The following is a 72,089-nucleotide window of genomic DNA, read 5'->3' on the forward strand; positions in this document are numbered from 1 at the left end:
CCTCCCCCTTACACGATGGGGCATTCGTCTGCAGCGTGATTTTCTGAAAGTAAACTTTAGTTCATTCCATCGTTCCACACACATTTCAAACAATTTTCATCTGCTTAAAAAGATTTCCAAAGACAGGTCAAGGAACTCACTAGTAGCAAGCATAATGTAGTAAAATATGTTTACAATGGTTTCAATTCCTGTGGTAAGGAAGATAATGCTTATAAACGTTTTTTGTATTGAGCGATTAGAAAATACTAGGTTCTTTTAACAGTAGCATCTTGCGTCTGTCAAATTATCTGAAGAGGGGTACAAGGGGTACAACTAGAATCTTCGATTAATACATGTTTAATAAATATTTGTAGTGGCCTGTTATGTATATAAACCAATATATGAGTGTGTGTACATGTATATATATGTTTTATGTATTTCTTTGATTTACATATTTTTACCGCTGTTGGTTTGACATGAAAGGTATATGTGTGATCGTTATTTGCAATGTTTATATATGAATCAATTTATGAATATGTTCTATATTATGAACTTTTGTATGTAAGTGAGTGTAAGAAAAGGCATGAGCCTTAATCTCCGCCACAAATAAATAAGAGACAAATAAACAAATAAAATAAATACAGTACCCCCTTCAAAACTTTGGGGGTACAAGTTCTCGCGCCCCCACCACCAAGGTTTCAGTGAGAACCCCAGTATTTTGTCGGTGTGTGTGCAAAACTCGCTGTAGGCGTCGGAGTTGTCATGGAAACTACCCCGACGAAAGAATGGTACGTGTGAAAGGGCGCCTAGGCTTAGAGCCTGCCTATCTGTATATTGCGTCCCTAATTTGGCATATTATAACGTTTAACTAGAATTTAAGGCCAGATAAAAACATAATGTTTTAATTTTATTGCCTACAAAAAATAGCCTTTCCAACTTTATCCCTCCCAGTTCTATTTAATACATTTTTTGTATCAACCCCAAGAGACACGAGGCCCCGGCCGGCCGCCCACTTTGCCCACCCCTTTCTACGTCACTGGCTGGGATATGTTTATAAACAGGAGTCCTGGCTCTAAGAATATCGTGAGGCTCCCCTGCACACAATTTCTGTTATATCTTTCAGGCTGAGTTGTGTCAAATTGTTTTTATATTTTTAACACACCTCCAATATTATCCTCTAGTCCCCCCTTCGCAAGCATTCTTTGTGTGTGAGGCTATTTCTTCAATAGCTGCAATCAAATATTTACGGAATGATCTTATGACTGTCACAGCATAGACATGGACCTTTCGGAAGTGGAGCACGGCCCCCATGAAAATAAACCAAAAATTATACATTTCATACATACCTAGGTATAATTTAATTTCAGTCTTCAAAGTAAATTAATGTTATTTGAGGAGACAACACTATTAAGGAGGAGAATGTGCCTCGTTTGCCCCCGCTCCGGAAAAATACCTTGATTGCCTCTCCCTGAAAAAAATCCTGCTGCCACCCATGCTTATAGGGACTTTAAAGAAAGAAGTTTTGCGAAGATGAGGATGAGTGATGATGATTCGAACCCGGAACCCATGGAGTCGTAGCGCGATGTGCTATACTGAACGCAACTCCAACTGGCGATCAGTTGAATTTTCTTCGACTTAGATCGGGCATTTTCGAGTCACATGTACCGAACGTTGTTCGCGGGATGAACAAATGAGCGTTGGGTACACCACATGTTGCCAAACGTACCGTAAGGGGCAGGACCGCCGTTAGGGGTGTGTGACGCGTGCCACCGCACAGGGTCTCGCGCTTTGAGGGGCCTCGCGCTTCTAAATCAGTAATTAATTAATTTATTGTGCCTGCAAGCGAGATTGCATTCGAATAGAGGGAAGAGAAGGAATTAGAACATAATTCCTGTGAAACGAAAAAATTCACTATAACAAAGTTGAATTTCTCGTAACGGACAACAGTGTCCATTCTTGTCAAGCCATCAATCAGAATTCGCCGACAAGGAACAGCGACGTATTTGTGAATCCAACTTTCCTCGATTTCCTGTCATATATTATTGCTCGATAGAGGACAGGCACCATAAAATGGTTATTTGTCTACTCTTCAAGCCGAGGGACAACACATTTGAGGCTGTGCCGCCCCGCGTTTGGAATTTACGATCTGGCCAATTTGAGAAAACATGAAAAGAAGAGACGGCATCAAGGTCCTGAAGGACCGCTTGGGCACTTTTCAAGCCACCGTGTTTACAACCGCAGCAAGATTTCTCTGCCGGTAATATGAAACTATCTTCGAGTGTTTGGTACATCAAGTAGTGCAAAGCACGTAACGCTCTCGTTTCAAAAAGTAATAAGTATGGGTGCGGATTTGTAGGCACTAAAAATTCCTAAAATAAGTAGGCAAATTGGCACCACAATGATAAGAAGACGCACTTTTATGTTCTTTGGGCTGATGGTGAAGACTTTGGTAAATGAAATTAGAAAAAGAAGTTAATTTAGATAAAAAAAAATAATTTAATTTAAGCATACCTATTACTGTGAAGATAGCTCCCGTGTAGCATAGTGGTTAGCACTCTAATTTTAGACCGAGCGGTCCCGATCGGAACTCCCAAAATTTCGGCTTGACACAGCATCGTGAGGACAATTGATGAGCTGCCTGAAAAGATGATGTGGTGGTCTCCGGTCTCCAAAAACAGCGGCGATGGGACTCGATGCGCAGATCACGGGTCACTCAAAGAAAATCTGTTGGCACGCACTGGCCCTCAGAGGGCTGGAGCTGTTTGTAGCAGCATTAATGTGAAGAACTTCGAAATTATGGGTACGTTCAGTGCTTTTGCGTCATTAATATCATCCCAGTATGATTAAATATCGAGTTCTCAAAAAATGCTCTCGTTTTTTTTAGAACTATCTGCTATCTTCGTAATATTTATTCTTCAGAATCCAAGAATTTTTTATTTTATTTGTAATAGTCGAGTAGAGGAAGAGACAATTCCATCATCTACACGATAAATTGGTAAATACATTGGTTGTAAATCATACACGACTGTCTACCTGTTTACGTTACTTGTGGCGCAAGTTCACTTGTATGCTTAACATTCAGTTTCCTTTTTCTTTTTAATGAAAATTCTCCACCCCACAAAGTTTGCAAGAAAAGTTTAGCTAAGGTATTCTTATTGAGTTCTCTGGTAAGAAAGTCAGTCATTGTGATTTTAAGACATGAGCTCATCTTAGTGGTCAAGGTGGTTGAGCGGCCAACCCCACCAAAAATTCCGGGTTCACAATCCTGGTCTGGACTTCAGTGTTTAATTTCATTTCATTGTGAGTATCCATAAATTTCATATAGAGTTGGGCATGTGTGTTTCTCTGTGAGTGTTCCTTCTTTAATTACATCTAACCATCATTCGTGCTCATCGTTACAATGTGTCTAAATAAAGAGACAGAAAAGTGACGCAAAATATGAAAAGCTGGAATAAACATAGGACTGTTCTCTATTGCTGGCACAATAAATCATTTGCCTCTTACTTGTGACTGGACAGCACTCAGTTTGCAAGATCTTTTTTCATGGTGTTTTCATTTGGGCTCTTCGAGGTGAGCAATTCGCAACACAGGATTGGCGTTCATCTTTATTTAGTCTCTTATAGGATGGTATTCAAAGCACTTCAGATTTTAAACAGCGTTCGTAGTCCTCTCGTGAAAAGAATAAAGGGCAAACTTACAATTTCCTACTTAAAATTTGTCTTTTCAATAAGATTTCGCTACTTCTTGTGGGAAGGAAACATGGAAAATAAATATCAGGTTTTCTAAATTATATTTCATAGAGCGACCACAAACAAAAGAATCTTCGGCTAAAATCCTTCGCGCAGCTTCCCCTCGATCAATTCAGCTCGGGCCATAAGGAAGCATGATCCACCCTGCCCCTCCCCTCCTCGCGGGAGTACGGTGCACAGGAGTCGCGGGTCGGCGCAGGTTTTTTTTTTTATACAGTGGTTCCACTATAGTAGTTTCAACATATACTTGCGGACAGATTTATTTCTCAGAAGAAACAAACGAATATAATTATAAAAATACACAAGCATATTTCACTTCAGGCCCGTAGCCATCTCCAAGGTGGGGTGGGGAGGGGTCACGGGTTATCAGTGGTAGCTTTGTAAAGCAAGTCCATTTTAAAAAGTTTCACAGTACTATATGTGTGTGGGGGTGGGAGGGGGTATGAAGTTAATAGAGGACACAGAAAATGTACAAATATCATTCAAATTAATATTTTTTTTCTAATATCTTGCACACACCCCTTGTTCCCACTCGTAGCTGAAGTCGAGCGAATATTGTAATTACTTCGCGCTACTTTGTCTTCGGGTCGTAAATCAGATGGAAAATGTGATATTTGTACTTTTTATTATGTGAATTTAACTTTTGTGAAGTCTTAAGCAAAATAATATCTGCTGTTTACTTTTTCACTGTAAACAAATTTTATAAAGCAGTTTTACCCAATTTCAGAGGGGTCTGACCCCCTGGCCCTGTTTCACTTTCTAAGCAGGCACGTTCTATGTTTTCTGCGGCGACCTTTCATCCCTCTGACGTCAAACTTTACAGCTCTATCCATTTCCAAAAAGGGGCTTTATAAACAGACCTCTCAAGGCAGGCGGTGAGCAGGTCAACGGGCCTTGGGTCGCATGTTCCCCCCAGATGAATAGAAATAAAGATCTGGAGATATTTTATTTTTATTTCCTGACGAACCCTCTCAGAGAAGGGGCGTTTGCAGATTTTACCAGATTCTACAACTATGCCTAAGTCCCAACAAGTTTCAAGTCAATGAAATCATTCTCTACCTTCATTGTCATTCTTGTTTGAGACAGTAGTGCGTGCGGGTGTTTAGAATCGCGAATGTGGGAAATGAAATGTCTTGGGAACGAGATAAATTTTAATCAGGATTCCAAAAGGCTATAAAAAAGGAAAGAAGGGGGGGGTGCGTTTTTAAAAAGTCAGAAGGGTGACTTCGAAAAAATACCGTTTGCTTGATTCAAATTCCGCCACAATGGATAAACGGAAATAATGGCAAAATCCTGGGGTTTAGTGTTAGCGTTGTTGTTGGTGGTTAGTCACAGCCGTGAGTGCCAGTGGCAGTGATGATCTTAAATTTAACTCTACTGTGAGCTAGGTGGCAATGTAGGAACAAATTGCAAGGAAGAGTGTATTTCATCTTCTGCACCGGATGATAGATTAGTTCTGATTATGCTTCTAGACACAGGTAAGTGACTGTCGGTTTTAAATAATAAATTTGCAGCACATGGCTGCAAACACAAAGGATATTTATTCTAGGGCTTAGAGCGCAGAAACTAGGTCTCAATCAGCAAAAGTTATTAAGAAAAGTTGTTTACCTTAATGACACCTTCCTCTACAGGGTGTTAAATTTTAGATTTCGTTGGTGGTAAAAGGGGATACGACGAACACGCGCGTAGATATAACAATAGATAATAATTACATAATACTATACTCCATGAGGCCTTAGAAAGATCGCTTCGCGGGCTTGCAGCAGACGACAATATGGGGGTGTGTCTGCGAGAACCAATCAGGTCCGCGAATGAGCGAGCCCGGTTGCCACAGCTAGCTCGCTGCACCCTTTTGGAAGGGTGAATAACCTCTGCCTCTTGCTACCTCGGCCTGTTTGTTCGGCTGAGGAGCAGACGACACGAGAGTATCGACAATAGTGTGCGAGCGACGTCTGATGTTAGCCCGCGAAACGCTCTTTCTAAGGTCTCCTGCAGTATAATAACCATGCTTGCTTTAGAGTAGAATTTTACGAAAAACGGATGATGTCGATATTTTCAATTTTCATAATACAGGGGCCTCGCGGATATAGTTCGCACAGGGCATCGCGTCCCCTAACGGCGGCCATGGTAAGGGGAAGAAAGAGTCTTCTCCGGCAACGTTATTGCCAGCACCAGAAATTAGCGGGGGTTGATAGTACAGTCATGGACACTTCTGGCTTGTAATGGCCTAATTTACCTTCAATGGAATCGCTACAACGCAGAAGTGTCCGAGACTACAACTGCACACGCGGTCCTGAACGATGAAGTTTCCGGAAGGACCACCCACAGGTCGGAATGCAGCCGGACACACAGTCATATTAAGACAACTGGCAGAAACAGAAGTACGCTTGGCAACGTTGTTCGGAAGAGCGATGTGATCTCTTCAGCGTTTACTTCCAAACTGAGTGTGTTGCAGAGGCAAAAACACGAATTTTTGTCTGGGGGGGGCAAGTACCAGGATAAACGTACCAATAATGATACTAATAATAATAATAATAATAATAATTTTAATAATAATAATGCTAAAAATAATAATGTTAATAATAATAATGTTATTATTTTAATATTATTAGTATATTAGTAGTAGTAGTAGTAGTAGTAGTAGTAGTAGTAGCGGTAATAGTGGTACTAGTAGTCTGTATCAAAGACGGTATTACCCCAATAAATTATGCAAAAAGGGGATAGAATTTGGTGCTAAAGCATTTGAGTTCGAACAAACGATTTGAATTATTTTTTCAACACATTCAATTTCACATTAATATTGGAAAACCAAAACACAAACTATTTTGAAAGACAGAAAATGCTTGATAACCGCATTCCAAATATAATTCTTTTTTACATTGACATGTATAACTTTCATGCACGATATATGTTTCACATATATGCAACATGGAGCGACGTGGACACTAAATTGTGTACGTATTGAAAGTTTCTTTAATACAACATATATTATTTAAATACATTACACATCCAATTGATCCAGCTCACAATAAACCAACAGCAAAAATTACATAAATTGTCTCTCAAATGTGCACGTTCCCTTTCCTCAAAACAAAATCAATTAAGAAAAGTCTTATTTATCTGTCTGGAAATTTACAATGCATAAAGAGAACAATGATATATTGCGAGCGAACCGAGGAAAAATGTTTTGGATCCACCTTCTTTTACAGGCTGTAATCAATATTGGTTTAATAGGGCGCAAATAATTTCACGGGACGCCAATGCATTATCTCCTTTACAACTTTTGTGCCTCCCCGATGGTGTAGTGGTAACATCGTCGCCTTGTGATCAAGGGGGTCCCAGATTCGATACCCGGTGGTGGCACATGGCACAGTGATTCGGATCCCACTTTAAACTGTAGGTTCGGTCCCGATTAGCCTTTCTGTGCGTAAATCAATTAATAAATTTTACAACTTATTTTCATTTAGATCATTCGGTGCACAGTGTCGACTCCCGCCGCCCCCTAGCAACGGTTCTGAACTTGATAAGACTAAGAAAAGAAGGCGTTGCGAGCGAAGGAAGCAAGAATATTTTACGAAAAGTACTTTTGTTTGTATAACATTTGAAGTTGTGGGCGGTAATTGCCCCCTGCAGTTACGCTTCTCTGTCAATGTTTGCCCCCCCTTGTTCCCCCTAGAACTCATTTCAGTCCAAGGTTGGGGGGGCAATGCCCCCTGTCCCACCTGTGGTTGCGCCACTGGTTTGTTGACACCCATCGAACCACACGCCCCCGAAAATGATTGGGGTACAAGAAAGCTCCAGAAATAGCCATCATGGTCAACCGCCAGTTCGAGTTGTGGTCAGTTTAACCACTCCGCCACGGGGCGCATTGCTAGAAGAATTTCCACCTGTCTCCCGCCTTGCAGTCGACGTGCTACTTGCAGGACCATCCCGTCTGCATACACACACACATTTGTGTAAATGACAGCCCCTTCCGCAACGCAAAGTGCATCAATCAACTAAATAGATTTTGGTGTAAGTTGCCCAGTGGCACTGCAGTAAAAACTTTTCATAGTTCCGCGAACTGCCACCTGTTTTGTGGCTGGGAATCACTTGAAAGTGGAAACAAGAAGCATCATGTGTCAAGAGGCAGCTAAAAACGCTCGAAGCAGGATCCTTGACCATTCGACCTTGAGTTGAAGCAGCAGATTATATATCATCACACATTGGCTTCGTTTCCACAGGATACTGTTTTGTGCGGAAGCTAGGATAAGCAGTCAGTAAGTACGTGCATAATTTTCCTGTTTTTATTACGAGAGTTGATCTGAATGTTCTGAGCCTCTCCTTGGAATCGTTAAAAGTAATAATAGCATACAGTACTGAAGTTTACATGTAATGTAATTTTCTCTCGTCTGTGGTAATAAGTTCTCCGGTGATTTTGAATAGTCTGATTCCTGCAGAATGATTTTTCCTTTCTGTGTCTGCAAAAAAACTTCGACAGCTTCATGACGTCACCGCCCGAATCGAATACAATTGAACTGTTCAGATTTGGCGAAGGATATATACTCTGTCCCCGGAATCCGTGGGGAAATGCCGCGCATAGCGGCAGAGAAGGGGAGGGAATCGAGTGGGCAGAGCGAAGCAGTACACGCTGCTGCGAAGGCAAAAATTGAGATTCTATAAAACTATAAGAATTGAAATTCTATAATGGAGTCGTGGTCGGGCACTGAACGGCAAACTGGATTTTCAGTAAACAGTAACCCCCCACCCCCAAGTGGTTTTACCCTCGTCATTTTTACAATGATTGATTTGTCTTCTTTCTTCTCTCTTTCTTTCAGGAAAGAAAGAAAGTAGAGAGAGAAAGGGAGAGAAAGAAAGAAAGAACAAAAGAGAGAAAGAAACTCGCTTTTCTCTTTCTTTCATTTCTCCCTCTCTCTCTCTCTCTCTTTCTCTCTCTCTCTATCTCTCTCTCTCTCTCTATATATATATATATATATATATATATATATTAGGGATGGGCCGATATGACATTTTGGCCGATACCGATAAAGTACCGATATAAAATTTACCGATACCGATAACCGATATTCTACCGATCCGATATAAAATTAGAAATGGTCCTTGAAGAACCTGAAATGTTCATTGATCTCCTTAATAACTGTGTGTTTTGAGGTGACTGCAGTGCAAGAGAAGCTAAATATTTAGACATTTACTTTTTAGAAAGAAGAGCATGGAAATTATCCATAAAAATTACAACAAAATGGCAGAATTTTGCACTAAATTATAAGATATTTATCGATATATCGGATCGGTAAAATAATCGGTAATTTTACCGATAAACCGATACACCGATATGCCTATATCGGCCGATACCGATAGAGTACCGATTAATCGGTCCCATCCCTAATATATATATATATCTTTCTAGAATGAAAGAATGAAAGAAGGAAAGAAAGAAGAGAAAAGGGAGAAAGAAAAAAGAAGGAAATCTCTCGCTCTCTCTCTCTCTCTCTTCACCTCTTTCTATTTTTCTTTCTTTCCTTCTTTCTTTCCTTCTTTCTCTCTCTCTCTCTCTCTCTAGAATGAAAGAAGGAAAAAAGAAAGAAAAAGAAGGAAATCTCTCTCTCTCTCTCTCTTCACCTCTTTCTATCTTTCTTTCTTTCCATCTTTCTTTCCTTCTTGCTCTCTCTTTCTGGCGTTCTTCTTTTACACCACGGTTTTGTTTTCAGTGTTAGACAGATCTGCGCGACAATCAACGTAACACATCTAATCGCAATAATTGAGGATTTTGCGTTTTAGACTATTTTATTTTGAGAACTCGCTCCGTAACACTGTGCGCGAACATCGAAGTGACTTTCCTCGCACGACCAACGAAGGGGTAAGCACGAACAACAAGATACTAAAACTGAGTAAAAAGAAAGAATTCGATAAAGAATTAACATATGATGATGATGAATTAAAATTTTTGGGTCCGTCCGCAGCAACATGGCCATTTTGCAACCTTAAGTGCATATCTAAAATCCTTACCTTAGAGTTAGACGAAAGCATTTACTTTAACATTTTTGCTAGAAGAAATGCTATGTAAATGCTTCCAAAAATCTTATAGCAAATAGTACTTTACACGAAAGCGTTCCATGTAACATTTCATTAGCTTTTGCAATTACAATGTAAATAAAATATATACAGCACAAAAGGCTCATCGAGTTACACCATCTATGGTGAGTGAACGGTTTTCACAATTGAAACATCTAAAATATTCTTCCATACATGTCCTGTATACGTTATAAAGTATGTATTTAAGGAGCGCTATTGATTTGTATCTAATATTGTTTTAAAGGAAACGTTATTCCTATTCAACCGAAAAGAATAACGTTTCGTATAAAACGTTATTAGGTACAAAACAATGGCGCTGTTTAAATACATACTTTACAACGTTTACTGTACACGTATGGAATAATATTTTAGTTTTTTTTCAATTGTAAACGCCGCGCACTCAGCATAGAAGATGTAACTCGACGTGCCTTTCATGCTGTATATGTTATACTCGTACATTGTAATCGCAAAGGCTCGTCGAAAAGCTACATGAAATGCTTGTGTGTAAAGTACTATCTGCTATAAGTTTTTTTGGAAGCATTTACATAGAATTTATGCTAGCAAAAATGTTAAAGGAAATGCTTTCGGCTAAGGCGGGCCTTACAAACGCGGTGAAAAGAACACATGAGAAAGGTTAAAAGTGCAAGGTTGTAAACGGACCTGCACATTACATACATCTTGACATCTGGTCATTGAGGATACGAATCTTGGCGAGGAAAAGGAAAAATTGTATTTCTTCGTAAGGTTAGAACATTAATTAAATAGTTTATCACTTTTTATTCTTCATTCTCTTTAAACGTTTACTGTGAAAGTATTCAACTGCCAAGTACCCAGCTACACTGATGATCAGAATCACCAGCAGGATGTAGATCTTGACGTCAGTGCAGAGGGACGTGCTGTAGGCGTAGGTAACGATGTAGCCCAGACTCTCCCATAGGCGGAAATTCCCGTAGGCTGCTTCTTCTTCCCCAGGGAACATGATTCCACAAAACGCTAGAGAGGGAGAAGAAAACATGCCATTAGATGCAAGGTTTATAGGAATGTAGAGGTTAGGCCAATCGCTTGTTGTCCTCATGCTGACGAAACGGCTGTAAGAGGTGAATGTAACCATTGAAATGAAATCCATATCCATAAGCAAGTGTTGCGATATGCAGATAGGGAACAATGTCAGAAACTGAACACACGAAATCGAGTACACAAATGCACATTTCATGATGTACGTAAGATGCTTTCTCCTTTATAAGCAATAAACCCATGCACAGCTATGGCTTCAGATAAATTCAATATACTGACGGGTAGCTACTTATTATACACAACGCGGAATAAAAACTAATGCCCTATGTTTAAAAGGAGCAATAAGATTTTTTGTTTCAATATGTTACAATATTAATACAAAATTTAATACAAATAATACACCCTGCAATGTGATTTGATGAAGTTTAGTAAATCACTCTATGTTTCTTAAGCCGCGGTCCATATATTTTTAATCTGTGGCCCATAGATTCGTAACTTCAAATTCCAGTTCAATCGTTTGACGGCTCAGTGGCTACCGCATCTTCTTTTCCATATAAAATTAAACATCAGTACACATTCTTACCTAGAGGTTGTTTAGTATTTTCATATTGCAGCACTACCGTTCCGTCGCTTCAAGTGACTTCACATTCAAGCGATGCATTCACTTTATCGCTAACACGTCATTGCACACAAAAACGTGAAGCGTAACTTCGGATACGGGCCGGAGTTGATCAGATGTGTGATGCTTACGTTAAACTAGTGGCTATTCCTCCATGTAGGAAGTGAGGAACTTCCTACAGTTTCATTTATCTAGGTATACGTATTTCCAGCTTTCTACTTTCTAAGAGTTTAATGAGCGTTATAAGATTTTGAGCGCAATCAAGTTTCGTTACTCGACTGTCAAGAGTCAATGTGCTCTTTCCGCTCGTTCCAGATCTGTTGCCCAAAGACGACCGTCTTTGCCTGCCGCTGAGGAACCTTTCGCGTTGTCCTACAGGCAGATCGGTGAGGGGCAGTGCAAGGGAGGGTGGGGGTACGCGGGGAGTTGCCCAGTTATACGGTCCGCGAGGAATTTCCCGTGGGTTCCTCAACAGTGATGCCAACTCTAACATAATGGTTCTAAACCAGCAAAATTTGAACTTCGTTGGTACCTAGCACTCTGTGTTTGGCATAATGGTAAAATCCAGCATCATCTCAAAAAACGGGCGTCCCTGGGAAACAGATACATTGAATTATAATTAAGATATTTTGAGGATTTTTTTTTTTAAGAAAAAATCTCCAGATCTTGTTTGTACTTCTCTAGCGGACTTGTTTCAAGCAAAAGGAAGTATGCCATCCAAGGGACAAGCTTCTTCAGGCCCTGATCCATCCTCTTGCTTTTATATTTTCATTATCCTCCCCAATTTAACAAGGGGGGAACATTTCATAAAAGGAAATCGGTAGAAAGTTGGAGGTCACAAATAAAACAAATGGACGCCGTTACTAGTCATGAAATTTTCTTCAACTTTTGGCAAAGCTGTTCTTAATCCAGACATGACAGGCAGGGAGGGCCTGCATCTAACATTACAAATCCAATGGCTAATCTAAGGTACAGGCGATACATGTCACTGTGTAATTGAACGCATTTTCGAAAACTTTCCTCGGTCTGTTTACCATAACTTCCTACACCCCAAAAATTTCACGAGTCGCCACTGCGTTAAACATCAAATGAACGACGAGTGCGGAAATCACGTGAACAAGTCTGCAACGATACGTACTCCGAGCTTCAGATCACACTTTAAACTAGAAGACTAGCCTCGATAAAGTGAACTTAAAAGAAACATCGAAAAGTTTTGTCAATAGGACATGTTGTCAGGCGATTCCAGTCCCCACAGCATAGTCGTATCGTAGACGATTCCAATACAGATCGTGACGGAGTGGTTATCACAGCTTCCTACGACTTCAGAGGTCCCGAATTCGAATTCCGGAATAGGCATGGGCAGTCACTACAAGCCGCAAAACCCCGCAGTGCGGGGGGGGAGACAATTAAGCCTTTAGGGGGGCCTCCACCATTGTCATAGTAGAAGATTCGCGTATGTAAAAAATAAACATAGTTACTCAGGTGTACAGAGACGAATACAATATATACAGGCAAAGATAAAGTCAAAGTTCTCTGTGCATATAGCACCGTGCAATGAAGGCACATTTAGGGTAGTGGGAGTAGAGCCCTACATATTTTCGATGCCTGACATCTTGCATCTTGGAACTGATGTGATCAGCATCCCGCTCCGGCCGCCTTTACCCCCCCACCTGGTACAATTTGATTTGAGGTTGGGTGGGTCCTGGAGCCGCTTTATGTGGGAACATAGCCGGAAAAATGCCGACCTCAGATCACCCACGCCTGGTCTCCCGCATGGCAATCAGACTACAGCAAATCAGGCTAGAATTTCAGGAGAAGTGCAGTGGTGAAGGTTTCTTCAACCTATCTTTAATCAGGAAATCATTATGACTGCATGATTGTAACAAATGTAAAATTTTCCAAGTGTGAGAAAACGGTGTCATATATTATATATCACATCACCACGGGCGCCTTAACCGGGGGGCCAGGGAGGCTCAGGCCCCTCCAGTTCTAGTTGGTCCCCCCCTCCTATAAGGGGCCCAAAATATATATTCAACATATTGCATAACTTTGCACACAGAAACTTCGCACACGACAGGTGAAATTACGCAAGATTCTGCTCTGAAATGGACAGAATCAATAATGTGGGACTATCACCCCGTTTAAGTGTCTTTCTTGTGATTGTACGTTTACTAATTCAATATTTCCTTTTTCAAACCGACAATCAATTAAGGAAAACGCATGGTATATATTATGAATGAATATATGCGAGAATAGAGAAAGCGTGGTGTGTGAAAGTAGGTAGGTAGAGGGGAGGCTTTGGTAATATTTTGCGGGGGGGGGGGCAAGATTTGTAGATCCGGCACAGTGGCGGAGTGGCGCCAGGGGTCCGGGGTTCGAATCCCGGCCTTGGAATGGATGTTTGTAAGCGTCCATTCATCAATTTCATCATATCATCACTCATCCTCATCTTCGCAAATTAGCAAAAAGAACCTAAAAAGCGTCGTAAATTAACCTAATTCAATGAATCAACGATTCTAATATAGTGCCCTTACATAAAAGGCGCAGTAGTGTCAAATAATCACTTTCATCCCCACATAACCATTTCAGTTCTGGTTTTGTAACCTCTTTCTGATCACACCTCGTACTCTACTACTAATAATAATTATTATAATGATTATATATAATTAATTATTAATAATTTATGTTGAAATTGTGTGGTCTCAGATTTGAAATTTGGAAGATGAAGTGATAAATCGGAAGAAAAGTGGAAATTTTGATTACGGAAAGGGAAGCTGTGCTCTTAGATTGTGACAACAGTGGCTCAGGAAACAACTATGTAAGCTGATACTGCAATATGTACAGTAAAACTTCTCAATAACGGACAGGCCTGGGGGGAAAGTAAATGTACGTTATTAAGTAGTGTCCGCTATTCAGAAAAAAGTGTAGGGTGTTACACATTAGGATAAGCATATTACAGTACGTAGGGGAGACCGCGGTCAAATGTAACACGGGTCAATTGTAACAGTCGGGATTGTGGGTTTGTTTTAATGCCGGTAGATGGCTGAAGTAGCCGGAGAGGAAAAGTAAACAAAGCCACGAAGGACCGTTAGAGTCAGTTACAATATAGGCTGTGTAGGAGCGAAAACGTGTTTTTGTGTCACAAACGTAAAAAAACAAACTTTTCACATTTTTCATTGTTTTGAGCTTCATGAAAGTGATTGTTAGCATTCCAGCATATCAGCACACTTGCATTTGTATCCTGTTTCAGCTCACGTAAAAGTAAGTAGAAGTTCTTTTTTGTTTAAAAATAGTTTCGCTTTTCTTTCAATATGGCGTTGCTGGGTCAATTGGTCAATTGTAACACACCGAGCGGGAACGATTGTAACATGTTACAATTGCCCAAATATACACTCACGTTGTGTGCTAAATTGTTTTCCTTTGTAGTTCCCTTCAACAATTTCATTACATATTATGTATTTGTTTGTTTCAGTATGACGCGTAATCGTGAAAGACGAACGGACCGAGGGACACCCCAAGAAGTGATGGAAGCTGCTGCTTCTGCTGTTATGGACAATGACCAATCAGTGAGGAGTGCCGCTAAGGATTTCGGACTTTGTCGTGTCTCTCTCTACAGGTTTTGTAATAAGAAACGCGAAAACAAGAATCCAAAAACTGGATACAATTCTCATAACCGTGTCTTCCAATCACACGAAGAGGAAATATTGACAGATTATGTCAAGAGAGCTGCTGATTTATATTATGGACTCTCCAACAAGGATCTGAGCCGACTTGCCTATCAGTGCGCCGTTCGCTACAGTTTAAATTTTCCGAAGAACTTGAGTGACAATGAGGTGGTTGGTGTTGACTGGCTGAGTGCATTTTTGAAGAGGAATCCGTCCCTGTCCCTTCGCCGACCGGAAGCAACAATTCTTTCCAGAGCAATGAACTTCAATCGAACAAATAAACAAATTGTTTGATAATCTGTCAAAAGTCCTAGACGAGCATAACTTCGAGCCACAGAATGTCTACAACGTAGACGAGACGAGAGTCCATACAGTGCAAACTCCGACCAAAATCATTGCTTCAAAAGGAACGAAGCAAGTGGGCTCCATAACATCTGCAGAACGAGGGACTTTGGTAACAGTTTGCGTGGCAGTTAGTGCGGTGGGGAACTATGTGCCACCAATGTTTATATTCCCCCGTAAAAACTTTCGCGAGCGTTTTGTTAATGGTGGACCTGAAGGGTGCATTGGGACTGGAAATGCATGTGGCAAGTTAGTCTGTTCATAACCTGAGAACCATTTATGAATGTATGTATGTATGTATGTTGTATTTTATGTATGATAACCCACTATACTCACCAATTCCTTTAATTTATTATGAGTGTAACAATTGACCCATATGAGTGTTACAATTGTCCCCATTAGTGGGGTCAATTGTAACAGTACACCCTTCCGCACTTATTTGCAGATATCACACATATCATGGATCATAAATACGTTTTATGTGTGCACAATGTAACGATCAAGGCCGACCGGCCATCGTCAGGCACGCGACGCACCGGCTCGGTCCCCTCGAAAGACCAAGACCGGGCGAAGTTGCCTACAATTTCTCTTTAGTTTAAATGCCTCGACTAATTCTCAGTTCCTGCGGGTCATGAGAGTCCGCATCCCAAAGTTCGGGTAAGGGTCTGCTTTTGAATAATAATAATAAAAAGAAATAATCTATGCTTACTTAACCAAGAACCTTAACTCTACAGAAGGTAACCTTCCTTACGGTTAAACTTCCATCGTGATCGCACCCGCATCCCACTGACCAGTGAGGATACGCATGCGAGTCGCGAGCGAAATCAGCATAAACAAAACTGACGTCTCATGGATTGATAAAGCCTCCGCCTCACTGACCGGTGACGGCGGGACACCTAACCAAACCAAAAGGAAGCCCGTTAATTTTACTTATAAACCAAATTTACTCTGAAGGAAATACCCATTAACGATTACAGAATTTATTTACTTCTCCAATTTCCAATAAACATTTCAAAAAATTAACACGAGAGAAGGTTCTCCGTTTAAACCTTAATCAACGTATTCACAATTCCCAATATAGTTAAATTAAAAGAAAAATATACAAACTTCAGATCAAAAGAAAAACTACAACAATGCCAAAAATAAAATTTAGATCAATACGACTTCCGTATAACATAGTCAAAACTTTCTATTGAGTAAACATAAAACTCAGAGAGCACTCTCTCATATTACATGTCCATATCCCATCATAGAACTAACACAGCTGTAACTTGGTTTCAATAAACGGGTGACAAATTACTCACTTTCTAATGGTCGACAAAATTACTCGTAACCAAAACCAAAGAAAAATTTACATAACATCTATCCGTAAATTCCTATTCGTGCTTTTGTCATATTTTCACATCTACATTATGTTCTATAGAACGCATGAGGTAAACTACCATCTTCAGGGTCAACCTCCAAAAACATTCATAATAAAATATAAGGGGAGCCTTTCTATACCCAATATCAATGCCATATCTCGGTCACAAATTACAAATGTCCACGTGGAATTCCTTAACATAATAGGGGAATCTATGTCTACCCTTTTCAACGCCGTTGGCTACTCACATTACAAAAGCAAAACAATAGACTTTTACATTAAATTAATTTCTAGAAAAAATATATACTCGACCGGTCACCTATTATAATTAGCTGTTTCAAAAATACATCTAATATGAACCTAAATAAGAGAAACCATAAACTTTCCTTAACGTCCCGGATACTCAGACTTTAAAACGGACATGTAAACTATATAAGCTATCAGATTTAAAAGGCACCCTCTGACCAGAGGTATGCTCTCGGATTAAAGTAACTAAAGAAATAAACTTTTAATTAAATGAACCTCCTGACCAGGAGAATTCAGAATGATTTAGAATAAAAATTAACTCGACGAGAAGGTTGTATATATTTGATGAGCCTAAATTATTAACTTGAATTTACATCGGAGCCACACTGACCAGTGACAACTCCAACAGAATTTATGAATCAAAATTTTAAATTATTAAGATTAAATATTGAATATATGAATCAAATTATTTATATGTCCGCTAAATCCGCTTTAAGGATCATGGTGACCAGCACTAATCCTGAAAGGTGGCTTACGGAAAACCTCGGACATTGTAGAAGGGAGAGCTGACCAGCCACTCCCCACACAAAGCCCGTATTCTCCCAGCCCTGGATCTCGACAAGCGACTTAATCACCTAAAGATTCCTGAATATACTCAATACTTTGCCAGCGAAACGGCTGGTATTTATACTCGCGGGATTACGCAATCCTATTCCCTGAACAAAAGATTTAGACATATGAAAAGTTATTGTTAGCATTCAACAATTACCCCTTCCAAAAAGGCATATCAAGAAACACAATGCAGCATAACTTACTTACAAAACCGCGCAGCGCCGAACGAAAAAGAACCCATTGTTGATAAGAAAGAAAACGAATGCAACCTTCAACTTGCTTTGCCTTCTTTTTTCGCTTGGCAAACTGCGTTACAATTTAAGAAATATTTAAACCTTCTTAAAAAATACAAATCCTTTATACTACATACATGAGGGCTATCGAAAAGTAATTTGAATACCAAAGAAATTTACCAAAATTTATCAATCGTTACAACAATGATTGGCGAAGGGTGAATAGATGGTTTCCAATAAAAATCCGTGATTAATTATTGCAAATGTTACAAATATGCCACATTATTCAAATGTTACATTTGACCCCGGTCTCCCCTACTTTACGAACATAATGTTTTTTTTCCTACATTCAAGGAACAAAATACTGTACTACATACGGTGAATTTAAATTTACTAAAGTATTCCTTTAAAGTCAGTCGTTTGCGTTTCTCCGACATCGTAACAGAATTGACACACACTTCTCAAGATAACCACAAAGAATACTGTCTACTGTCTGCACTTTTAAAAAGAAATACCTTCGGTGTAACATGAAACAATGCGCGCTAGTTGCGTCTAATCCATTCCAGGAATTGCGACCGTTTTCTTTCAGGCTGTCCGTTATTAAGAAGTTTTATTTGCGTTGGTGAGGTAGTTTTCAGTGTCCGCGTCCGTAATTAAGAATGTCCGTTATTGAGAAGTAATATTGCCATTAAACCCCATGTATTTCTGCCGAGGAATTTAAAAATGTCCGTAATTTAGAGGTGTCCGCTATTCAGAGTTGTCTGTTAGGAGAAGTTTCACTGTACATATGCTTATAAGATCTACACCCAGAGTGTTTTCCTCCACTTACCATTAATCTGAGCCAGCCAGACACCGTCTCCCAGCCCCCAGAGGCCGGCCACGACGAAGAAGAGGTAGCTCCTGTCCGGGCTGGGCTTCCAGAGGAGCATTGTGATGAGAAGAGCCAGGTGGACCACGGCAGCCAGGCAGATGACCGGGATTCGGCCCGTGACCTTCACCAGGGACCCAAGCACCAGGGCGGAAGTGGCGTTGACCACTCCGAAGCAAATCATGACGTAGCCCACCTTGGAAATCCCCCAGGCACAGGAGACGAAAGCCTGGAGAAAAAAAACTGATTCAGAAGCTGGGTTAAGATTACCATAAGTCAGTGAAACATGTCACGTTCTGTACTTATAAGCCGTATCACGCTTAGAACCCCGAGCGTCATAAATTAATAAGCTAATCACTTTATAAAAGGGGTTTAAGAAGAAGCTGGAAAGCGCTTCCTTCAAACACATAACATCGGCAACCTTCAGCGGATCTTGAAAATTCCGCTGATGCAAATCCTACCGGAACTCGCTGGGGAAATAAACAAACACGGCTTTACGCTGAAAATGCCGTTATCGAGAGACGCGCTCGAGGCAACGGATTTAGCGATCAAAAGTTCAAATTCTGAATAAATAGTCAGCGTGAGAAAATCTCGTTCTTAGTCGCTTTTAGATTTTTAGCGAATACAGTAATTGCAAGTGAGCTCCAGAGGAAAAGGAGAGAATTACGTTTAATAAGTGATCTTTTAGAAATCGGGATTGCGTTAGGGCAGTTTTGGGAGAAACCAAGTTACGCTCCCTACTTACGTTCATTACAGGGTAGGACCACGTCGAAGCAAGGACCTGCAAGGAGACGAGAACTTGTAACGGCGCTACAGGTAAACGAACATTCCTATGTCTTTCCTCGCCCCGCCTGTTCAGACAAGTGAAGTGTGAAATTGAATGTGTGTGTGTGTATTCTTATTTCACGCGGCAAGCCCCCTTTCTTGTTTGAGTGTTGACGTTGCTCTTCAGAGCTGTACCCCCTTTCTCTTACAATGCACCTCTCGCTGCCAATAAACTTCAAATATCAGGCTTTCACATAGCCTATCTACGATCCCCTAAATCTAAACAACATTGTGTTTAGACGAAACTGTTCCTGTTGAAGCCAACAACTCAGTCAGATTGAGTTGATATTATACCTGCGCATTTGCAGCATTTGGGCATTAAAAATCCATACACACGAACATTAACATTCTAAAGATGTACCTGTGGACCAGACAACATTCCTGCAGTTTTCCTTCAGAAAACTGCTCACTCACTAGATACCCCACTTAACTTTGTGTTACAATAAGTGCTTCTCTCTAGTTTACTTTCCCAGCCAGTGGAAGCAAGCAAACGTTATTCCTATTTTCAAATCTGTCACTGTTAAAGACATTACATGCTACCTATTCTGTGGGGAAAAAATGAAGAATAGACTTCTTACTTTCTTTCCCAGATTCGTCTTGCGTTATTAATTTAACTATCATGCAGTAGGATGTTGTTTACTTTGATATATCCGAAGCTTTTGATTCGATGTATCATCATTGCCTTGTACGCAAGTTAGGTAAATGGTCCAACATCAATGGCAACATTCTAAAGCTAATGCAGGATTACCTGAAAAACAGACATTAACGTTTTATGATATCTGGAACGTTTCTCTTTGCCGATTTCTGGTGTGCCCCAAAGACGTGTTTTTGGTTCTTTATTGCATTTTTTTCTGTCCATTATGCAGAGCTCTAAACAATGGACAACTACAAGGTGAAAACTACATGTGGATAGCCATGAAGGTCACGAAGAGGTGTTTAAAGATCAAACAAATGCATTGCAACTCCATAAATGCATTTCGTGGTATACTCGACGCGCTAGCTTCGTTAACGACCGGCTGGCTTTGGAGTTCACGGAGCGCGCCCACCAGCTGCAACTATCAAATTCAACGCACAGTGTTGCCACACATCTACTATACGCCACATTGTCCCTCACCGCACTAGCACCTTCCCACGGTCTCTACATTGAAGTTGCAAAACTACGGCAACAGCGTATGAAGTAAACGCGGGGACTATAGAAGGAGGCAATTGAGAAGTCTTGGCGAATTTTACTGCATCGGATTGTTGACATATTGTTAGTTTAATGCGGCTCAGAGAAGGGTGATTGCATAGGTCTAGAACCCGAGGGGAGTTGTTTAATTTAATCTTATGTCAATTGGCGTTTGGAAGCTGTTAAAGAGACCTTTTAAACACCAAAATGGAAGCTTAATATAGGCTCTGCCAGAGTGTGACGTCCCTACTTCATATTTATTCATGCGGAAACCACAGCGTACAAAATTGACAGTCGAAAGCGTTGGCACATCTTGTGCCGCTTCTCAGCTGTCTTAGCTAGAGCAGTCTGCCTTTCTTCTTTCATTTCCTTCGATTGTCAAAGATGTTTATGAATCTGATAATTCATGGAAGGGACTGAATAACCTTGTATGCCGATGAATCGGTAAGGCTATCGGATAGTATCGTTTGGAATTCATTTGCCGATACCCACCTGTTACGTACGCGTGTCCGGCTCCTTGGACAACCTCTATATCGGACTCTTTATTAAGGCTGAGGTAACACCTTGTCCGTTACCAGCGATACAGGTCGATATCTGTTCTGTCCTCGAAGAGATTGTGTTGATATTATCTGATTATTTTACAATGATAATTTTGCTGTCTTTTCTAATCTGATCTGGATATCATCAGCTCATGTAATACAGCTATTCCAAGAATGAGGTTTCTGTAGATCTTCTTGCCGTTGCTTAATCCTTTGGAAATACTAAAATATCTCGTTAGCGGTGAATATTAGGTACCCCTGGGTAAAGACCCAGGGTCGCCTTATTGCTGACTCTTGCTGATGATTATCAAACGAAAGGCAATGGTCGGGTTTAGGTGAAGACCTCGTCTCCCTTCCAGGTTTCCGAAGTGATCGTCAGACAGCTAAGTCTACGTCTCGAGGATGAAGACCCTATTGACGGGACTGTTGGGCAGAGAGCACACGGGGTGAAGACCCTATATGTCTCTGGTTGACTGTTGACGTTGACGTTGAAGTTTCTTGAAATTTCATGTTGAAGTGCCGTTTCCATGACTTCCATCTGTTTTAAAGTTGTGGTAGTGGTGTATTTCGATGAATTGGCTTCTGTAACCTCTGCAACTTTCGATCGAGGTTCTCTGTCTGCGGTGGCAGTTCAATTGTGAACTGAATGTTGTGGTCCTAAGAAGGGCCGAGAGAATTTTGGTCCTAAAAGGGCCGTTTTTGCTATGACAATTCGTGTTACGTCTGAGTTATTATTGGTTGTCTGTTTAGAATGCTTCTGTGATGAACTCGATGAGTGTCTGAACGATGGTAATGGCTTTGTCTGTATCGTTCTTTGTCTTTTGGATCTTATCTTTCACATTCTTGATGAGCGTTCTTATTCTCTTGTCTTGCAGTTTTGTCAGGATCCACTTGATGATCTCGTTTGTTTCTTCTTGTTCTTCAGTTGGAGTCTGACGTTTCTGGCTATAATTCATGGTAGTCGGTGGTATGGTCTTCGCTGGTGTCTTTTCTTGTGCTAAGTTGACTGGTAGTTGTTTCTCATGTTCCTTTCCATCGTCTGGCTTTGGTTTTGGTTTCATCTGATGTACCGATTGGAACATTTTACAGCCCCTGTAGTTGGCCGGATGGTTTCCTCCACAGTTGCAACATTTTGCAGGGAGTCTTCGGTCTTTCTTTTGGCATTCTGCCGTGAAATGATTATTTGCACATTTCACACATCTTGGTTGAGCCATGCATTGGCTCTGAGAATGCCCTATCCTCTGACATCTGTGGCATTGCAATATTCCTGGGGAACGGTATGGTACCACTTTCATCTCGTAGTTCAGGAGTTGATCTTGATTGAAGATGTTTCTTGTTGTCTCGCCTTTGCTCAGTGAAACTAAGTACAGTGGCATCGGTCTCTTGATGAAGGTCTTCGGATCTCGTTTCTTCATCTGTTGAACTTGTATTCTGTAGTTTTGCGCTTGTAGTTCTGTCTGTATTTCCTTAGTTGATAAGTCAATTGACAGTTGTCTGAGTACTACTTTAACCGGCCTCTCTGGTTTATCGGTGGCGTAGCTGAGCGAGTGTTCTTTGCAGTGATTGATGAGCTTGTTGAATGCTGGTCTAGTGTTAGCTTGGATCTTCATTCCATCATGCAGTATTCGGATCTTGGCTTGTTGGTCATCTATTATCTTTGTCACAGAGGTGATGAATTGATGGCTTATTTCTTTTGTAGATGTAGACTGCTGGTAACTTGGCGGTCAGTCGGTGAATTGTTTCTTCATCATGGTCTGAGAACGTTTGGTACGTGTTTGATGTGGCTATTGGTTTGACAGTCGGTGGTGTTCTAGCACGTACTGGCTTTTTGGGATGAATAAATGGTTCGTGCATGGCTTCTTCTTCGTCGGAAGAATTGCAGGGGTATTCCCTTTTCATAGCTTGCTTCTCGCTTGGAGTTTCTGGTTTTTGCGGTTCTTCCTTGGGTTGTGACATGAAGTTGTCTCCCTTCCCTCTGGTAGGCTGGCCAGGTCTTGATGTCGATTGTGCCTGTTCTTTCTCTTGGTGTTGCTCTTCTTGCTTACTCTCCTCCTTCTCCTTGTCCTTCTCTCTCTTCCTCTCCTGCTTCTAGAGTTCATGTGCTTCCCTCTGTTCATTGGTCAATGGCTTCCTTGTTCGGCTCCCCGCCGCTCAGCCTCCTCTTCGTTGTTCGTAAAAGTTTATCTGCATCTGGTGTATTTTCTTCTTTCTGCCCTTGGCAAACAATACGTCTGTTAGGATCAAGATCCCAGAGAAGAATTCCGGTTAGCTGTCGAAATTTTCTCGCATTTATACCCAAGCTTGTTGATATGGTAACTAAGTAGTCTTTAACTGTCTGAGGATTGCTATGTTGATAATTTAGTCTTCTGCCTTTCTGGCTTTCCATAATTTGTAAGTAAGAGATAAATATTGTTCTTTAATTTCAAGCAATCTTCTAAAATCATCATTTTCTTTAACATTTGCAGTTTTATTAAATTAACAAAATATAATTTATCTGCGTTTCCAACGAAATCCACAAAATGTCCATTTCGGAAAGAGGCCGTTGTATAGAAAACGATAAAGTAACGTTCCTATAAAGAGACCTTGTTTTACCTATGACAGGAAAGTCGAACTTATAGAGAGGTACCTGTCATACCCGATACTTTTCCGGAATTTTGGTCTTTCACGGAGTCAGATAAAATTCCGTGGAACCCTTTCGCATTGTAACTATCCTGGAAATTATGCAAAGTTCAAACTCTCTTTTCTATTTTGCACCAATTTTGCAAGAAAAACTGGATTTTGCGATTACATAATATCAATTTTAATATTCTGTTGTACTTCTTAAATATTCTAAAGAAAATGTATTGCTAAATTGATGCATATAATTGGAGAAGGTTGATTTCATCTCAGATCATACACGTGCTGTCAACTCACCATCACAGATTTTGCTGAAAAAAAATGTATGTTAAAGGACCACTTGAGGCATGTCCAAGAATATATATATATTATGTTGATTTGTTTCAGTGTTACAAGCTCACGAAGAAAGGCACAATTTTGCAAAAGAAAAAAATGACGCAAGGAAAATAATGTAATGATCAAACCACTGTAAATCAAACACCAAATATGGTAGAGACTTAAGGTTTCCTTTATTTGGAAACTTGTTCAAACTACTTCCAAAACCTTATTAAGGAACATGTTTATGAAACCCTCTTCAACTCTAAAATTAAGAATCAATATACCAAAATGGATAGACTATATTGTACAATTTTCAGAAATTTTGAGATGGGCGTTTTTGAGAAAATGCTGTCTGAAAAAAGTTGAAAATGAATGTTTTTAATTTTTTGCAAAGAATTTTCTACATAACTTTGCAAATAGTTCAGTTCCCATATTCTATTATCCCAGTGGACATAGGCGTAACTTGGCGGGGGCAAGGGGGGCACTTGCCCCCCCGCCCTAAATCTTCAGATTTGATTAAAATTAACAAGTTAAGAGTACTTTTGTTAATATTCTAAGACCTGAGGAGCTAAGTACCCGTAACAAATAATACTAATTAGCATATAATCCTGGACACAATTTTTAAGGGATGCAAAACTGTTCAAATCTGCCCCCCCCCCCCCAGAAAAGTTAAGCCTCAAGTTCGTACCTGTCACCCAAAATTTAAGTCCCAAGTTACGCCCATGCCAATGGGCTTTCCCGATGGCGCAGTAGCAGCGTCGTCGCCTTGTTATCAAGAGATCTCGGGTTCGATTCCCGGTGGAGGCACATAGTGGTTCGGATCCCACTTTAAACTGTAGGTCCAGTCCCGATTAGCCTTACTGTGCATAAAGTGGACTTAAAACACCAAATCAATCTATTATCCCAGCAAAACTCATGCCTTGTTGTTCTACACTTTTTTAAAAAAAAATCAAATTTTCGTATTTTGATTCTTAATTTTAGAGTTGAATATGGTATCATAAATATGTTCTTTAATAATGTTTTAGAAGTACTTTGGTAAATCTTTCAAATAAAGGAAATCTTAAGTCTCTACCATTTTTTGTTATTGATAAATAGTGGTTTGAATATTGCATTATTTTCATTGCATAATTTTTTTTACTAAATATTGGGTCTTTCTTCGTGAGCTTGTAGCACTAACAAATCAACAAAAAATAAAAATATTTTATTTTTGGATATGTACTAGTATCTTGTGGTTCTTTAATATATTTTTTTAGCTGATTTTGAAATTCAAAGGTGACAAATTTATTACTTGCCTGTATGATTTGAGATGAAATGGCCCAGAAGATTATTTACACACTCATATTGATTAATATTTTGAACAAATTTTAATTATTGAAATTTTTAAGTATCGGTATCAGTATCGGTGGGAATCGGTAAGATTATCGGCAACGGTATCGGATGGAAGCTGTAAGAGTATCGGCAACGGTATCGGTTGGAAGCGGTAAGAGTATCAGCTTCGGTATCGGTTGGAAGCGGTAATAGTATCGGCATCAGAATCAGGTTGGAAGCGGTAAGAGTATCGGCATCGGCATCGGTATCGGTTGGAAGCGGTATCGCTTGAAAGCGGCATCGGCTCAGCCGTAATCTCCACCTGTCCTGCGGGCAAATGGGGAACATTGAAATAGTCTTTCTTTGTCGTTGTGCACCACAACCCAAGATTCGTGGCTGTGGTGTCTCCTAGGATAGGTGAGTCGAAGGCCGTCATACCCTGTCCTGGACAATAGATTGGTGGTTAACCTTGTCACGTTGTAGTGAATGAGATTGGATATCTCTTACCTGAGTGAAGTCAGCGCTTATAAACGCCTGTTCCATCCCCAGCCAAAAAGAGATGGGAATGATTAAAAGTTGTCGCCTCGTGCAGACCAGTTTGAAGGTTGCCCCTAGAAGTTTCAGTCCGGAAACACCTGTGGCGCTTCCCTGCCTAGATTCTTCGTTGTACCTAGAAAGAAAGAGACAAAAATTGACAATAGTCATCTCATTTCATGTAAATGTATACATCTGCTAGCCAAGGACGTATTTAGGGTGGGTCCAGGGTGTCCGGACCCCAGCCCCCCGAAAAACTTACTAACTTCAAAAATTAAGTAATGAAGTAAAAAAAAAATAGAATTAAATAATGAAAATATACTTGTTGTTTAATTGAGAGCTATTTATTTCAGCCAAACTTATAAAAGGCAAGGATTATATTGGGATCATACGACTATGAATGATAGTACGTAACAAAGATTTATGCAAGATTTATTACTACTTTTGACGTAACATTCATAAAATGTCACCAGGAACTTTACTTTTCGTTAACTGAATCTAACATACTTTTTCATGTATCCAATAAATGTTAATTCCTTATTATTTGACATTAATTTCCTTGCCAGGGCAGTTTTTTTTTAAATTTTGCCGATCTTAACTGCACGAAAGCTAGATAATGAATACGTGCTGTTACATCGCTATTCTTATACCGTCTATTTACCTGTTGGTGTAATTAAAATATAATTTTTATTAATTTGAATATTTAAATTAAAGCTATTTTAATTAATTTAACATAATTATTTTAGTTTAAACATTATTATTATTATTATTATTTTAAGACACTTGGTTCAGACCACCCACACCGAAACGTGCCTACTGCTAGCCACCAGACGTAAGCTTTTCAGAAGTTTACGTCAGTATCAAGCTTTTCCAGCAAAATACGTCATTTATCTTGTTAATGGAAGGTCGAGATGGTTCAGTCCAGCCACTATGTCACGAGTCTCATAATAATATCGCTGGACTCACGCTTAGAAATTATATTTGATTTAATTTCCCATTATTTAGCGTCATTTTTCTAGAGGGAGATAGGGATTACAATGATTTATACATAGTTTATATAATTTACAAAAACCATTATACACTACATAAAAATTAATTTACAACACTGTTTTGAAATGTTTTTCAATTGTGTTGGTTCATTAAATAGTCGTATTTATAACAAAACTTACAGCATTCTCTTCCAAGCACCATCTGGTGAGAAAAACTAAAATTTAGATAATAAACTAAGGTGCCTGAATCCAATATTACCTATTACCCAATATGGCCTATTTGCTGTTTTCAAGTAGTCAAGTAGTTGCGGTGCAGTGGTAGCGTCGTTGTCTTGTAATCAAGCAGAGGCGTCTCGTGAACGCATTCGGTGAATGCTGCGCATGCGTTAATTGTGTGAAAAAGGACAGCTTGCTCTGCGACGACATTCATGAGCATTTCTACATTCTAATTTCTTCATATAGGAGAAGTATTTATTTTATACGAGAGCGCTGAACTAAGCTTATATTACATTTCTTTGATCTGAAGTGAAAGAAAGTTATATTTCTTTTTCCCACAACTGATGCATGCGTCACTTCAGATCCAAGAAATGTAATATAAGCTTAGTTCAGCGCTCTCGTGTAAAATAAATACTTCTGCTATATGAAGAAATTAGAATGTAAAAATGCTCATGAATGTCGTCGCAGAGCAAGCTGTCCTTTTTCCCACAATGGATGCATGCGCAGCATGCATCGCATGCGTTCACGAGACGCCTCCGAATTCGATACCCGGTGGAGACACAGTGGTTCGGATCCCATTTTAAACTGTAGGTCCAGTCCCGATTAGTCTTTCTGTGTAAAAAGTGGGCCTTAAAACAACAAATCAATCAATCAATCAATCAAGTAGTTACGTGGTGAATTCAACAGAAAGCTTTAATATAACATTTAGACTGTCCGATTCAACCTGTTGGTTGTACGTACCTATAGTGCTGTAACTTGAGGGCAAAGAAGCGAAATAGCTTGACCTCATGATTGTATTCTGCATGTCCTAATATTGCATATGGAAGATATTACTTACTACATCTTCCACGTGATACGTGTTTATATCTCTAGTTCATATTATGATAGCTTATAATTTACATTTTACAACAATGTACTTAGTTTAGACTTTAATCTAAAGTACTGTTTACAAGAAAGGAAAACGAGTATGGCCTATATAGGAATATATCGTAAAGGACGTGTGCAAATGTGGCATTTGGTACTCTTATGTTCACGTAGTGTCTCTTAGAATCACTAAGAATGATGAAGGACCTTTCATTTGCTCAGAATGTGGTGTATTTATTATCCGATGACAAATTATGACACGTCACTTCCTTGTGTATTGATTGTAAACGATGTTATTTCTTTGCGTAATTTCATTATGTCGTTATGTAAATAAAATATAAGTGTATCACTATACTTATCTACCTATAAAAATAACATTGTGGTACTTCCTTTACAATTTATGTTGCACTTTTTTATGTGAATGGACAAAATATATTACTAGGACATATTGGGTACATATGTATTCAATATGGCCTAAACGTTACTTTTTAACCAAATCTTCACTGTACCCATGTTTTATTTGGAATTGACTCCAATTTTCAGTAAACGTCCAGAAATGTTCCCTCTTTTGAATCTTGCCACCAGTTTTACCTTTCTGACTTTGTATATTATTAAGAGACAACCTCAAACTTTAGGTAGGTCATAATGGGTTCAAGTACCGTAGAGTAGGTTAGTCGGTTCTGCATCACACTTGGTACGAGCCCTATTATTTTTATTAACTTAAGCACAATAGAAAACCTATTTTGACGATGTTTTTGTCGATTTTATACTATTGCAAATCTGTGTTTTTTCATCTCATACTTCATACGAGTGGTACGAGGCCTGTTTTTTTTTATTAATTTAAGCACAATGGAAAACCTATTTTGATGATATGTTTGTTGATTTTATACTATTGTAATTCTGTGTTTTTTCATCTCGTACTTCGTACGAATGTTATAATTTCTTACACCCACTTACACCTACACCCACGCACACCCACGCCCACCTACGCACACATACGCACACGCACGCCCACCCACCAACACCCACGCACAAGTTATTATGCTACATTGCGATGGCTCGTAAGGGTAAACTATTGCATCATGTTGCGCAACAAGTTATTACGCAATATTGTGATGACCCTGTATCTGATGTGTTGTTTTCTGATTGTTTGGGTTATGACGTAATCCGTGTCTTCTGATAGGTTCACTGTTTCTGATGTTTTCAACGCGGTCCGCGCTTAGATTATTTAAATGCGAAAGCATTACAGGTCAGTCAGTATCGTGAGAGTGTTTGAAGAGTGCGGACGCGTTGTTGCAGTGCTGCTCATAATTTTTTTTCATGTACTAAGCACAGGGTGATATTTTTTATACTTAGTACAAATATATATTTTATATGTAATAAAAATTGCTAATATAAAATAAAACGTCATGAATATTTTTGGGTTTAAAAAGCAACAACATAATCAGCCTGTAGAGAGAATTCAAGTGAACATGCATGTATTTAGATAAATTTATCATCAATTGAAAGGGTTACTTCTTGTTCATTTGAATAGTATTTGGTCTCATGTTGACGAGGATACTGGAAAGCACTTATTTGTATTTAATAATAACTTATCATCATATAAGTTAAATGTTAGTGGGAAAATTTAAATAAACGTTTCACCACCCAATGAAGCAGTTTTGCACATAGGTCGAAATTTGTATAGAATTAAACATAGTACATTACTTCCTGATACGTCTTATGATGTGGAAGCTGGTGAATTTGTGTATGTTGAGATAATTGGAGAGTATGATAAAATGATTTCTCTGTTTATCGAAATAAGAATAATCTTTCCTCTTATTAATATATAAAATACCAAAAAAAACATGGATATATTTGGTAATAGAAGGTGACAGGAGATTCCAGATAATTCAAGCGAGATTGCTAGTTTAGAAGCACGTCTAAAGAAACTGAAATTAGATTTACTCATATTACAGAATTCACTAAATCTAAATATTCAAGCAGAGGTTACTAATCTTCAAACTCAACTCATTGATCCTATAGTAAAAATTGATGGAGAACTCAAATCTTTGCTTGAGAAATATACTAATTTAGCTTCAATAGATAATCTTCAGAACTTAGAAGAGAATATTTCCAACTTGAAAAAAGAACTTGATAAATTTAGACAAATCCAGAGAACAAATACCGAACAGCTGACACAGCAATTAAATAACCAGGCAAATAGTATTCGTACCGAACGGCAAACCATCATCCAGAATATCAAAACTCAAGAAGAATATGAGCAGGTAAATGCTACTATTGCTAAATTGCAAGAACAGTTTTATTCTTTCGAAGTTCCTACATTGCAAAGTATCAAATCTAAATTACAGACAGATGAACTGCATACAGCTATAACAGAAGTTCAATCGAAACTGCAGACATTGGAAGATTTTATCAATAATTTACCTTCATCTTCTGAATTAAATGCTATTGCTCGGAGCGTTGCCGGCATCAAATTGCAGTTGGAGACTTATGAAGATTTTGGGAAGATACAAGGTACCATAGCTCACATAGAAGATACTATGGCAACTATGAGAAATGAGCTAACAAGTGTACAGGAAACTCTGGAATCGAAACTGTCTGGCATTACTGATATCCTAGCTATAGTTCAACAGCAAGTTACTAAGCTTGAAAGCTTGAATACTGAATCAGAATTATCGCATTTCCATCATCTTATTGACGACATTCAGAGCAAATTAGAGACACTGCAACAGTCTACACCTACGCAGGATGACATAACGCAACTGCAAGAAATTTTGAAAAATGCAGCTGATGCAACAGAACTTGATGCTATAAAATTAACTCTCACCACACTTCAGAATACTGTAGCTGCTTTGCCTACTTCTCAAGAAATCAGAGCTATGAGGAGAGCAGTACATCGAATTTTAAAATCTGAGGATATCAAAAACATTCAAGCAGAAATTGCGCAAATCAGAGAAACTGTTGCCACTCTCCAAAACAATCAAATAATTAACGAACTACATGCATTATTTACAGAAATCAGAAGTCAAGTACACGATCTTGCTACCCAGAGTTCTAAATTGAAACTTGTGGAAAATTTACAAGAGATTATTCTAATATTACGTCACAAATTACCACTCTTGAAGCAAGTCAAGAATCTGCTTTATCAGGTTTTGCTAACAACTGCATGTTGATGTAAAAATCAAACTTAGCTACGATGAGTTGGTTCGTACTATCAACGAACACTTGGAATCGGTTTTAAGCAGACTAGATGACGTAGATACTCGTCAATTTTATTTTATGGAAATTGCTAGGTTACAAAGTGTTCCAAATGCTCGAGGGCACTGGACGTACGCCAATGCTGGCAATGTTTACAAATTATATCCGTACACTCAGGTACATGAATTTTTTGTTGATGGTAGTTTACGATTTCTGAAGTTTAGTTTTCTAAAAGATTGAAAACATATTAAAGTTCCACAGTTTACTATAGTGCGAAAAGATGGTATACACAAGGCAGTTCAAATACCTATTGCATACTGGGATGAGCCTACCATTATTTATAAAGTACATGACGACGAACAATTATCAGTTTTTGATATTGAAATTGGTGACAAGCTAGTATTTGACATAAAGCGGTTATACCCTGAGGACAATCCATTGTATGCGATATTCTCACTTCGAACTCGATGTCAAGACAAGATATATTTCATGAATTACACAAACCAGCCCGTCGCAATTACAAGCGATTAAGTGTAGTAACAAGAGGTATAAATGATTTGTTCCAGGCAGATCTGATCGAGATGGCTCCTCGCCTAAAGGGGGGACTTTAAAATATTTGGATAAGATAAATCATGGTTACGAATATACGCTTACAGTTATTGATACCTTTAGCAAATATGCTTGGGCTCTTCCCCTAAAATCCAAGACTGGTACTTGTGTTACCGAGGCCTCTAAGTCGATATTCAGTGTGGGAAGGATACCAAAATATTTACAGACAGATAGAGGGAGAGAACTTTACAATTCTACATTTGCTAAGTTAATGCAACAACATAATATTAAACATTATTCTACATACAGTGATCTGAAAGCTAGTATAGTGGAACGATTCAACAGAACATTAAAAAATCGCATGTGGAGACAATTCACTCTACAGGGCAATTATAAGTGGGTGCAAATTTTACCCGAGCTAGTTCATGATTACAACAATACAGTACACAGTACTATTCGCATGAAACCTGCTGAGGAAACCAAATCTGATGAGGAACGATTGATTTCTACTGTTTATTGTAAAAATATACATACACTACCAAGAAGCCAAAGTTTAAAATAGGGGATCAGGTAAGGGTCAGTAAATATAAACAGTTATTCGAGAAGGTATTCACTAAAAATTGGAGTACCGAGTTATTCTGAGTGGTTCAAGTTTTACCAGGGAATAGAAATACATATATCATAAAAGATAATCATAACAAAATATCGAAAGGGAGATTCTATGAAGAGGAACTTAGTAAAACAAAATATCGAGATATATATATCTAATTGAGAAAATATTGAAGAGGAAAAATAATAAATTGTATGTGAAATGGTTAGGTCTGCCAGACAAAAGTTGGATAGAAGCAAACAAGGTGATTCTTTGACACCAACATAGAATGTGGTACAGCATTTACCAGATGTAGTCGAAACTAATAAAGAAAATGGAGACTTGTTACCTGATAACATAAGATGCCTCATTGCAGGCGCATCAGGTTGTGGAAAAACCACTTTGCTGGTTGATAATTTCTTGCTTGCCCCCAATCCGCTAGATTGGAAAAATAGACACTTGTATATATTCTCAAATAGTTTAGAGCAACCGAAATACCAACAACTCATGAAGCTACATTTGCATCAACAATGAAACCTCCCGACCAATGTTTGAAAAATTCTGTTGTGGTGTTTGATGATGTTATTTTGGAAAATCAGAATGAGATTAGAAATTTTTTTACACAGGGTCGTCAGAAAGAAATAGACTGCTTTTATTTAGCTCAAACTTATTCCAAAATTCCCAAACAGTTACTACGAGATAATACAAACTTAATCTGTTTGTTTCGTCAAGATCATAGTAATTTGAAACATGTATACGATGATTACGTGGGAGGAGACTTAAATTACAACCAATTTTCAAAATTCTGTTCATCTTGTTGGAAAAGCGACGATTTTGGATTTGTCACTATCGACATGACTCGTAAACCTAACAATGGCATACTCAGAAATAAAATCAACGACTTTTTAAACATTGAAACGATATAAAATAACCATTAATAAAAAAATGACGAAACATAAAATAGAAGATAATTCGAAATTACGAGAGTGCTTGTCCAAACGTTTCAAAGGATGGAAATCAGAGAACGAGGTTTTTACGAACAACACAAGCGTCAAGACCAAGCTATTATCGATGCAATCAGTGGTCTCGGTAAAGAGATTAAGAGTGTGACAGAACAAAATAAAAACCTCATCAATGAATTGGTACCTCTTACTGTTAAAAATTATGCATATTTTCCTCCTACGCCATTATCTAGTATCCATACTCCTCTGGTACTTAAGGAACCACCTGCTAAAGTAGCTATAGAAGAATCAGAGAAAATCGAGTTGGGTCCCCTGGCAAGAGATTATTTGAGTACAGGAAAATTCGAAAAAGATGAAGTATTTGGATTGTATCCAACTATGGAGGGTAATGCAGGCGTAGTATGGAAAATTGGCAAGTCTAAAGTTACATTCGAAGGGGACAACATAAAAATTAATTTGAGTGGGAGAAACAGCTGGTCTAGATATCCTGGTACCGTAGGGCAATGGGAGCTTATTACCAAAAAACAACCAAAACATTTTACAGAAGATGATTATGAAAGTTACTCTGAAATTTTGACACTCTCTGATGCTTTGTACCAAAATAACGATGCTAATCAAAAGCGTGTAAAATCGAGCAGCGGGGATAAATACAAAAATGTGATTAAACCTATCTGGAATCAACTAAAAACCGGTAGTGGTATAAAACAATACAATACTCTACCTAAGCAATTTGTATTCGTAAACGATGTGAGAAAACTTATAGATAGGATGTTGCTTGTTATAGCAGGGGAGGAAAATGCTGAGAACAATAATTTCCATAATGAGAAAATGGGTATTGTAAATATGATTAGTTACAAATTAGCTAATTTTATTGTAAGGGATCCTAAAGGTATAGGATACTAAATTAAAAATATCAATACTCTACCTCCTAAATTCTGGAATATATCAGAGGGTCGAGGTTTAGTGAATGATATTATTAATAAACTTCCGTTCGAGTTACACGTACCCGGTTACCAATATTGTGGTCCTGGTACAAAACTTGAGAAACGAATAGAAAGAGGTGACAGGGGTATTAATCCTCTGGATGCAGCTTGCAAAGAACATGATATTTGCATACAACAAACACAAAGATCTGAATGATCGTCATGTGGCTGATCAAAAATTGGAAGAGGCAGCTTTTGGAAGATTAACAAGCAGAGATGCATCGTTGGGTGAAAAAATAACAGCGTTGGGTACAACTATTGCTATGAATACAAAACAAACATTAGGGTGGGGTTTGTAATATAAATACACTGAAATATAATAATAATAACAACAACAAAATGAAACCAAAAGGAGTTGTGTACCAAATACCGTATCACGATCTTAAAAATTTAAAACTTAATTCGATTTTAACTAAAAAACAACAAGAAAAGAAGAGGCAATGTATAGCCAAAGGGAACGGAATGAAATTATTACTCAGTACGCCACAATTAAAACCATTGCAAAATGCAAGAAAGAAAACACACAGTGGTGGATTCATATTCAGCATTTCAGCTATCCTGGCTGCATTAGGAGCAGTTGGGAGCTTGGCTGGGGCTAGTGCTGCTATTGCGAAAACTGTGATTGATTCGAAGAAGAATAAGGCAGAACTAGAAGAGCAAAAGCGTCATAATCTTGACATGGAGAAAAAAATAGGCAAAGGTGTGAAGTCTAGAGCACTTAGAAAAAAAAGAAGAAGCACTCACGAACCAAGACATTGAATCTTTAGTTAAAATATTTAAAATTAAACACTTCAGGGGACTTTTTCATGTCTGATTCTCTCCCTAAAGGTAGTATTAACTCTTGAGAATGTGGCGTGGTGAATTTGGACAAGTCCGAAAACGTCGGTACTCACTGGATATGCTATTATAAACAAAATGACAATGTTTTATTTTCGATTCTTTCGGAGAGGTACCCATACAGAATTAATTCGTTACTTGAAACATGTTAAAATTTATTACAACGACGATTGTATTTAAGATTTCAGCGAGATTTCGGTTTTGAAACTACATCTTCACAGTGACATTATCTATCCAAAATCCATAGCTCTGAGAGCATTCTACAGTATGTATCTGATTCCGAATGTAACTACCTACAACAATACTATATTAGTAGGTAATGAAAAAATAATTATTCCTCCTGGACAGTATAACTTATCAACTTTACAATTTGAACTTCCAACCACTGTCTTGCTTTCTCAAAATTCTGTAACACACAGAGTAGAGATTGTAATTACCAATGAAACAGTGGACTTATCTACCATGGGGGAACTTTCAGGATTTGAGAACAATAACAATTTAGAACCAGGTGTTAGGCACGTAGGTAAATTTATACCAATATTCTTAGCTATAGAGACATTGAATATTCACTGTAACATTGCCAAAGTATGATTATCAAAGCAGAAGAAAATTCGATTGGCAGCCACAAGGAGACAGGTATCATTGCTACATTTAAACCGAATTCGGAATTTATGGAACTTATCTTCTATTCCCCAATCCCACCAGTCTATTTCCCTGTTTCTATTGATAAAGTTAATTACATAGAGATAACAATTACGAATGAGAAAAATGAGATCATCGATTTTGCCGGTGCTAATAGCACTGCGATAATAGAAATTAATATTTAAAATATATAAATAAATACCAAGATGGAAAATATAGAGAGTTATGAATTACGGTCCTTCCCTCCAAACAGAAGAACATTTGCAAATTTGAATCAGCCCAACAAATAGATACAGTATGATATCACAGTGGGGGACGGGTTCATTCATCCACATAGATCTGATCTGTATATAAAATTTGATATTGTAAAACAAAGTAATGGTGAAGAATATCCAGCTACTGCTAATATATATATCTCCCCTCCCTGTATCTAATATAAAACTTATAGATAATTTTGTTCCATTCTTATTCTCTCAAATTGAAGTCAGAAAGCATGGTGCAGTGATTGACAGGATTGATTGCACTGGAATTACATCTACTACAGTAGGACATTGAAACTGTCCAAATCAGAGAATACTTATTATAAAGTTAATGGGTTCGAAGCTGGAACAAAAATTCATGCAACAAGTCACACAGTACTGTTCCCCATGAGATTGCTATTTGGATTTTTCTCTGATTATAAAGAAATTATGTGGAACGGTGGTTTGAGTGTCATATTTCGCAGAGCACCCAATGATCATAATGCCATCATGAGATACAAAACTTTGAATGCAGATGGAACAGCTAATGAGACTAATTTACCCGAAGCTGCGAAATGTGTGATCCAGTTTAGGGAGATGCGAATGTTTATAGTTGAATATGAATCGAATTATGCTCTTAAATACAAAGCCAACATTTTGAAAAATCCTCAAATTCCGATTCAGTTTTATACTTATCAATGCATACAGAGGTCAGTGGAGGGTAAATTGTTTGAATTTGATCTTACTAATCAGTTCCAATTTTTGCAATATGACATGCCAGATTTCGTAGCTGTGCTGTTTCAGACAGGGAGAGATGACAATCAGGAAAAAGATAGCAGCCAGTTTGATAATTGTAAAGTTAAAAATGTGTATCTGAAGAATGGCAGAAATGAAGTATAAAAGGTAAAGTATTCCCCTGTGCATAGCACCACGCCATGAAGGCGTATAGGGGGTGAGGGGGTAACGCCCCACACTTTCTTGATCCGGTCGTGAGTGGGGGTGATGTGATCAGCATCACGCCCCTGACCGCCTTTACCCCCCAGGGTTTCCCCCAGGTACCCATGTTATTCGACGCTGGGTAGGCGCCGGGGCCGCTTCCACCGTTAGAAAAGTTCCCGGATTTGAACCGGCCGGGGATCGAACCCGGGACCTTGATCATGGTAGTCAGACGCGTTACCGACTGAGCCACCGCGGCCACAGAAATGAAGTATTTCCTCGTAAAAATTACAATTTAAACAATGCAAAACAAGATTATTTAAAATTATATGAAGCTTTTAGTGCATTTAAACGAGTAACTGAAAGTAGCATAGACATGTATTATAATCCAAATGACTTCATAATTCACAGACCAATGATTTTAATCAATGCATCAAAAAGAAAATTAATAGTTATAAATGATCGAACTAATATAAAATTGATAAGTGAATTTCATGAAATTCTATCTGAAAATACTACATGCAGTGCAATCTTAATTGTGGAGAAATCATATATTTATGATGTAAAAAATGAAACAGTGATAGAAAAATTTTAATAGTATAGTAGAGAATAATATATAAAAAATTAAACTATGTGTTGACTGCAATTATTACTAACTTCGAAACTAAAGTTCCCCCAAGGCAAAGTATGGATTCCACACTTGAGAATACACCTTTTGTCGTCATGTGGATCCAGGGCTACTTTGTTTTATTTTATTCGTTGAAATCTCATGGTTTGAGCTTTGTATTCTATTATCCTCTCGAAGTATCCTCGACTGTGAAGAAAGACAACAAATATAATCCTGGAATGTTAGTTTGTTTTCCACAGTATCTTTGAACGTTCCTCTTGCTTTCTTCGTGACGCTGCTCTCTGTTCTGAATGTATACATCTTCGAACGCAAACCAGCGAACTCAACAATAATATCACCGTTTCACTCATCTTCGAACTTGCCGAGAACCTTCTTGTTGTGGGAAGAAATTCCAAATCTTTTGGGTTGAGGATAGGAAGAAGTGTCGAAATACCCAAGCATGGAAAGATGTTTAAGATCTTCGTAGAGGTTAGATGTTTGTGTCATAAATAAAACTATCAGTGTCCATGTACAAAATTGACAGCTTATCATTATTGAAAGGTTTCATAATATTATAGTGAAATTCGAACATGTACAGTTTCGACAAGTCGAGAACCGTTGCGCCAACGTAAATAGGTTTTCTGAATTTTATCAATTTTATATCTAGATTAAAAAAAGTTAAATTCTCACTGTAAATTTTTCGCGATTTGAATCTAAGATCAGATACTAATTTTCTACATTTATTGTTATCCGAAACCAATTTTATGTCTACATGCTTTCTGACGTTCTCCATTGTCTTTCCGTAAACGGCATTATTCATTAGTTTATAAAAATCTTTATCTAATTCTGAAATGGCAGCTGTTCTATGTCTCGTTTTGGTCTCAATATAAGATTTTAACCATGCAGAGTGTTTGAACTTGAGAATTCTTCACACATTTACTATCTGAACACCCTTCCCAATCAAAAACTGGAGATTCTTGTAGTGGACGACAAATCTCTCTTTTCTCTAGAGTTAACATAAGCTTGCTTTGATTAGAATCAGGTGGACATTTAATTTCCGGAGCCGGAGGCAAATCGGAAAAAATAGCATGCAAAGTATTTGGAAATTCAATGTCCACCTCAATGAACAAACCAAATTCACGATCGTCGAAACGATTAATATCAATTGAAAGAGGATCCAGCCACTCGAATCCTCCGTATGGAAGTTTCTGTATCATTGCGAACCCGTAGAGATTGTTTATGTCAGCGTAAAATATGTAACTCGATGGTCGATTTGCATCGTATTGATTCTCAGACATGTGAATATTGTTTGCCTTTGCGTATCTCTGCGAACATTGCACCATCCCCCAACGTATCCCCCTTTCTATAAAAAGTAACATGTCCACGTCCGATATCAATTCCAACTTGATCCTGGTCTGGAGCAACATAGCAGACCACGCCAAACCTGGAAGACTGAAGAAGTATGCTGGATCTAATTTATAAATATTTATTGCTGTTTGTTTGAACACTTGGAAAACATCAGCAAGTATTGTTACGTCTAATTTGAGATACGCATCGTGATAATTGCCAAGAGTATTGCATCTGAATTCCTTCCATATTAATTTCGCATGTTCGTATTCTTCGTTCGTGATTCCGGTTTTTTTCAGTTGACTGAAGAATTCTTTTTGAGATGGGAGAGTGTCATCGTCAAATTTAGATTCATCAGTTAAATATTCGTAAGGATAAATGCCTTTACGTTTAATAAGCTCTAGGGAAAACTAGCTTTTGTAATTTTAAACTGTTCGTCAGTAAGTTTACTCGCTAAAGCATCGAGACTTGCCGATAGGAATCTAAAAGAATTTAGAAACCTCATCTCTATGATTTCATTCGTTGCTGGAATTTTAACTTTCTTACTTATAGAAATATAACGCTCTTCGTTTTGAGCAAGAATATCTATTTTTTGCGTATCGTATCCAAGATTTCTAATTACGAAATGGAAGTCGTAATTGGATCCATTGTGAAAAAGTATTGGTACGAATTTGGGCTTGTGGATCTTGGGGTTGCAGGTGTTACAGATTCCACTAATGTAGTTTCCGGTGAAGTGATTGTGGTGAAATACTTTCCGATTCTCATTCGTGAAATGTTGATCGCACACTGGACACGTCTTAATGTTATTGTAAGATTGAAGTTCATCGCTTGATAGTGGAAGCATTGATTTCGATTGACATAAGAGGCTGCCAATGTTCTCAACCTCCTCCACCATCTTTTTGAAAAAGAGTTCAATGACATTCGGTCCGCTATATATATATATGGCTTATCTATCCTATCTTGCCAAACAACAACATATCCAAAACAATTTGGATCATGAACCTGGTACGGTGTTGTGGAAGACAATTCTGGATCCGGATCGCAATAAGACAATGGTTTGAGAAAAGCCTCAAAGTCCGCAATGATGATGGCCGGATGTTCCAACAAGGCCTTGTGCATTTTAAATTCTTCGAATTCATTTGCTTTGGGCATCAACATGTGAGCCGGTCTGTTAACTCCACAGTAGACTTTATGTTCAGCAAGTTTTTGAGCAGCAATTTGACGTCCGGTGAATTTTCTGTAGTCGACTTGTTTTTGATCGTCAAACGTGGTCAAGCACCTTGGACAGACCTCGATGTTGTGTTCATGCTTGGTTGTTTGAATTCTCACCAACCGTGACATTGAACGAATAAGACAGTAATGAAACTTGTTATCGTCAGCAATAAGAAGCAGATTGATTTCTATAGCATCATCATCAACAATATTAGTTATCCTAACAGGATGCTCAAAATTCTTAACTGAAGTATACGAATATCGCTAATCGTTTTCCTTTTCTATTTCTTACCCGGTTTTCAAACTTTGTTATGTCGGAAATAGTAACCGGGTATTCGATTCCTGTCATAGCATATTCAATCTCATCGATATATTGTGTGAAGTGAATAACTCGACATGGATTATTTGAACGATGAACAGGGTGAAGCGCTGCTAAAATGCACCACACGAAACACTTATCGTCGGTGTTATAAATGTTCAGCACGGCTTTCGTATGCAGAATTTCTACCGGAACGTAGCTCGAAGCAGAAAAAGGTGTAAATTTGTTTACATAAGCGATTAACCTGTGAGGACTTCCACATAGAGACCAACCTGGTCCCTTAGCCTCGAACTCATCGTGTTTCCTAATCAATTCACTAGTAAGATTAGAATAAAAAAACGTTCAAATTATCAATGTCTGCCAAATAAAAAACTTGGTGTTTCGCTTTGTGAAAGAAAATATTTCTTGTACCATTGGGTTTCTCATATTCACAAATTAGATCAACATATACTTTTATGCAGTTGTTTTCTAGTTTATTTTTCAGAATATTTATGATAGATGTTTTAATTTCACTCAAGAAACTAGAGATATCACAGCGTTGGTTCGAAGTAAAACAGAAATCCAAGAGTTGGTTGTTGAATGCAGATCTAATCGGCTTTTGGTCATTAGACATCTTAATTTGTTTAGAAGTAGAAGCTTCAGTATCAGGATGATTTTTCTTTTCAATGTTCCATGTCCGGTTGATGCCTTGCAACTTTTCATGTGTTTACTTAAATTAGCAATGCTAATTATTTTTTCGCATTGAGTACAAGGCCTAGTAGATAACAAACGATTTATTTTCGAACCTGCTTCGCAATATCTTGCCCTATGCTTGCTAATATTAGTTTTGGAGATGAATTTTTCACAAATGACACATTCGATGAAAGTGCTAGATGACATTTTTTTAAATATGCTTTAAGTAAATAACAATAAGACGCACAATCAAGTCAAGATTCAATAAGACAATTTTAAACTTACGAAAATTGATAGAATTTAACTTAAGAAAGACAATAGTTATAAATATAATAATTTTTTTCAGGTCTGGTATTTATATAGAAATTTTCTCCAAAAAAATTCAAAATTCAATACAAATACAAATTCATACAAATTCAATCTGTGTGAAAATCAACTTGAACCCTCTTCAAAATAAAATAATTGTAGTTATTACGACAAAATTTTCAGCTATGTTATATATACAGAATTTTCAGAGACAATAGAAGTAGACCGGAAGTAGACCGAAAGTAAATTTGTGTGGGTGGGCGTGGGTGTGCGTGGGTGTATGGTTAAAAAAACCTGGAAAAACTCACAAGTGTCTGTCAAGTAGACCGGAAGTAGACCGGTAGTAGACCGGAAGTAGACCGGAAGTGGACCGGAAGTAGACCGGAAGTAAATAGTTGTAGGTGGGTGTAGGTGGGTGTGGGTGTGGGTGGGTGGGTGTAGATGGGTGTAGGCGTTACTTACTTTAACTTGTAAGAAATTATGACATTCGTACGAAGTACGAGATGAAAAAACACAGATTTACAATAGTATAAAATCAACAAAAACATCATCAAAATAGGTTTTCCATTGTGCTTAAATTAATAAAAACAATAGCCCTCGTACCACTCGTACGAAGTATAAGATGAAAAAACACAGATTTGCAATAGTATAAAATCGACAAAAACATCGTCAAAATAGGTTTTCTATTGTGCTTAAATTAATAAAAATAATAGGCCTCGTACCAAGTATGATGCAGAACCGACTAACTACTCTACTAAGTACCTTAGTTTATTTTTCAATTAATCGGAGACATTTCGTACGTTCTGTTCGAAACTTGGTAGAAAATTGTTGTAATTGTTAAGAAGAGCACAAGCTACTTTAAACACTTCCTCAAGAATTAAAACGGAGGATAAATCTATCGATAAGTAGATCTATTTTTTTTTCTGGGAAGAATGCAGAATAGGTTGTGCATATGATAAGATGTAACGATAAATATACAGTTGAACGTGAGTTATACGTATGACAAGGTGAAGAGAAAATAATTCGTATAACTAGGTCTAGGATTATTATGACTTAGCATATTTTTTGGGAGGTGGGGGCAAGTGTGATGTGTTTCCCAAACATATAGAAATTCAAATTATGAAGAAACTAGTAAAATTTAGGCGCTTTTTAAGAGCATATTTTGGCATATTTGGCCATTTCTGCGTGATAGAGCATATCTTGATGAATTTTTTGGTCGTATTCAGCATATTTTTGCATTTTCTTGATATATACAGTCATGTTTTCTTTTGGACTCAAGCAAATTTTTTTCATTTTTATTTGAAAATTTAGAGAAAGTATTCATTGTGCATTGCAACTCAGGGCCCATAAAGTGAACTAAAAATAGCACGTATGTGAAAATATCTCAGCATTTAGATATTAATTTTTGAAACAGTCCAGTTATAAGGGCATATTTTTTAAATTATAGTGCACATTTTGTAAAATTTTAGGTCATAAGAGCATATTTATGTGGCCGTGGTGGCTAAGTCGGTAACGCGTCTGACTACCATGATCAAGGTCCCGGGTTCGATCCCCGGCCGGTTCAAATCCGGGAACTTTTCTAACGTTGGAAGCGGCCCCGGCGCCCACCCAGCGTCGAATAACATGGGTAACTGGGGAAAACCCTGGGGGGTAAAGGCGGTCAGGGGCGTGGTACTGATCACATCACCCCCACTCACGACCGGATCAAGAAAGTGTGGGGCGTTACCCCCACGCCCCTATAAGCCTTCATGGCGTGGTGCTAAGCACAGGGGAACACTTTACCTTTAAGAGCATATTTTATTTTGCATACTTTGGTGATTTGTAGGTCATAAAAATCCTAGCACTATGTAATAACTGAGAATTGTATAAAGCCCCTACGGGTTTTTCGGTTAGAACTTAGGCTGTGCCAGTCTAAAGCAACTCGCTTATACGAGAGGTACCTGTAAAGGGACTCGCCCCTGAGAAATAAGGAAAACACGAAAAACATTCACTGTTTAACACTTCTATGGACTGGACAATGGCTGGGTCATGATAACAATAGAAAGGATGTTCGTTTACCTGTAGATTCCTGTTTAGATGATTTTTTGCTGATTTGGTAGATAAGGCACGGTCCTGAAATAAAACGTCTTTGGGGAGCGCAACTCCCCACTTCTACCTCTAACGTATCACCGATATTCAATCTATAACTTTGAGACCACAATTTTTGGACTATAACTGAGAACGAGATCTGCTATCCCGATCTACGAGAGTCATCCGGAAAGTAGTACCCGTTCGCGCCGTGTGGAGCACTAGTGACGCAGGTAGCCGCCGCCTAAGGTCAAACGACTTCAGTTGACTGTCTACTCAGTGTGTACGAAGTTTCGTAGCGCTGTCATTTTAATTATTGTTTCTGTGACTGTTTACAATGTTACGTTACGTTCAACTGATTTCCTGTGGATTTCCGTATCAGCGGAGTTTTAAAGATCCGCTGAAGGTCGCCGGTGTATTATGCTTTTAAGAAGCTACTCCAGCGCTTCAGCCGGATCCCTTGGCGAAGTGATTAGTCTATTGTGCTATGACACCAGAGATCCCGGGTTCGAGTCACGCCTTTGGAGTGATGCGGAATTACTTACAAATCAGATTTAGATACCTTGTCCATATCATTATTAAAATACTGTAATTGTATCTATTCTGAGGAAGAAGATATACGTAGCGTAATACAGGTTATTTAGTGGTAAATTATCGAATCTGAAAGTTTTATTCTTGAATACTTTACATTTATCACTATATTAGTGAACACTTCGTTACTGAAATACTACAGTAGACACGATAGTTTTATAATATTACTTCCCAGTTTTAAATTATCGTCTAAAGTAGCATTTCTTTTACTAATTACTGTGCGAAGTGTGGTATAAGCGATTACTAAATCTGGAGTATTTCAGATTTAGTATTATGTGGATTAGCTTCCACTTTGTGTGTAAATTTTACTTTCTGGTCAAGTGTGTAACTTTTCCTCTTTTCCTCTCTCTGTTGTCAATGCCCGACCAGTAGCAACTGAAAACTGTCACTTCTGTGACATTGTTGTAGGTTGGTTACGTACAGGGTCAACGAAGTTAGTAATAAGTTGTGTTTTATACAGCGTACATTGACACACCTGTAGATTGAATTGTAGTTTCTGCAAATATGGTGTAGAAGGAAACAAAATGCCGCAGTACTAATTGAGGTGAGTGTACAAAACAACAATTAGTACGTACAACACCTAATGACGTATAAATGTACTACGTACAAATAAGGGTGAATTAACACGTTTTTATATTATATTTTGTCGAAAATTCGGCATCTCCGCTAGCGTCTCCCACCACACTTCTCGCGATCTCTCGGCCTCCCAAGGAAATGGACGCACGGTATATAGTCACATCAAAACAATACAAGTGTTCGTTTGAGGTCCAGTTTGTGATCAGATAAACTAATCGAGACTTCAAACCTTCAATGTGAGACCTGAACCAATGTAGTGTACCTCCACGGACCCCGGGCCCCTTTCATTGTAAGCAGTGGCGGCGATTGGGTTCCAAAACTAGGAGGGTCTGATTACCATGTGCTGATAAGCCATTAGGCGAGACAGGATTATATTAAGAGCAATGGGATGCAATCGTCCAAAAGGATATCCATTAGAACAATATGACTAATGTAATAATGCCTCCTAGCGGAAACAATTTGCTAAAACTCCCAACTTAAAATAGTAGCATCCCGCTGTACTCTACCTGGTGGAATTACCTCTTGAGAGAGTCGACGCAGACAGCGACTATGAGGGAGGCTATGACCATGCATCCCATGTAGATTCCTGCCAGAGTGTAGATCTTTGTGTCCTCCGGTCTCTTGAGGTTCGCATTCTCCCCCGTGTCCTGGTGGCAGAAGTTAACGCCGCAAATTTCCTCAATGTCCACTGTACTGTTGCTGCTGGATTCTCCAAGTGATAGCACTGCAATAGAAAGAAGAAACTTTGAATCTGGACCAAGAAATGGGATTGTCGATTGTCACTTCGGTCTGATCGCTACCTAAGGGTGCTTTCAGACCGAAGTGACAAGCGACATGAGATCTCACACAGAAGCGACAGACGACAAGAGAGACAAGCACATCAAGTATGTGGAAAAAGCTGTTCGAGCGATATACAGAGTGTATCATAAGTAATTGCGCAAACTGACACAGTTTAAAGTACACGATAGTAGAAGCATAAAAGTCTCAGTAAACATGGATCTGCAAACGAGCCGTTTTCGAGATAATATCGAATGTGTGCTTACAAGCCACCACTGACTTCATTGTTTGTAAACGTCATCCTAGTTGGTAAAATGCTAATAATGTGTGCGAATGTGTGGTTAGAAGCCGTCACTGATTGCATTTTGTAAACACCGACTGATTTACTCCTTGCGCGTTGCGAGGTTTGCTCTTTGTTTACACAAGAGAACATTTCCGAGAGGTGGCGTTGTAATCAAACAGGATGGATACAATCAGTACAGAGAGTTGAAGACTGAAATTGGTAAACGCTGTAAGTGCCACAAGAATTCAAAGATCGCTTTCCACGTTAAACTGTGAAATGTGCCATGCTTGATAATGTGGTAAACGTGAAATGTGGCTGGTAGCCCTCTCAGTAGTTCAAAGGGCGTGTAAAAAGGCACTAGTGTGAACGTTCGTACGGGCTGATGTGCTGAACGATGCGATTTCCCAACACTTTCGCTTTTGGCACTTACAACGTTTAGCATTTTTAGTCCTCAATTGTACATGCTTGTGACCATTTCCGAAGTGAACCAGGGATGTTCGAAAGAATTCGAAACTCAATGCGGAATCGCGTACAGTATTGCATCCAGATGCAAGGACGAACTTTGAACACCTCCTTTAACAGATACAAGTGTACAGTAATTGTAACATGTAACATACTAACGTTTGTTAAGGTAAGTAGAATGTTCAATAAAAGCAATGAGATCTCCAATGACTTTTCTTACTGTATTATTAGCATTTTACCAACTAGAACGACGTTTACAAACAATCAAGTCAGTGGTGGCTTGTAACCACACATTCGCAATTATCTCGAAACCGGCTCGTTTGCAGACACATGTTTACTGAGACTTTTTCGCTTCTATTATTGTGTACTTTCAATTGTGTCAGTTTCCGCTATTACATATGATACACCCTGTATACAATTTGTCTTGTCGCTCCGTTACGAAATTTTGCATTTTTTTCTAAAGGTACGTTTCTGAGTGACACGTGTAGCTTGTCACTTCAGTCTGAAAGGTTTCAAACAACACAAGCTGATAGTCACGGTTTCAAGGGAACCACGTCTTCTCCCTCAACTTGTTAACAAAGACAGATACAAAAAAACTTACATCAGTTCCTAACTACGTATAATGAAGCCTCATCACTTGTCTGTTTATCTGCTTTCAAGAAGCAGGAAAACGCACACAATCTGAAGGTCACATTGTTTACCAGCAAAATTTGTTAAGTTTGCTGTCGTAAAAACCTGTTAACAATCCTAACATCTATGTTAGGGATGTCGTTAAGGATGCACAAACAGGGATGTCGTTAAGGAGGAACCGGTGGAGAACTGCCCTGCTGACTTTCGGGAATTCTGCTGAACATACAGGGTTATATTTACTTTTGTTTAGGGCCTCACCGATGGCGCAGTGGTAGTGTCGTTGCCTTGTAATCAAGGGATCCCGGGTTTGATACCCGGTGGAGGCACATAGTGGTTCGGATCCCACTTTCAACTTTAGATCCAGTCCCGATTAGCCTTACTGTGCGTAAAGTGGACTTAAAACACCAAATCAATCCAATCCATTAGTTTTCTTTATTTTTATTTACATAATACTGTTCCTCATTCATCAAGGTACGTATATTGAGAATTGTTGACGTCATCTTCTATTGTTATAAATAGGGCTGAGCCGACACCACTTTGAACCGATACCGATTCCGATACTCTCACCGATACCGATACCGATACTCTCACCGATACCCACCGATACCGAAGCCGATACTCTCACCGATACCAACCGATACCGATACTCTCACCTATACCCACCGATACCGATGCCGATACTCTCACCGATACCCACCGATACCGAAACCGATACTCTCACCGATACCAACCGATACCGATACTCTCACCGATACCCACCGATATACTCACCGATACCCACCTATACCGATACCGATACTTGAAAATTGAAATTAAAAAATGTTCAAAATATTGATCAATATTGGTGTGTAAATAAAATATTCTTCTGGAATTATATGCATCATGAAAATATGTCATTACAAAATATAGTTTTTCGTGCAAAAAAATGGTGCAAAATAAAGAGAAAGTTTGAATTTTGCATAATTTTCAGGATAATTGGGCTGCGCGAAAGTGTCGCGCGGGATTTTTGCGGACCCCGTGAAAGACGAAAATGTTAGAAATGAATCGAACCCGGGACTTCTCTATTTCAATTTGACAGCGTACAATCGGAGAGACCCTTTTTATAGTTGGGAATGGAAAATTAGAAACCTGTATAATAAGTGGAAATTGTTGCATGTTTTTAAACTTGTAATAATATGTAAAACATAGTGGATGGCCAGAATTAAAGTTGCCCTACACAGAGCCCTCTGAAGCCCTTTTGCGGTGAAACTTGGCACATAGAGGATATGGAAACCATGGGGAAGCGAGTGCTGACAGAAAAAAAAATAGTTCAAATTTTCACCACCTGGTGACACCGAGGCGCTGCAGTAACAATTTGAATTTGAATTAAAATTTTTGGGGTGCGCCAGCACTGAGGCTATTTTGCACCCGTCATACTATACCTGGTCCAGCCCCTTATCATAACAAAAATAAAAGCGTGTCTGAAAACTAAAATTTCCTTACCGTGGTTAAAGGCTGAGGCTAAAAAAGGCGCTCAGCACAAATAAGGACAAAACACAGGACGACACAGAATTATACTAGCCATGGGGCCAGTCGCCAGAGCCTCGTTAGTCTGCACTCCAGGGTGTACTACGTGGAAGGGGCACCCCTTACACCTCCGCTGCAGTAACAACAAGTATTATTACTATTGTCTTTTGCATTTGTACTTGCACATTTTTTGTATGCAACTAATTTCTGTGTATTTTTCTTTTATTGTATCTGAGTATCATTTTACATTTAGCTGACTGCTCCATACGCAGTTTATCTCATTTTGTATGTATTCTCATATTGACAAGGGTTAGGTGGCAGAGCTGCCTTTGGCTAAAACTCGCCCGCTTAATAAAGAAAATGTATTATTATTATTATTATTATTATTATAAACTGGACATTTTCAGTAACTTCTCTATCATCACAAGGGCAAAATGCGAAAACAGAGAAGGGATGCAGTATCCTAAATGGGAATTTCTCTTCATAACCCCTTGTCCACTTCAGATACCATCGTGTCTAGAGTTAAAATTATTATTGCTTGTATAACCACTATTATGAGCTGTCACTGTGTTGTTGTTGAGTATTTTAAATGTTCATTAAATGCCCATAAAGGACTGGGCTTACAACAGGGGTCCAGAGGTGGCCCGCAGAGCACTTTGTCGTGGCCCGTGCCCGTTTCAAAAATTAAGTACTTAACATAAAAACCGAATTAAGTAAATGGTAGATGGTAGCAGCTACAGTTCTCAATATCGTAGTGTAGGTTCGTGGCCCGCGAGCGTCATTGAAATTGTTAATGTGGCCCGCACTGTCTGACGACCTGGCCCATGCCCCTGGCCTACAGCTTAAAGCAGGTTTGTCAAAAGTTCTATTGGTTCCATAACAGGACCGGAATCCTTTTCCCCGCACAATTTAAATTCGGTCCAAGATGCGTATTGTTCCATTTCGATACCGCACCGTATTTAAATTGATCGGAAAAAAGGTTCCGGGACTGAATTGAAATACAGGATAATCCGTTTGAGATGTCACAAAAGTAAACCTTTATACACAAGAGGTTAATGTACGTATCTATGAGCAGTTTGTTGGCGCCATACAAGCACAAAGAATGTAAGTTTCGAGTGAGTGTAGGTTTACAGACTTCAGCCACATGGCGGCGCTAATGTGCATGGTAACAAAGGTGGTGGTCACGTAACAACAGCGCACACAGTATGTCGTATGGTATGCGAAATTTTCAAGTATTACATGCATGCTACTGCCGCCATGCAGCTGAAGACTGTAAACCTCCACTCACTCGAAACTTACATCCTTTGTGCTTGTATTACAATAAACTGCTCAGATACCTAAATTAACCTCTTGTGTATAAAGGTTTACTTTTCTGATATCTCAAACGGATCACCCTGTACTTTAGTGATAAAAAGGTTCTTTACGGTTCCTAATCTATTTACTGTTTCTGATTTTCTCTCAAGAAGCGGAATCGAATTTACAGTTTGACAGGAAAAGAAGTATACTGAGAGTGTGTACAATGCTACCAAATTTCGGTATACTTCTTTTCCGGCCATACTGTATTTGCCATACCTGGATCTGCAAACAACACTGGTTTAAAGTGTGATCCGAACCACTATGTGACTCCACCGGGTATCAAATCCTGAACACCTTGATTATAAGGCGGCAACGTTACCATTACACTATCGGTGGTAGCCAAAGAGCCATTACTGGCCCTGTTTAGTTAGCTGCACTTTTTGACACTCGGTGTAGTGCAGGTGTATCCTGGTGTCAGGCTGGTGCAAGGAAATGAAGTTCAACCAAGCAGAGGAATAGCGGTGTTCAAGTTAAGGAGATTCAACAAATGCCTGTCTGCTGCATTAAACGTTGATTTGATGGCACGCACCATGTGATCATACACCAACCACTACACCGCTCCGGAACGTAGTGCAAACGGTAGCCAACTAGACGCGCAGGTACAGAGAGTGTCAAGAAGTGCAGCGAACTAAGCCTCGCGTCAGGTTAAGTTTGCAGAAGGTTTTCGCATATGTAGATCCAAACGTGCGCGCAGAATATAGTTCCGCTGAGACGGGTTCAATTCCGACACAACTGCACACTTCCAAGAAAACAGTTATTTAATGTGTAATATACAGACAAAATGATACATCCATTAGCAGGTATGTACTTGATCGGTTGCAATCACTGTGCAGACGAACTTGAATACGCAGATTCGCCAACTGGGCATTCGGTAGCGCTGAAGGAACACAAAAGCTCAAGAGCGAGTCGAGTGAGACTGAATACGTTTGCAAAGCGCGTGGAATCAGTGATATCAGTGTTGCACATCCCACTATTTTAACCCTATTTTTGTCGTGATTCATTGCTATTGGTGCTGTACAGCGGCGAGAATGGCTGAATCGAGGTCTCATATTCAGTGCCCGGATTTGCCCGAGTGTTATTTCGAGCATCATCCGAAGGAAAAAGCTCTTTAAAGTTAAACAAGTTGTTTTAAATACATATTCCGCCTTACGGCAACAAGACCAAAATAAAACAGGGCGTGAGGTGATTTACCGTCAATGAGCGCACGAACTGTCTCGGATGTTGATTGATTTTCGGTTGAGTTTAGGAGTAGAAAACGATTCTTTGTTGTTTGACTACAAAAGATTCCGCGGTATTAAAAGATATCGCCGTGGAAAAAAACACATGTTAATTAGTTTGGACGAGACATGCGTCAAAGCGGGTCGTACATTGATTCAAACGTACAAGCGTGCAAAACCACCGCCACGGCTGAAGCAACCGACGAACGGGGAGGGGGAGGCTTATTGTTTCACGCACTGGCGGCAATAAAGGCTTTGTTGAAGACGCATGTTTACTGTTCCGTGCAAAGAAAGGGAAGGGTGATTATCACCAAGAAATGGACAGACCAACATTTGGCTGCTTTTTTCGTAGTATAAGCTTGAAGGGCGTATATCTTATAGTAACGTATGTATTGCGAAAGAAACAACCAAAATTTTCATAAATGTATTTCTTTCTAAACGAGAAACAATAACTCATTAAATTCAAGAGGGGCCTGGCGTTTACTTTTACCTTTGTTTTTTTTTCTTTTTGCGCCTGCTCGACACATACACAGATGCCCTCATGTTTCGAAGATATCTCGCGATTTATATTAACTAGGGACACATTTATTATATAATCTATGCGCAGAAAGTACTTTAAAAATTGTATGGTTCAGGAGACAAAAAGAAGCAAAAATGCATTCCGCTTGATATGCATGTACGAGTTTTGATGTGTTAAGGAGTTAGCAATACTGCCGATTCTCTCATTGTCTGCGATACGAAGGGCTTGGTGGTTCAGGCAAGACTGGCACAGCTGAGCACCGTTCTCGAGCGGATTAATACATAAAACCTGCTGCAAACTCAACCTGACGCGGAGCTCTTAGACGGGACAATTTCTGCTCAGGCTGGAATGAATAGAATTAGCTAACTAACTAACTAACTCTCTAGCCTTCTTAAACCCGAAGGTTCATGGCTGCAGCAACCCAGGCATTCCATCTTTCCCTATTTTGAGCAAGATCTATATACTCTTTTCCATCCCTACCGATTTCCCTTAGGTCCATCTCAACGTTGTCACTCCATCTTCGTCTTGGCCTTCCTACAGGTCTCTTATCATCAGGTTTCCCAACAAGAATCCTGTAAACTCCTCTTTCCTCACCCATTCGTGCCACATGGCCTGCCCACCTAAGTCTTCTTGATTTAATTATTCTGATAATATCTGGACATGAATACAAATGATGTAGTTCTAAATTAGCACGAAGAGATATTTTGAAATTACACTTACCCAATGAAGATATAAGGTTTCCCCAAACGTTTGAGGTCTGGTACACCATGAAGAAAATGCCGAAAAACCTGACGACGATCACCTCTGCAGACACGTTGCTGAGTTCCGAGTATACTTCGCTGACGACGCTGACGTAGGTGCACTTGGCAACCCACAGGGGGCCTCCGCCGAACCCCACCAGAAGCGCTGTCGGGATGAAGGTGCCAAAGTCTGCGTAGAACTGGGCGGCGATGTAGGGAATGTAGAGCCAGAAGCTGGCACAGATCATCCACTTGCAGCCCAGCCATTTGGTCAGCATGACGGCGAAGAAGGCGTTGCTGAGGACCAGCCCGACGTACACGCAGGCTAACGAGGCCGTGCCGAGTCCCGCGTCGGAGTTGATGGAGCTTTGGAGATTTGCCGCTCCGTGGTACGCTGTGAAGTGCATCATGAAGGCCACGCTGATGGCGGAAAGGTTCCAGAGGATCCGCCATTTTTCCTTCGGTTTGAATTGGCTCGTGGTGACAGGCGAGCTCTCGCAGTTGGAGTGCTTGCTTTCGTCGAGTTGATAGCTCTGATTTGTGTGGGCCTCCTTCTCTGCCATCTCGTTTGTGAGGCAGATCTACAGAGAAACAATTGTATATTTAAAGGGGTGGATACAAGTTATGACTTTTTATTTAAATCGATTTTTTTATATTTAAACGTTTTTTTTTAACACGCTTAAAATTGCTTGTATGGTTTTTGGTACCATACATATAGATATTTTCTTATAGAAAGGGTTTTTCTAGTAAACGGCCCTATAAAATATTCGAACACTTTGATTAAAGCAAATTTAAAAATATATGTAAATATATCTACATTTTTCTGTTTCTGATACTGTATAGCTACATGAATCTACAATAGAAATGTTTGTTAATGAAACTATATAATGTATAATAATAATAATTTCAGTAACTTTTCTTCCAGTGAGAATAAAACATTCTGGATATAATTGTAACTTAAATATATTTTAAAATTATTTGCAGCTGAATTTTTGGTATATTTTTAATGATAGTTTGTAAAATATCAGCTGCCATGTTTGTTTACAGTTTAATAATAATGACCCTCTTTTACTGTTTAACATTATTAATATTTTGTATATTTGTCTACACAAAATGTTTCCTATTTTTACCTATATAAAGTATTGAATCCCGTCGGTACAATACTACTCAACATATATACACACGTGAATATATGAAGTTTGAAAAAGGTTATCGCCAAAAGCGCTATATTGATGAAGTTTTGCACGCCACTGTAACTCTAAGAAGTTTGCTATTAATCAGGGCAATTGGTCATGTTATCATAGCCCTCGCAATTAGAAGCCGTTCTTATCTCTGACCTAGTGGCTCGTTGATGCACTGAACTGTCTATCTTCCTCTGATCTGAAAGATTGGAAGCACAAGAGCTTTTATCGTATCGACACCTTCTCAATCAATTACATCTAACGCATGGAACTGGAATGTCATGTTGGCAGAAAGATAAAAAAGGAAACATTCACTTTGCAAAACAACTATGAAACGTAATGAACGTCCGGGTTTCCCAGGTTGCTTCATCGATCAGAAGTGATTGATTGATTGATTTGGAGTTTTAAGTCCACTTTATGCACAGTAAGGCTAATTGGGACTGGACCTACAGTGTAAAGTGGGATCCGAACCACTATGTGCCTCCACCGGGTATCGAACCCGGGACCCCTTGATTACAAGGCGACGACGCTACCACTACGCCATCTGGGAGGCCCCGATCAGAAGTGAGGAAGCGAGGAACGCATCCACCCCCTCAAACCCTCAAGAAGATAAAACAATAGAAGAACAATAGAGAAAGAGAGAGTGAATAACAGAAATATAGAGGAAGAGAAGATATATATATAAAAGCAATGGAAAGAGAAGAAAAATAATAATCAATAGAGATAGAAGAGACATAAGGAAATATTAGAGGGAGAGAAAAGAGAAAAAATAAATTAAAAATAAAAGGACAGAAAAGATAAATAAAGCAATGAGGAGAGAAAAATATCAAAGAACAGTAAAGGGAGAGAGAGATAAGAGAAATAAAAGAATAATACAGGTAGGTATGGAAAATAATAGAAAATAGAGGGACAAAGAATAGAAATCAAAGAACAATTAGAAAATAAAAGAAATAAATATACCGTGGAGAAAGAAAATAAATATAGAAGACAGAAGATAAATAAGAAAGATAGAAAGAGGATAAAACGTTGCACTATGCGATCGTGAGAGAGAAAAAAGGACAACATTAAAAGTGAGTGAGTGGAGAGCGACGGAATAAAGAAAAATAGGCTCCATAGAGAGATAAAGAGAGAGAGAGAGAGAGAGAGAGAGTAAAGGTGAAACTGAGAGAGAATACAGAAAAGAAAAGGAGTAAAAGAACAACAAGAGAAAATGTAAGAAAGAAGAAATTGTTTCTAAGATACAGAAATGGTAAAAAATTAGAAAGGAAGTCAGAATACCAGAAATGAGGAAAGGAAATTCAAATAATGGGAAAATTGAAGAATTAACCATTTTGTTGGGTTCCAAAGGCTGAGATCGAATAACTTTGACTACATATTACACATTACCACATATCGGCCTCCTTGACTTCTATTACACATAGTAACAATTATACTCATCAATTATATTCTAGTGTTTTGTCATGTCTAGATTAGCACATCAGAATGACATGAAGTATGTATTGTAAGGATTATACTGTCACAATAGCACTTACAATTTATCATTGTTCTTTTTATTTATTTATACATAGGTCGCCAATGAACAGCTCTTCTCTGCCTATGCTGTGCTGGGAGTTTTACTTAACCAATTTTCTTTCATTTTACATTTGATTGATTTCTTTCTTCGTTGGTGTTCCTCACCACTTCTGCTTTCAACCATCGCTTCCATAATCTTCTGCTATGGCCGTAATTAAGGTTTCTTTAAGGATGTAATGCCCTGGACATTACACTGTGATTCTTTGTTGTTTAGTTGAAATGTGATGTTTGTTCACTTTTTAATTTGGCAAATATTTATGATGTCATAGACAACTAGTGTCAGATGGACAGATAAACTACTCTTGATGTACATACCAGGACCTGGCAACATTTAACAAACTGATAGATTTATCAACAAGCATACCATTACTATAGCCACGGGTTAATAGTGGCAGAAAAATGTCGAAAATAATTGTAATATGAAGTTTAAAGTTTATTTGATTGCGGTTAAGTGTTTGTTTTCAAAAATATACCTTGCATTAAGGTGAAATAGTAAGTTTTCATTTGCACGCCTTGTGATCGCTGGAGTCTTTTGACAACGACAAGTTGAGCGAAGGGTAAATTCCTGATCTGATTGAAAGGTACGTAACAAGGGTTGTTTATCAAATCTGGAATCATGATGTGGGTGAGAGGTAAAACCATGTAGGCCATACTACCAAGATGGTCACCATCTTGAAAGCCAGCTTATTTTCTTAAATGGAAAGGTAGTCATGTGATATATCAAAATAGGCTATAATTTTGACGAGAAACATGATGCTGTGTTCAGTTTTATCGTAATTTTAATCATCCTGACGTAATGGCTTTTTCTTTCTGCCTCTTTGGTTATTAGCGACAATTACGATGAATGATGAACTGACGAAATGAATGATGGTCATATAAAGTTCCAATTCGAATGTTCTGTTGTCTTCATTGTTCGAAAATCCAAAGGTGAAAGATGAACAGTCAGTGAACTTTGAGAAGGCAACCAATTACGTAAGAATGATTAAAGATATAATAAAAACAAACACAACATTGTGTTCCTCGTGAAATTCTAGCCCATTTTGATACGTCACATGGTCAACTTTCCATTTAAGAAAATAAAATGAAAATACGTACTTTTGTTTTACTAAATTTCTGTATAAGCATTACTTTCTGAACTTTCCTCGCATAAACTCTTACGATTCTGTTTATTGTTATGATTCCAACTCTCTGCATAAGCGAACATTACCTTTAAGATCCTTGATGTCTCTGTAAACGTGATAAATCAGTGTAGCCTCACCTACACTCACAAAGCACTAGTGTAACTGTTCACCCATTGTCCACTTCTGCAATCTGCTCTCCTTGTTTCTTCTGGCACACAATACGTCACAACTATCAGTCACAATACTTATCTTCAGATAAAGTACTTGTGTACGATTGTGTCGCTCATTCCTTATTTTATTTATCAGATGTTTGAAGTCATTGGTAAGATACGTATAAACACATGGGATGACTATAAGGAGTGGTCGAGGTAGGGGGGGGAGTTATTTTCCACATTGGAAAATACCGCAGCCTGATTATTGTACAGAGCCCTCCCATATATATATATATATAGCAATTTTAAAATATTGGGGCGGTGCATAAGTTCGTAACGTTTTATAACATACGTTAACAGGAATACAATAATTAATTAACATAAGAACACAAGTGGTGATAATAATATGAAACATTATTATTGTAGTGTAACAATACACAGTCACAACAGCAATCACTCACTCAATCAGTAATGTTCTCATTGTCAATGACCATCTGCCAACGTTGGGGAGGAGTTCGATGCCTCGCCTGTAGAACTGTTTTTAGAAATTAAGACTGTGCATTAGCAACACTGCTGGTGTTTCAGAGCCACAAAAGGTGTGTTTCGAAACTGTAAACATCATGCAATTACTGAAAACATAAAGAAGAAACTTGGAAATTTTCAAGAAAATATTGTTACTTACATGCACCTGGCAACCATGCGATGCATGTGAAATGGGATACGACTGGCCTTTCCTGTTTCTTTCCAAGCGGGGGAAAATGTAATCTCATCGCATGGTTGCCAGGTGCATGTAAGTAACAATATTTTCTTGAAAATTTCCAAGTTTCTTTTTCATTGTTTTCAGTAATTGCATGATGTATACAGTTTCGAAACACACCTTTTGTGGCACTGAAACACCAGCAGTGTTGCCAATGCACAGTCTCAATTTCTAAAAACAATGATTTTCCTAGTTCCCCCTTAAAGACGCCTCATCCGATTGGCTATCGGTAGAAATGAACATTTCTTTTTTTCACTGCCATAGATGCCGAGCTAATTCACCTAACCAAACTGAAAATTACCGACAGCATGTCCGTACATGTGGGTTATGTGCCATTTTTCATGCTTTGTAAAAATTTCATTTACACTTCCCGTTACATCTGCAACACTGCGTGGACACTAATGAAATCCAATCATTATTCCCCAGATTAAAAACATATGCATGAACAAGGCTTCAAGTTGGTATAAGGGATATATGTGTACCACTTCCGGTTTAAAAGTTGTACTATCCCCAACTCCGGGTTGCGTTGTAAATGGAACACCCTGTATATTGCGATCTTTTTGCATAACTTGTATGTATGTATGCGTCAAGCAAGGTGCAAGGCGAGAGTGCGGTGCCCACTTATTGCCCACACGAACAAATTGATTGAATTGATTTATTTTACTTCGCTTTTTGTGCCACTTTTGGCTAATCTCATATTGCGAAGATAAGGATGAGTTATGATATGATGAAACTGGTGAATGGACACTCATGCCCAGGCAGGGAATCGAACGCGAGATCCACGGCGTCGTAGCGCGATGTGATAACCAGAGCTAGGAATTTTATTTATTTATTTATTTATTCCTTGTTTTGGATGGCGAAGTTAAGGCACAAGCCTTTTATTCCACTTAACCATCTCTACATTACATTTTATAAATTGATTTTATAGCTAACTGTATGTTAAATATATAAAAAACTAAATATTTAAAATACCAAGAAATGAAATCTATAAAAAACTAGGAACATTGAGATACAAAAAAAAGAAAAACACAAGAAAAAATAAAAGAGAAAGACGCAAAAAACAAAAAAAAAAGACAAAAATACATACACACTAAGTAAAAAAAATACACGTAAAACATAAACACACACGCAACAAACATAGTCAAATTACAGAAAAAGTCGGTGGGTGTTGGTCCTACCAGTTTACACGAAGGTTTAATTTTATTTCCCTGTTTTCAGTTCTGGGAAGTTGACTCCAGAAGATGATTTGTTAATTTTGATTTGAATTGGAGAAGAGAAGAAGAGTTTCTTATGTCGTTGGGGAGGTCGTTCCACGCTCTGGTAGCAGTGACCGTTAAGGAACGTTGTCTTGTGGGAGGGGATGGCCAGCAGAGAGTTGTCTCTCGAACGGATGGCAAAGGTGTGTGCTGAACTTAGGGGTTGAAATCGAGAAAGTAGGTAGGACGGCTCTCGTGAGTTTACTATTTTGTAGAGCGCTGTAAGAGCGTGGAAGTGGCGGCGAGTGGAAAGGTCGAACCAGCCTAGGTCCTTGAAAGCCGGGGTCAGGTGGTCAAAAAATTTGATATTATAAATGTAGCGCACACATGCATTTTGTATTCGCTGTAGACGTCTTGCTAGTTCACCGTTGAGGTCAATATATGTCAAGTCACAGTAGTCTATATGAGACAGAACTAAGGACTCCACGAGTGTTTTTTTTTTTTTTTACTTCTTGTGGTAAAATATTTTTAAGGCAGTACAGCGAGTGTAATGCTGCGTAGGATTTTTTACATATGGCCTTCACATGGTCACTCCAAGTGAGGTTTTCGTCCACAACGACTCCCAGGTCTTTGACCGAAAGCGTCAAGGAGCAGTGCTGCACCTTAAATTTTTTTCGGTGAAAATGGGTAAAAAAGTTACTCATTCCCAAAATAAACAAGTATTGAACTCTATGGTGTTTCGGTTGCACCTTTTTGCACCTTTTCACAATCTCAGATCCTTTTGCACCTTTTCGCCCTTTTTGCATCTTTATCATTTTTTAAATACAACTCGCGCGCTGTTTAACCCCACCCACATTCGAAGCACGGCTTCTTGGCACGCGATTCTTGTTTACCGCACAACAATGAATCGGCTTTCTTCAGTTCTTGGACGTTAATATAGTATAAGCGCGCGGACTTTAAACAGTACCAACAATGATGCGTTACAATTGCTAGAAGTTGTGCTCTTTTTGTCCTATGCTGTATTGTTTACGAATTGTTGTAGGAAAGCTGTCCTTCTCCCGTCTCAGCGATCAAGGTAACTGCAGTATGTGATCGACTGATCGATGCATCGGATTTGCTTTTCACCATGCCGAAACATAAAGTAAATGTTGGGAAACTGCAGGACATTGTTAAACAGTTTAGCGGTGACGGTATTCAGAGTGATGGATCTGTTCTGAGGTGTGATGTGTGTGATATTTCTATTGCTGTTGATGACAAACACCAATTCACTCGGGTTGTGCAGCATCTACAAAGTGAGAAGCACGTCAGGAATAAAGAACTATGAGATAGTAAAGATGGAAGCGAAAGCAATTCATTGGTGAGGCGCTTGCATCTTCGAGTTCCAAAAATACAAATGATTTTTTCAGTGAGACAGCAAGGACATTTGTAGCGTTTGGAATACCTCTTTCGAAACTTAACAATCCTGTCATGAAATCATATTTGCAAAAATATACTGGGAACTCAGTTCCAGATGAGAGCACCTTAAGGAAATCTTACCTTCAACCTCTTTATGAAGCTAAAATCTCGCAGACCAGGCAAATAGTAGCTGACCATCCAGTCTATTTCATACTAGAAGAAACCACAGATAGGCAAAACAGGTACGTTTTAAACATTTTAGTAGCACCTCTCAATGGACATCAAATGAAACCCATGTTTTTAAAGACTTATTTTCTCGGCAAAACAGATAATGCAAGTTTCAATGATGCTTGTTTTGCATTGTGGCCGGAAGGCGTAAAATATAATAGTGTGTGGTTAGTTCTTACAGACCAAGCATCTTACATGTTAGCTGCATTTTCTAATCTGAAGAATATTTATCCTAACTTAAAACATATGACCTGCATTGTTCATGCTTTGCATCGAGTTTGTGAAGCTCTTAAAGATGAATATACATATGTGAACGAATTTGTTCCTAGCATTAAGAAAATACTGATAAACGCTCCTTCTAGAATACAGAAGTACGTAGAAATTACGAAACTTCCACTACCACCCTCTCCCATCCTCACTAGATGGGGTACATGGTTAAAAGCTGCAGTGTTTATTTGCAATCATTTCCATACAATATCGAAATATTTAGATGCTTTGCCTAGTGAATCCTCAGCTGCAGAAAAAGCCAAAAAACTTGCACTTAAACAGGAATTGCAAGATAAACTCTATATTGTACTTGGCTTTTCTTTCCTTACTACTGCAATCACAAAACTGGAGGAGCACTGTCCTGAAAAGGAAGCACAGTGGGCTGTTTTGATGGGTGTGCAACAAGAGCTGCAAGGGGTCGGGAAAGAGAAGTTAGAACAAAGTTTAGCCAAAAACTCTGATGTTCAAGAAGTCGCAACCGGTTGAAAACAAAATACGCACCACTTGTGTCTGTTGACGTTGAACGTTCTTTTTCAACTTACAAGTATCTGCTTAGTGACCGCAGATGTAGCCTCACTCAGAAGAACATAGAAATTTTGAATATAATCTATTTTCACAGTTTCTGGATGACTAATTCTAAGCAAGTAAGAAGAAGCATGTTTTCCTTTATGTCGCTTTCTAATGTATCAGAGAATTTTCTTTGCTTAGTTATATTAAACGACGATTTAAAACCAGAGAATAATATATGTGTTTATCCAGACAAGTTGAATCATATATGTATGCACTGCTCACAATAAATTATACATCTGAAAATTAGCACCTATTTTAGCACCTTTTTTGTACAAAAATTGGCACCTTTTTTGCACCTTTATTGGCAAATTTTTGCACCTAAAATTCCTAGCTCTGGTGATAACCAATGCGCCACAGGGGCGACCACACGAACAAATTACAGAAATTAGAGAAATAAGTGTTTAGAAAAATACGAATACTTCAATAAGAAAAAAAAAACAATGTAAATCAGAACAGCAGGGAAACTTTTTAGAGCATGATAATTTATGTGCCTTTTTGTATATTTTATTAGAAAAATATGCACGGAATCAAGACGAGAATATATATTTAAGAGCCTGAAACTGATCCAAAGATGCTAATTTATTTCATTTATTATTTATTGTGGCTTAATACGCATGATGTATAATATATTATTGTTATTAATTGCTATTTTGTTATATTTCGCGAAAATGTTGTGTTGAATTAATATGATGCATAATTTACAATTATTAAAAAATCCCGGTGTATAAATTGATATAAACTGTGAGCATGACAAACGAAAAGAAACAAATGCATGCAGATAAATATGTAAGTTGGTGTTTTAAGTCCACTTTATGCACAGTAAGGCTAATCGGGACTGGAACTACAGTTTAAAGTGAGATCCGAACCACTATGTGCCTCCACCGATTATGGAACCTGCGACACCTTGATTACAAGGCAATAAATATGTGATTAATATATGAAGTAATAGGTATTTCCGAGTATCCATTAAGCACCTAATAGAAAAAGAAAAACCATAGGATGATCTATTGAAGTTTGAGTAAAGGGGTTTGCTTCAAGCCCCTCCGAAATAAGAAAATATAGCCTTCCTGTTGCCCTTTCATTTGTAACTCTTCTCCTTTTCACCTTGCGATCTTCTCATCTGTCAATACAGTAAAACCTCGTTAATCCGAACTAGTGCGGGGGATAAGTTGACCGGTTTAACGAAAGTCCGGATTAATTGAAATAACCTAAAAGAGCAGTAGAAAGTGCATTAAATCTCCGTTTATAGCAACAAAATACGTTTATTATGGTGTATTTAAAGGGCATAGGCCTAAATACACTATACAGTACAGTAAAATGTAAAGCAATACTGTACATACAATGCAGTACGAGGGTATTCCTGTGTCAATGCGGCTTCTTCCGAAAGCATTCTGCTTTTTTTTGGCCTTTTGCCTTTTGCCTACCCGGATTAAGCAAAGTCCGGCATATCGGGATCCGGATTAACGAGGTTTTACTGTATCTTTTATATTCGCGATTCTGTACTTGATTATTTCTTTCCCTTGGTTTTCCCTCCCGTTTTCTGTCCCCTTCCACCTCCCCCCTCTCTCTCTCTCTTCGTGCGTGTGTCTTGCTTCTTTAATTACTCCTGTCTCTAAATTCCTACCATTTCTTCCATTATCTTGATGGTTTTGTTTCTACTTTTTTAAAGGTCATTTTAGTTTTAAGTGAACTTTATTCACAGATAAGCTAATAAAGAGGGATCCAAACTGCTACTTTGTGCCTCCACTGGGTATCAAAACCAGTACACCTGATTACAAGGCGACGACTCTTCATCTTGATTTTCTCCAAATTGATCTGAAAATATAAATTCCTTTGTTGAACTTGACGTTATATTTGCATCACGAGTCTGTTACACACATGCACAGGCGTAACTTGAAGGCAAGGGTGGCACTCCAAAGAAAAACACGGATTTTTTAAAGAAAAATCACAAGATCAGAGTAATTTTGTTAACCTCCTAAAATATGAAGTGCAAAGCAATCAAGAGTAATTGTGACAGTTATTCAGCAAACTAGTCCTGGAAGCTGTTTTTATGGGATAGAAAACTTTTTAATTCTACCCTCCCCGCCAACTTATGCCCATGCTGGTGAATTCTGAAAAAGGACCAATCAAATATCGATATGTCAAGTTCTGGGTAGTGCGCATGCGGCCCTTCGCTGTAGAGCAGTAAGCTAACACAACATACTTTGTACTGATTATTTATTTACTTATTTTATTTTCTTCCTTACAACCTTGATTAAAAACGTAGACTCCGTACCAACTAACTGTAGACCAGGCGAACGAGAACAAGTCTCTGCGCAAGTAGTGACGCGAGATGGCTCCACCAATGAACAGGGAGAGAAACGGGATTGTGTAATGGGCGACGGGAGTTACCCGATTTCCAATGCAGCGTTGCAAACTTTTCAGAATAATACTACCGAACGCAGTTACCTTATTTTTGTCTCCAGGTCCGTGCGATTGGTTTTAGAATTTCTTAGGGAAATATTAGGGATAAAACTGCAAGAGCAAATTTTCACAAGCCGTGCATTTAGCGTACGGACTAAGGTCTGGACCGTACGTCCCTACATGTATGGTCAGGACCGTGCGGTTGGCAACGCTGCGCTTTCACCACTCGATTTTCCTTCTCCTCCTCTGCCGGTATGCGCGGCTCTGCTCTACAGTTACCTGGGACAGGGATATAGGTCGTTTAGATTTTTGTAATACTTTACTTTCATGTGAATAGCTTGCATCGTACGAAAAGTTTAACAGCCAACCCTTGGTGTAGGTTATACGCGAGGTCGCTCAAACTACGGCTCGCGTGTCACATCCGGCCTGCTTAGTGCTTATAATACTTCTAATTTCTGGGGAGGGTAATGATAAAATTGATCCGTGATCAATCGCTCAATCAGCTCTATCGCGGGTTGAGGCTTCCCGATGGGGCAGTGCTAGCGTTGTCCCCTTGTAGTGCCCGAGTTCGCCCCCCTGTAACGTTGGCTCTGGTCACCGCGCATGATCAGTTTTGCTTTTCTTTTCTTTATGGTAGTGTTGCGTGTTTTGGCAGCCAAGGGAGTGTTGTGGCTGCAGAGAAATTTTCCACAGATAACGCGTAAATGGAGCAAGATATTTAAACTATCTCTTTGACATTAACCGGAGATATTTTGTGTCGCGTGACACAAAGTGACCAATGGAAGTCGTAGGGGATGACCAGGAAATAACTGGCACACCTTTCCGTTTTTCCGGCATATCTTTTGGAACAAACTTCCAGAAACGTGGGTAAGGTGCCGTAGAAATCACTACACATTCCTTTTAGCTGTAAGTAGTAATACCACTGTTTAGAGTAAATAATTACTTGTAAACACAACACAGTCTCCGAATTTTTGGAGTGGCTCACTTAATTGCTTCCCAAAGTAAATCAAGGGGGGCAGGGTACTTCCGGCCCCAAATATTGATTCTCGGTTTAAAAGGAAACTTTTCTCAATGGATAGAGAGAAATAAAATATTTATTAAAAAAACATTGATAAGCTGTATTTTCTAAATCTCTAAACTATTTATCAGTTTAGTAGATAATTTTAGTGAGGCCCCCTCATTCAAAAGGTAGATTAGAAAACATTAGCGCAGATGTCAGTAGATACAAAATAAAGCTATGGATAAAAATGCACATTTTTTTCTAGAAAATTTAGTTTCTAAGCAGTCCTTTTTTAACATGTGTATAATACTGATTGTGCATGAATACTTTTGAATCCACACGATTTTTAAAGTTAAAAATTATACTTTTTAGTTTATGCGGTTATTACATGTTTAAAAATTTATAATAATGTGACGCAGTTGTTCGCGAAGTTTGGCTTGTGTACGAAATTTACCGAATGCGAATTTTCTGAGAATTCTTGTAGTTTTCATATTAGCCTAATATTTAATTTTTTTTGAATGACCTCTACCCATGGTAAAAGTGCTTGCCAGGAATACACACCTGGACGAGTTTCAAATTACTTTTTTGGGTACGTCCAACGTTATTGCATTGGTGTTTAAATTTCCTTTGTTTTGCCTCTACTGTCTCGTTTCAGAACAGAATATACACGACAACGTCACAGGTGAAAATGCGTAAGGTAACGGAGAAGGGAGAATATTTTGTGTGTTGCTTACCTCCATTTGGTGAAAATAGTTTGTTTTTTATTATTATTATTAAAGTACCTTAATAAACCTGCAAAAAACAATAGTTCGTCCTATTCTTGAAGATTCTAATGAATTATGGTTTCTGGTAGCAAAACATTACTTTCAAAAAGTTGAATCTGTTCAAAAACGTTTTATCAGGTTTTTATGTACGAAGTTTAAAAGTAATTACTATGAACAGCATTAATGGTTAAAACAGTTGAATATGTCTACCTTGGAAGAAAGGAGAAAAATAAAAATAAACGATTCTGTACAGAAAGTAAGATCCAAGTAAATAGTGAATACTGTTTGAATAATATATATTATAAAATTCCCAGAGGAATATCTCAATTCTAACATGTCTCAAAAAGGCTAGAGGTTTAATAGCTGAACTTGTGGAAAGCTTAATATGAACTTATGATGATGTATAAGATTGTAGAATTGAGGCGGTCTATGGAAATTGGGCATATAGGTTCCGGAGAACAGTTTATGTGATGTTCAGAAGTGTGAAGAATAAATGCTGAAAATTTGTACACGATACGTCAAACCCAGAGGTTGGTACGCCTGTTTGTTTGCACGCTTCCGGAGTTTATTTTCGGTTGGAGAAGCTCGTTACTTGAGTTCCTGGCGATTGTTGGAGCGTGTGGAATCGGTGGTGACAATAGTGAATTTGCTGGCAAGAAAACATATATTCAGCGGGAAAATAAGAAAAGGGAAGAAATTAAGCAGAAGAAAGTGTGTGGTGAGGAATATGTAAATTCAAGTGGTAAAACTGTCAGCAGGAAGAAATTCAGTTACTGTACCAGTTGTTGCTCCACACAGTGTTGGAAACAGTTTTCTGTTGATGATGAAAAGGAATTGTACGGCGTTTTCTACAGGGGGTGTAATAAGGAATTGCAAGACTCGTTTCTGGCAAACTGTATTCAAAGACGTAATGCAACAGCTTAAAAGAAGACACTGAACCCAAAAAAGAATGGTCTGCACACATGGAACTATACACTAGACACGAACGGATAAAAACACAAGGTATGTCACAAGTTCTTACGTAAACTGTTTGTATTATCTATGTCATTTTTTTTCTGGCAGAATTTTATTTCAATTGAAAGAAGAAAAGAAAATACAAGACAATAAGCAGTATAAGGTGTATTTTCGTACATTCAAATACATATCGTTACTTCTATAGTGTTTGGGATTACTCTAACCCAGGTCTTTTACGTTTCATAATGTGTCTATGGAAAAAGGGCACGTAACATGTTTCTTCAAGCACGTAATTATAAACTCGATTTCTAACGTACCAAGCAAATATACGTACATATGTATTCCTTTAGAAAAGACCAAATTTATTTGTCAATTAATTATTTCCTTCTACCAGAGCGTATAGAAGAGAAAGTGTGCGCACTTCGGTTTCTTCCCGTAAGCCAAGTGAATAGAGCGGTGCCCCACCGAATTACTGGCAGCACCTTCGCTTGCGACGAGCGTCTTCTGCTTGCAGTGCGGCCGCGCTTTATGTTGAGCGTTGTGTTTTGTTGTGCTAGAATAACATTGTGTACTTTTATTAATGACAACGTTGTTACGTTATTCAGTTTAGTGTTGTTAGTGTCACGATTAGGTAAAAATACTGTATAAGAATAGAGATATAAGAGTGCATATTCATTACGTAGCTTAACTGTAGTTAAGATCGGAATTGGTTACATAAAAGCAAGTGCCCTGGCAATGAAATTAATGTCAAATAGACGAATAATTGAGGACTGAAAGTGGTAAACGTTGTAAGTGCCAAAAACGAAAGTGTTGGGAAATCGCATCGTTCAGCACATCAGCCCGTAAGAACGTTCACACTAGTGACCTCTTTACACGCCCTTTGAACTACTTAGAGGTAGGGTGATCAGACGTCCTCTTTTATCCGGACATGTCCTACTTTTTAGGCGTCTGTCCGGCGTCCGGGCGAATTTTTTAGAAATCGGTAAATGGCCTCCTTTTTTTGGAAAGAGTATACTGCATCGGCGTGTGCTGCACAGTGAATGTATCCATGCATAAGGATCATCCTTTGTTATTTCATATCAAAAGGTTGGATGTTTTAGATCACTTAGAGCTAGTTAAATATTTGAACAATGTTTGCTGAGCATCTGAGAGCTTATCTACCATCACTTTATCCAAGCATGTCATCAGTATCATAAGAGAGCATACTGTTATACAATCTCTGCATTTCCGTTACGAACGAGTCATTCATACGCTATACCAAGGTTTTAAGGATGGGAGAAAGGAATATAAGGCAGGGTGTAAAGTAGTCAGTCACTTTCCTCTGCTGATGAAAGAGTGCCAAAAATGTTCACGGCAATAAAATTATATTTCTTGTCCCAGCCTAAACTACATAAAATATTAATTCAGTTTTGGAAATAGGTTAAACGATCCGTAACAGTCAGGATTCTAAATGAACATTTTATTGATTGATTTGTTTGATTTATTTATTTTACTTCGCGTTTTGTGCCTCTTGGCTAATTTGCAAAGATGGGGATGAGTGATGTAATGATCAAATTCATGAATGGACATTCACAAACAACCGAGCCCGAGCGGGATTCCAATCCGGGACCCTGGCGTTGCAGCGCGATGTGCAAAATACCCCCTACATGAAGGTATCCTCCACCATTCACACTTTTTCTCAATTTTACACATTTCAGTTGTTACATTTTCTCAGTTTCTTATGATCTGGACAAACACAAATACCCATGCCTTACCCGGGATTCGAACCCGGAAACCCTGGTGTTGTAGCGTTCTGCTAACCACTCCACCACGGAGGTTGACACCACTCGGCCACTGGGTCCGCCAAAAAGAGTGATAAATTCTTGATGTTTTCTTCATTGTATAAGTGTCTAAAACTTCTTGGAATTTATTAGGAACAATCACTCAATGGGAAATGACGTGTAGAAATCGAGATTTCCGCAGTGTCGGGAAATTTTGAATATTTTCCGTCCCGACATCGCGAATTTTTCACGTTCCGAACGCAGGGATTTAAAAACATTTCCCGTGCCGATCCCGTCCCGACCAAAAAATTTGTGTCCGGCACAGCCAAGGGTCCAAAATGAAAATTTGCACTATCGTTATCATGCTGCTGTCTGTTTTTGTATCCGATTACGACAGTGACGAGACGAAACGGGAAGGTTCCAGATATTCATGAAACCGGAACGCCGTTCCGGTCAGCTCTGGTCCATTTTGATCCCTAGGTATCTCTCTATGTACGTTATACAGGTTGATTTCGAACTCCCATTACAAACTTAGGGGGGTGAATCTAGAAGGAAAGACAAGCCGAAAGTGCCATGTGGCAAAATTACGAAAACGGCACCGTGTGGCTGCCAGAGCCGTGAGAAAATCGGTTCACACCTCTTTCAAAGAGCAATAACGTCTGAACCACGAAAGATTCGAAGATCGGCTCTGGCGGAAGTGGAGGAAGTCGTATCCAAACAATATCAGGGCGTTGAAATTGCGGCGCTTTTCGTAATGCGCAAGGGGAATCCCCAAAGGAAATGGGGAATCCCCACTGCATGTGAGCGGAAACTCGCGCAAAATGGAGAAAGACGACGAGGGAACATGCTGTCACAGGACGGTCGAAAAGTGACACATGGAGGGAGTCCCCAGAGGAGCGCATGAAGTGCGACAAATGGAACATGCTTGGACAGTGACTGTCGCGCATCCCAGACGGTACGCAAAACGGAGTGATGGATGTACACGTGCATGCTACACTGTTAAAAATGGTTTAGTCAATAGTGACTAAATCGATATATTCGCGGGGATTTTAGTCAAAATTGAAGATGCCGTTTTCTGAAGTGAGTAATATAGCATACTCAGTCATTATCACGTCGATTTAATCATTTGTGTAGAATATTTTATTTTAGGTTTTGCAATCTGATTGAATTCGAAATCACCCAGATAAAATGTTTTCATCCATTCTTCAGTTGAAGCAGATATTTTTTGTGCGTACTGTCAATAGAAAGAGAGAACTATTTTTTTCTCTCGCTGCAGCTTTGTTTCTGTGCGCCCTTCATTGCGCGAAAGGATCACCATGGACGTGATGTTGTGCAGGCTTCCTTGGTGCATGCTAAAGTTGACGGAAAATGTTTGTCGCGTCGTGCCTTTCTTACAGTTTTACAACCAAACCGTATACAAGGAACTTCGAGAGAAATTCCATTGAAGAAGATGAGATTGCCTTCTGTGGAAATTTTTTCAGGATCGTCTCTGAATTTAGAACGTAAGTACTTTTCGATTTTGAAATCTTGGTTTGTTGTGTACTCGAATATGGCGACCACATTTCTCGGCCAGTGAAGCGTATTTTAATCACTGCCTTGTAAAACTCGAGAGAAATCAAACTCCATTTTTTTTAGAAAGTACATTTGTACATTTTTTGCTGGTTTGCTGCAGAAGAAAAATGAACTTGTTCAAACGTAGCAACAAGGAGCATTACCGTCATGCTCAAAAATATTCTCCGACTTACCTCTAGTTTTTATCACGAAGATTGCCGTGTTTAAGCAGATTGCATATATATATATTTCGTTTTCAATAAGTTCAGCTGTAAAGTAATGATATCCTAGACCAAAGTATTTTACGAATGTTTGTGTATTAATAATTTTTCACTACATTTAAGCACTACATAATGTTTCCACACAGGTACTACCGGTATACATTCTATACAATTTGTGTGTGTGTGTAGTGGTAAAAGTGTTAAGAATGTTTTGTGTGTGAACTGTTTGTGTATTCATAACATTTCACTACCTTTAAGCACTACATAATTTTCCCACACAGATACTACATAACATTATTCATAAAATGTGTTTTAGTGAGAAAAGTCACCAAAAGCATTTGATTCCTTGTAATCGTGTAGCAAACCAGCACAAACTTGTAAAAAAATATTTAACACAGAGACTTTAACCTGATCACTTTGATGGTCATGTATCATACACACTTTTCTATGTATTTTGAACAATTTTCTCTGTAAAATACTGATTTTATTACCACTTAGAACAATATTGGAGCTCTCCATTTTAACAGGATTATGGGTTGAGAAGTATGAGGGTGTATGGAGAATATGCATGTTTAGCATAACATTCTATGAAGCTAGAATCCCAGGTTCGAACACTGTGTTAGACATGTATATACCAACTTTTCATGCTATACCTATTACAAAGAGCTTCCATCAGTATAGTTTTTCCACTGAATGTTTTGCTATGCAAAAGGAGGGAGATATATCTAACCTGGAATATGCATGTTTATAGTATGAGGAGCTGCATGCATGCATGTATGTTATGTGACATCCACACTACACAAATTTATATAACACTAGCTGACATAACTGTGTTTTGATATCTACATCATAAAAATGTGTTTACATCTAAGTTTTTATTTTTTCTTAAAATTTGAGGTCATTACAACAATGAGAAGAAGACACATTCACAACGTTAATTTTTCTTAGCAAGCAGCAAATATTTTTCATACATTGATTGTTTTATTTTACTGCATGTTGTTACTGCTAATCAAGGTGTTGATCTGCCTGCAAATTATAACCATTTATAACCATTTGGAGTAGTATTGGAGCTCTTCCTTTTAAAGGGTATATTGGCTGGGGAGTATGAGAGTGTATAGTCTTAATGTGTTGCTTATTATGAGAATTGTTGCCTAACCTGGAATATACATGTTTAGTAAATGAGGGACTACATGTCTGTATGTTATATGCCATCCGCACAGTACAAATTTAAACAACGCTGGTTGACACAACTGCATTTGAATCTACATACTGAAATATGGGTTTACTTCAGTTTTATTGATTTAGTTTTGAAATTTGACACCATTGCAATAAAGAGAGAGCACTTTGTTCACAGTACAAGAAATATTATGTTTCACAATTTTAATTTTTCTCAACAAGGGGCAATTTTTTTTTCATGTACTGTACAATTCATACATTCTTTATTTCACAACATATTGTTCTAAACAAGGTGTTGATCTGTATGGATAGTTTGTCTATTTGTGAAGAAAATGTTCTACATTTTCCCCTTCATTTTATTTCATGCTTTGATGCATGAAGTTGACTTTAAATTTAATTTAAAAGGAATGTTGCTCATGTTTAGAATATAATATCTCCCTTCTTCCACTTGCATAGCAAGACACACAGGGGAAAAACTGTACTGATGGAAACTTTGTAACAGATATACTTAGAATCAGAATCATGTTCTTTAAAAATTTTGAATGTTCAAAATGCTATGGAAAGTTGGTATATATATGTCTTAACCAGTGTTCAAACCTGGGATTCATGGCTTCCCACCACATTATGCTAACCACTCCCACAAACAGGCTAATTTCACAGATATAATGAGGTATAATTTTCTTCTCTCCTGTACTATAACAAGCTGAGAAGTAAAATCATTATCACAAACACTCATGTAATGGTAGTTATGTATAATGTAAATAATATATATTTACACTTTTAACTTACAATAGAACTCAACTGGGAACAAAGTAGGTTTATGGTAAGTATAAAAAAGTATGCATCTTAACTAAGGCTGAGCCGATACCACTTTGAACCGATGCCGATACTCTCACCGATTCCCACCGATACTTGAAAATTGTAATAATTAAAAGTTACTTAGAAATTTCATTAACAATAGTGTATAAGTATTCCACTCTAATTATATACATCAATTGATAAATATATTTGCCTTAAAATACACAAAAATTATATTAGAATATTGATTTTAGATGTTATGTCATAAAAAAAATTAAGTTTTTCACACAAAGCTGCTGAAAACTAAAGAGAAACTTCTAATTTTGCATAATATCTAGACAGGCCCCACAACATAGGTATGTTGGATATATTTGCTGGCGCTATGTTTAAAAAAGTGAGCTAATTGCTGTCATAAATACATAGTAAACTCAACACTAATGATGTAACTCACAGTTGTAACATTTGTATGCCTTTACATGATATCTTTTGAAAATGGCATGAATGTATCCTCGTATCGAAACAGAGGGGGCCAAATACCTACCAATCAGTGGGATCATATCACTTGCCACAGAACAATTTGAAGTTTGCATTGCTAGTAGTAAGTGTCTTGTTGCCAGGAATATGATGCATATTTTAAATCCCAGTGACTGGTATGTTGTGTCATATGATTATAAGAGCTATCCAGGGCTGGTGACCTTTGATATAGTCCAGAATAAAATAGAAGTCTCCATTATGAATAGAGCTGGCTTATACTTTCA

General features: G+C 38.5%; 1 protein-coding gene across 1 annotated transcript; it reads right to left on the bottom strand.

The window, feature by feature from the left end:
• Positions 1 to 10,569: 10,569 nt before the first annotated feature.
• LOC145986859 (UNC93-like protein) lies at positions 10,570 to 56,356 on the bottom strand. The gene is made up of 6 exons (XM_083121331.1): positions 56,226 to 56,356; positions 52,246 to 52,846; positions 45,294 to 45,498; positions 26,044 to 26,206; positions 18,724 to 18,991; positions 10,570 to 10,793 (listed from the first exon to the last, which is right to left on the bottom strand). The coding sequence occupies exons 2-6, from the start codon at positions 52,826 to 52,828 to the stop codon at positions 10,570 to 10,572; spliced, it is 1,443 nt and encodes a 480-aa protein (XP_082977457.1). The 5' UTR covers positions 52,829 to 52,846; positions 56,226 to 56,356.
• Between the last annotated feature and the right edge of the window lie 15,733 nt (positions 56,357 to 72,089).

Source organism: Lepisma saccharinum, chromosome 4 (assembly GCF_977018435.1).
Source record: "Lepisma saccharinum chromosome 4, izLepSacc3.1, whole genome shotgun sequence".
Taxonomy (NCBI): Eukaryota; Metazoa; Arthropoda; class Insecta; order Zygentoma; family Lepismatidae; genus Lepisma; species Lepisma saccharinum.

Excerpts from the sequence above, each read along its gene's own strand:
- LOC145986859 (XM_083121331.1), bottom strand. The coding sequence starts at position 52,828 with ATGGCAGAGAAGGAGGCCCACACAAATCAGAGCTATCAACTCGACGAA. Across the intron at positions 45,499-52,245 it reads AAACCTTATATCTTCATTGG|TGCTATCACTTGGAGAATCC; the intron begins GTAAGTGTAATT and ends TTTCTATTGCAG. Across the intron at positions 18,992-26,043 it reads TAAGCGCTGACTTCACTCAG|GCTTTCGTCTCCTGTGCCTG; the intron begins GTAAGAGATATC and ends TTTTTTCTCCAG.